Source organism: Micropterus salmoides, unplaced genomic scaffold, assembly GCF_014851395.1.
Source record: "Micropterus salmoides isolate LMB-PRFRI ecotype aquatic unplaced genomic scaffold, ASM1485139v1 Ms_hic_scaffold_12, whole genome shotgun sequence".
NCBI lineage: Eukaryota > Metazoa > Chordata > Actinopteri > Centrarchiformes > Centrarchidae > Micropterus > Micropterus salmoides.
In genome coordinates, this window is record NW_024040263.1 from 34851719 (window position 1) to 34913452 (window position 61734).

The window sequence follows — 61734 nt, forward strand, 5'->3', positions numbered from 1 at the left end:
ACCAGCAAAACCTCACACAGAGCCTCCTTACAACGGAGAGGCATTTCTTTTCCCTTGTCAAAGACACAATTTGACAGGAGGGAACCCCTAACTGAACCAGCCAGAGGAAATAAACATTTCCTCGCAGGCCAAAATAATTTAGACAGCACACAAAGATGCAAAGTCTATAACGACCAAAATGCGTCTCACAACAAGCTCCGAAGGGGGGACAGAGTTGTCATCACATCTCTGCTCCACTAAGGAAACAGGACGGCCAGAGAACAGGAAGACTTGCACACAAGTTCTCTCCCCACTGGACCGATCCTTCTGTGGTCACAGACAAACATTCACCTGTTCTGGACCGAACCAAGCTTCACAAAAATCCCATGGGACTTGTCGGGAACGATAACGTCCTAATAAATTAATAATTAACAGAAATCCTCAATTAGGGACGATAGCTGCTAGTGGTTAAAAGGTCATTAGAGTTCGCGTGCGTGCCTTGTAAAACAGAACTTGGAAGCCAGGTATCTTTTACTTCGGTCCCCACCCACAGCTCTAGCCACTATTCTGTGTCTCCCTGTTGCAATTTAAACCTACCACTAAGTTACAGTGGAGGTCTTTAACCAATTAAATTAGAATTTCCAAAAATTTATCACCCACCAGGTGGAGCCGCTCTCAACCTGACCACTTAGTCACAAGTGGGGGTTACTGTCTAAATTTATTGCTCCTTAAACCAATTAAGAATATCTGCTCCAGAGCAGACATCTTGCAGCAACTGCAGAAATAGAAACCACTCAGAACAGTTCCTCTCAGGACTAAAAGCCGCTTCTTTTTTATAAAATTTGTTTTGAAAGGGCTAAGACCCTCAGACTAGACTGTTAGCCTAAACCAGCTAAACAACCTTCAAGCTCACTGCAGGTTATGGTTCTGAATATCAAAGAATTTCTGAGAAAAATAATGTTGGTCATGCTCACACACGACTTGTCAGTTTGTTAAGATATTTGTTTTGCTTCCCAAATTAATTTTCCGCTTTACTTTGTTTCAGGTGATTAAGTAACACAGCAGGCACCTGCTACTTTAAGACTAGCTAATTGGGGTTACCCTAAGTGACTAGCAGAATTAGTAGCCTTAGAAGGACATCAACCTGATCACAGATGTTGTGTTTTGCCACCTGCTCTGCTCTGCTTGACTCCTTCCACCTCACCAGCATCATCAGTACCTGACCAGCAGCCTGACCAACACATCATCAGTACCTGACCAGCAGCTCGCCAGCATCATCAGCTCCTGACAAAGCCGACCTGCACCTGACAAACCACACATGTTGTTTCTCATTGCGTCCAAAACGTTACCTATCGGAGGGAACATTTTGGCTGAAGGGGGGACTGTAGTGAACAACGGTGTGGATTTGTGCATTTTACATTGAATAAATGTGGAGCTACCCTAAATTCCTTTCTCCTCCCCAGAGAAGATGGGGAGGGGTCAAAGTTGCTTTCTCTAAGTGCTAGCCCGACCATAAAACTGGCACCATTTTGATTCCGAAGCTGATAACGCGGGGCCTGACTGTTAAACTGACAAAGGGACACGAGCCAGCCATTGGCATCTCCCTGAACAGCCTATCAAAACTTACCCCACCACACACGTTTCCGTGGAAACTGACCTTATTCTTTGTTTATTACCACATCAAAAGGATACTCCTTGTCTCACCTAAGTGTGACATGTTCCAGACACTGAACTTTGGATGACAAAGGACTGCAGTCTCCAAAAGACTCAAAGCATCTAATTAAATTTAATTAAATCTTTAGTTACCTGAATATGTTGCCTCTATTTGAGTAGTTATGTTAACTGTTGTTGCTATCTGTTGTTATTAGTGCTGAAAAGAAGTTACTTGTGCAATGTTTTTATTTTCAGCAAGACACTCCTTCATCTAATGTAATCAATGCTTGTTCATAATACTTTCTTACAAAATCCCTTTAGAAATGATGACAAAGAAATGTTTTACTATACTCTTAATCGCCAGCTTGAATTTAAGGATGAATCAACAATATTCCCCGGTTCCTAAGGAGAGACGATCTTTGATTTAATCCAAGCTTTCCTCATGTAACCTGAGCTCCCCCAAGTGGACGAAATAAGTATTACATGCCCTCGTCGGAAATGCTGTTAAATGTACAAATATCCTGACCAATAATGTGACAATTGTTTCCTGTTACCAAATGCCTAGAACAGTACAACCGTTCAACCATTGAGGTTCGATTGTGGAAAATATTTGATTATAATACGTGCAAATAGATTTCTTTTCTTTAGACATTAAGTTTAGAAAGGCAGTTCCTGGGGAAACCTGAGACGCCCCCTGGGGAACCACGCCCCAGGCAACAAAAGAGCGACACGCGACCTGCTCGCTCTTCACTCTTCCCTCTTCTCGCTCTTCCCTTCTGCCCTCTGGATGCTTCGGCACGAGCAGCGTGCCTCGCCAGGCAACACGCCCAGACTCGGCCAGCGAAACAAACAGGCCTTTGTTCGCCTGAAGCTACACACCTGAAGTGCCGCGACATCGATCTGCCTTCAGTTTGTTTTATTTTCTTTATTTCTTTGTTTGTTAAAGTTATGAGTCCGTTAAGTTACACTGGACTAATTCAGGAACGACCAAGTTCCATTTTAAGCCTTTTTCGTCGAGCCAACTTCACCGAGGTCAGACCAAGCCACGTGGTCTCGCCAGCTACAACCAAGGAAACCTGCAAACAGCCGAATTGCCAGACGGAGGAGGCGTTTTCAATCAGACACGGAGAACCCCGAAGAATCCCTAGCAAAAAGCCAGGATCGGCAGCTAGTGTGGGACCAGCAACAGGCCAAAAGCAGGCTGTCGACAAGCAGTAAGACTTAACACACGTCCTGTGATCAGATGTCCATTTTAACTCCTAAAATCATAGCATTAGTTTACTTTCATTAGCTCTTCTATGCCGTATGAGTCAAATACTTCCCACAGTCGAACCTCCAGGCTCATTGTTCAGCAAATGTTTATGTTCCCTGTATCCAACCATCTTTTTATCACCTTAGTTAGAGAATAAATTCACTGTAATATAATCAAGAGCTGTGTGTGTTGCCTATTTATAGTTCCTGCCAAGAGAATTGACCCTTTAGATATGAGACTGACTGACTGATTTAAGATAATTGAGCGATTATTAACTAACTGATCACTAGTAATAATTGTATAATTATTCAAAACTACCTAGAGGTCCGGAGACTCTAGGATTGTAACAACTCCGGTGGTGCCCTTAACGAGGAAATTCTGATTTTATGAATAATAATTCATAATTGAGTATCAATTCTCATAAATTTATTAAAATGCATAACTAATAAATTTAGGTCCACTACAACGGCGTATGTGTGTTGCTGTGAGTCCTTCTGCAGAAGACTTGAATAAAATTCACAGAAAGACAAGTGTTTGCCTGAGCTGTTTATTTAAACACGCAATTCCCACCAAACACGCTCATCAGAAAACAGTGATTTCACACAAGAGGAGGGGAGCAGCAGCTACACTTTAGCTCAAATACTAAAGTTCCTTCAGGACACTGAGGGTCTCAGGCTGTTGAAGGTTAAGAACTTTTTCCCAGACCTGAAACTGTTTGTCAGTTCAGCTCAACCTCTTACCAGAGCTACGGGAGGTTTGTTGGGCTTTTTTTCCTCCAGAGGTTTCCTGCCTGCATCTTGTGAGGTGGAGGAAGTCATTGAAGGCCGTCTACTGAAGGTTAAAGTTCAGTATGAGAATATAAAGATGAATCTGATAAATGTCTATGTCCCATGTAATGCTGCGGAAAGGCTGCACGTGCTGAGTGTTTTAAGCAATACTGTCAGAAAATGCAGTAGTGACGAGTTTTTATTCTTGGGAGGTGATTTTAACTGTACAGAGAATCCACAGCTGGACAGGAATCACCAGGAGCCTCACAGGGCCTCCTCACAGAGCCTCCTCACAGAGCAGCCTCCTCACAGGGGGCCTCCTCACAGGGGGCCTCCTCACAGGGGGCCTCCTCACAGAGCAGCCTCCTCACAGGGGGCCTCCTCACAGAGCAGCCTCCTCACAGGGGGCCTCCTCACAGAGCAGCCTCCTCACAGAGCCTACAACAGCTCATAGAAACACATGAGCTGCTTTAATAAAAGTCAGAGACAGGACACATGGAGTCACTGCAAAGAGAGAGTTTTATCTCAGGCTAGATTAGATCAGTTTTACTGTTTCAAGCATCACATCAATGTCTTTAAAGGTTGTTTTATTAACCCTGTGGGTTTTACTGATCACTGTCTTGTTTATTGTTCTGTTTTTATTAAAAACGTCAGATTGAGCAGTGCTTATTGGCATTTTAATACTGCACTGTTGCATGACAAAGAGTTTTTCTGGCTCACTCACAGAGAAACTAAGGCTGATTTCAAATGTATTCAGCAGTGGTGGGACTTTGGAAAAAGCCAGATTAAACAGCTGTGTCACCAGGGACATCATCAGATCTTTGAAGGATCTGGAGATTGAAGTGGTAGAACTACAGGGTCTAGTAGGGGCCACAGGAAATCAGGGACACTTAGATTCCCTAAAATCTAAAAGGTTGGCTTTGGCCAGCCTGCTGGGTGTGACAGCTCAGGGGGCTCTGGTGAGGTCTCGGTTCCTGGACGCCACACAGATGGACGCCCCGTCACACTTCTTCTTTGGGTTGGAGAAGAAAAACGGGCAGAGAAAGATCTTTCACTCCATTCGATCCAGAGATGGAGTTTGCGTCTCTGATTCCTCTGAGATCAGAAAGCACGCAGCCAGTTTCTATAAAGAACTGTACAGGAGCGAGCTGACAGACCATCCAGAGGTAGAAGAGCTCTTCTATGCTGATCTTCCTCAGGTCAGTGATGAGCACAATGTAGATCTGGAAGCTCAGCTGTCTCTACCTGAACTGACAGGATCTGCTGGAAGTGCTTGGAGACAGTTTGGAGACGGGTCGTCTGCCTCTGAGCTGCAGGAGGGCAGTGATCACTCTGCTGCCAAAGAAGGGTGATTTGCAGGACCTGAGAAACTGGAGGCCTGTGTCGCTACTCTGCTCGGACTACAAAATCCTGTCTAAAGTCCTGGCTTCCAGACTCAGACAGGTGATGGGGTCTGTATCATGTTGACCAGACCTACTGTGTACCCAGCAGGTTTATCAGTGACAGTATAACTCTGATTCGAGATGTTTTGGAAGTCTCATTCAGTTCATTGGCTGTAGATACTGGTCTGATTTCAATAGACCAGGAAAAGGCTTTTGATGGGGTTTAACACCAGTATCTGTGGCGGACTCTGACTGCCTTTGGTTTCAGTCCACGTTTCATAGCCAAGATCCAGGTTTTGTACTGTGACATTGCGAGTGTTCTGAAGATAAATGGAGGCCTGAGCGCTCCCTTTAGTGTACAGAGGGGGGTGAGGCAGGGCTGCTCTCTGTCTGGCATGTTATATTCTCTGGCCATTGAACCTCTGCTTCACAGATAAGGTCTGCTCTCTCTGGTGTCTGTTTTCCTAAATGTGACATTCTTTTCAAACTGTCTGCATATGACCACACTATAACCTTACTTAGTTTGCTCTTTACTGTTGTGATGGAATCCTTTCTGCCTAAAATGAACGACTAAACAAATAGCAATACCTCCTTTTTTAGGTCTTTTAAATTATTTTGAATGGGAGCAGGAGGAATGATGAGCTGCCACTTTTTTAATTTATTACGCAAACTATGTACTAAAAAAAATTGAATGTACCACAGGCCTCCGTTTTAAATCCAAATACTGCTTTCAAACCAACTTAGGTATCCTTAACAATCAAAATACAAGCATGCAGTATTTTCAACATGAAAATCTCAAGCTACACTTCAGCCCTGAGGTTTAGTGTGTGAGCTATTTAAACCACCCGTATAGCCTAAAAGCAAGCAAACAATTCCCATCTATTCAGGGTTTGTGTCAAGTTGTTTAAAGCTACATTTGAATGCACAAATCTCCACAGCCGTAAGCGTTGGGCTACAAAACTCTCCTTTAACTTTCTCCCTTTTCTAATTGCGCCTACACCAGAAACAATACTGTGCGTCGACTGCCCTCCCTAGCGGCTGCACGCTCACGAGGCTCGCCCTTTCCCACAGTCTATGGTCCTCGCCCTCTAGTATTTAACCGTTTCCTCTCCAGGTCCTGATTTATCTGTTTCTCTGTCTGTTTTAACTCTACAGAAAATTATTACTAAGCAAACATTGAAAACAAACTAATATACATAATTTTAAAACTATTTACCCTCAAATTTAACACATTCTCTCCTGTAGGCTTCTCTACAAGCATCTATGCAAACAATGGTCCCAAATGTTTATTTCAGTGGGCAGAGATCAAACCCTGAAACCCCTAAAGACAGGCATACCACAGTCTTGAGCCAAACTGAACCCTTTTCTGTAACCTTTTAACAGTTTAATCAAGCACAAATCAAAATGTTATTCCTGCTAGCCTGCAGATCTCTTCTAGGTTAACAACTTTAAACTATCCGTTCCTAAGGTAGACTACCCACACACACTGAGCACACATCCCAAAACCACACTTCACCATTTAAAGAGGACAAAATCACAAGATAACAGTTAAACCAGTTACACAAAAAACACTTTTCTAATACAGGAAATCCTTTATCTTTTATCAAACATAAATTTTTAAGCTAGACTCTTTTCTTTATAGAAATCTTCTCTTAGCAAAGCTACAGCCACACCCTCAGCAGGACAGCCTTGTGCACAGTAACAGAATAACATCATATCAGCTATATGCATTTTACACAAAAAAACAGCAAAGACATTGAGCTATATTTCTGTACAGACTTAAAAGTAAATGATGGGTTATTTTACAATGTACTCGAGCTGAATCACTAAACTTTCTCATCTCCTTTAGTTATTTTTATTTATTGAAAAACAACCCCCCAGTCATTTTAATTTATGCATTCTGTTGGCAATGTATTCCTCTTTTACCAAGGACTTAAAATTAAACTCTCACTGTATGCCTAACCCGACCATTGGTTGTATTTGTTTACGCTTGTTGATTCAAATACCCCCCCACCCCCCACATATGCATGAGGCACTGCTGTCTACCTCCTCTGAGGAGCATTCATGCACTCACACACACACACACACACACACTCTCATACTTTTACACACCTCGGCCCGCCAGTCCTCTGATTTTGTTTGTTCATAAGAATTCTTATCTTTTCCTACACAGATGCTTTTAAAGTAACACTAGGTCAGAATCCCTCACCAGGAAAAGGTGCGGTCGCTCCACCACTTAACAAAGGCAAAAAATAAACGCAAAGATGCGCTTACCTGGCCAGTGTTTGGCTCTGTCCGTGTGGATGTGGAGGACTTTCCCTCGTGGAAATATAAAATCAGAAAATTACCATCGAGACTGAATAAAAGTTTTACAATAGTTTAATATTTCCTTTAAGATATTGCTTCTGGGTCAGGGTGGATTATAATTTAACCTATTTCCTATCTTACCTTAGTTCATGGCGTACCGGGAGGACCTCTCTCTGACAGCTGAAGAGAAGATCCTGCTTTCTCTCCTTCCTTTACGTTTTATACCCAAGTCCCTAAGTCAAAGCACACGGCTCAGGTTTACCAGCGTCACTCTTTTGGCTCAAATTAATTTTCCCTACACTTGTCTAAACACAGTGATAAATCAAGTCTTTAAATAGTCGTGCTTTTTGTACTGGCTACACGCCTGGACATTCCTGACCAATTTCCTGGAATTATCTTTTGTCTATCACATGTTTAAATCATGTCCTCTAAATGTTACCGGCTCAGGGTTGGAGTTATAATCTGAGCTTCGTGGGGGTCTCTAATATATTAACATTACCAGCGGGGGGTGGGGGGGGTATTGCTTATTAAGTGAGTCAGTCAACATTTCCCTCTCTCACGCACACACGCCAACGCACAAATACACAGGCAGCAGTCCACTACTTGGCCCAGATGTCTGTGTAGCCCGACTCACACTAGTCTGAACTAGACTGAAAAATGCCTTCAAAGACTATTGCACAAGGAGAGACCGTAATTCCGCCCATCATGGAAATATTAAAGTGTTATTATTTTACGCACTGCTTGTCGCCGGCACACAGTAGCAAGCATATTATCATTTGTATAACTAGTTGGATGATGCAACAAAAAGCTGCAGTCAATACCGAGTAATACAGAAGACTATAATAGGCCTAAAATTAAAAAAAAAAAAAAAAAAAACGGATTTTAAATACAGAAATGTCAGCCCTCTGAAAAAATCATGCATATGTACTCAGTACTTGGTTTGGGCCCCTTTTGCATGAATTACTGCCTCAGTGCGGCGTGGCATGGATGCCATCAGCCTGTGGCACTGCTGAGGAAGACCAGGATGCTTCAACAGCGGCCTTCAGCTCTTCTGCATTGTTCACTCTCATGTCTTTCATCTTTCTCTTGGCGATGACCCGTAGATTCTCTCTGGGGTTCAGGTCAGGCCAGTTTGCTGGCCAATTAAGCATCCCATGGTCATTGAACCAGGTTTTGGTACTTTTGGCAGTGTGGGCAGGTGCCAAGTCCTGCATCTCCATAAAGCTGGTCTGCTGAAGGAAGCATAAAGTGCTCTAAAATGTCCCGGTAGACGGCTGCGCTGACTCTGGACTTAATAAAGCACAGTGGACCAACACCAGCAGATGACATGGCTCCCCAAACCAACACAGACTGTGGAAACTTCACACTGGACTTCAAGCATCTTGGATTGTGTGCCTCTTCATTCTTCCTCCAGACTCTAGGACCTTGGTTTCCAAATGAGATGCAAAATTTTGCTCTCATCAGAAAAGAGGACTTTGGACCACTGAGAAACAGACCAGTTCTTTCTTTCTTCTGACGTTTTTTGTTGTTCAAGAGGAATACGACATTTGAAGCCCATGTCCAGGACCCGTCTTTGTGTGGTGGCTCTTGATGCAGTAACTCCAGCCTCAGTCCACTCCTTGTGAAGCTCCCCCACACATTTGAACGGCCTTTTCCTGACAATCCTCTCCAGGCTACAGTCATCCCTGCTGCTTGTGCACCTTTTTCTTCCACTTAACTTCCTATTAATGTGCCTTGATGCAGCACTTTGAGAACATCCAACTTCTTTTGCAGTTACCTTTTGAGGCTTTCCCTCCTTGTGGAGGGTGTCAATGATGGTTTTCTGCACAACTGTCAGGTCAGCAGTCTGCTTCCACTGAACCAGGCTGAGAGACCAATTAAAGGCTCAGGAACCCTTTTGCAGGTGATTTGGATTAATTAGCTGATTAGAGCTTGACACTTTGAGCCTACAATACTGAACCTTTTCACAATATTCTAATTTTCTGAGATTTTGAATGTAGGGTTTTGTTAAGCTGGACGCAATAATCATCGAAATTATATCAAATAAAGGCTTGAAATATCTCACTTTGCATGTAATGAGTCTATATATATTAGTTTCACCTTTTAAGTTGAATTACTGAAATAAATGAACTTTTTCCCGATATTCTAATTTTCTGAGATGCACATGTATACTTAACAAAATTATATTTAAGTATATTTATACTGACAAGTATACAGAAAAGTCTAAGTATATTTGGCATATACTTGTACTTAATCTTTTGATCAAGATATACTAAAGAAAAGTATACTTTCCTTATACAGAAAGTTTAAGTATACTTGGCTTGTAGTTGTGCTTATTCTTGTGGAAGAGTAGCTTATTAAATATGTTTTACACACATTGGCTTCTTTGAGGTAATACTCCAGCATGTTTTACATACCATCTTACAAACTTAAGTTTATGGTAACAGGTCAGCTTTGGGGTGGAACAGCTTAGAGTAAATAGTGCATGTGTGGACGTGAACCTGATCTTTTATGTACAGTGTTATTAACCCACACAGAAACAGATTAAATATTTGGCTGATTTTAATGACAATTCTTTTATGATGTGAAAAGAGCCATTAGCCATTACCAATTCAATACAATATGTAGTCTTTTACAAAATCCTCACAAAACATCAAGTAGCAAGTCTCTTTATATAATAGGCCTACATAAATCATTGGCTACAACATAGGATATGACTCGTCTCATCCCGTGCTGACTTCAAAATGTGCTTTTTCCTCACTTCTGGTTCCAGTTCAATTACCTGACGCTAAACTGGCTAAATGCTGCATTTAAACACTGGTGCGCCATCACAATTCCAAATTAGCGTCAAGTCATCTTTTCCAAGAAAGCCACTGTCATATAAATTTTGATATTCTTCACCAGACTATGTCAGAGAGAACCCCAAAGGTTCTGTTTTTTTCATTAAGACTGACACCATGTTCTTGCAGAAGTTGCTTAATCTGTGCATACAGGAGCAACACAAGAAAATAGAAGCCATTCTTTAGGTTTGCACTAGCATCAAACACTGTGTTGCAAGAGTCACATTGAGAGGGACAGTCTGTGTTAAAGCCAAGGTATTTTAAACAGCTCTCACAATAAAAGTGAACTTCAAATTTAGATGAACTTCCAAATACTTTGTAGAAAATTTAATGTGAAGATGGGTTCAGATCTGGAACGTAAGTAAGTAAGTAAGTAAGTAAGTGGTAAGTGAGTAAGTGCTTTGATGGTGTGGTGGGAAGAAGCGTGTTTAAATAAACAGCTCAGGCAAACACTTGTCTTTCTGTGAATTTTATTCAAGTCTTCTGCAGAAGGAACTCACGGGGACACATACACATCAGAGAGTATCATCCGAGAGAGCTGCCGTGTAACAGCTCATGCAGGTTTATTCTAGCAAATGTAATTTTTCTATAAACGCTTTCCGTGGATTATAATAAAATTTATAATAATTTCATAATATCCTACAGAGCTGCAAATCCCAAAGAAAGAGTAATAATAATAATAATTTTTATTTGTAGAGCACTTTTCAAAACAAGTTACAAAGTGCTTTAACAAGTGTAAAGAATAATACAAAAAAAAAATACTACAGAAACAATACAAGATAAAAGCATGAACACATTGAAAAGACTAAAATACACGTTTAAGATATATATAAGTAAAATAGAATAAAATAAAAGGGATAAAATAAAGTCAAATAAGATCGGGAAAAGCTCTCCTATAAAAGTATGTTTTAAGAAGGGACTTAAAAGAGTTCACTGACTCAGCCGACCTGATTTCCTCGGGCAGGCTGTTCCAGAGCCTCGGGGCCCTGACAGCAAACGCTCTGTCCCCTTTAGTTTTCAGTCGAGACTCTGGAACAGACAACAGACCTCTGCCCGAGGATCTCAAGGTACGTGCTGGTGCGTATGGGACTAAAAGGTCAGAAATATAACAAGGCGAGAGGCCATGAAGAGCTTTAAAAGTGATCAATAGAATTTTAAAGTCAATTCTAAAACATACTGGGAGCCAGTGTAATGAAGCTAAAATAGGAGTAATGTGGTCATATTTCTTTGTTCTGGTTAAAAGCCTGGCAGCTGAGTTCTGGACAGTCTGGAGTCGATCAATAGATTTTTGGGTTAAACAGGTGAAAAGGCTGTTGCAATAATCCAGGCGGTCTTAGGACCCATTTTGGTCCTAAGACCGCCTGGATTATTGCAACAGCCTTTTGAACAGACCCCTGAGGCACACCATATTTAACTGGACAGAACCAGGAGACATAGTTGTTTACAGACACGCAAAACTTCCTATTTGACAGGTAGGATGAAAACCATTCTAGGGCAGTACCAGAGATCCCCACCCAGTGCCTCAGTTTTGAAATTGGTCTAAAATTATGTGGGAGGGAGGGATCTAAACCAGGTTTCTTTAAAAGTGGGTTCACGCAAGCCGTTTTAAAATAATCAGGGACACAACCAGTAGATAGGGAGCTGTTGAAAACAGAGATCAAATGGGGCCCGACAGAATCTATTACTTTAAGTAAAACTTTGTAGGTATTATATCAAGTGGGCTGGAGGACACTCTCATTTGTGATACTGTTTTTAAAAGCTCAGACAAGTCGATGGGATAAAACTGGTTAAAACTCTGTTGTTGCTGGTGAGGAACCTCTGAGTAAGAGGCCGCGGGGTAATAGAGGCTCTGATTGACACCACCTTATTGGTAAAATAAGATAAAACAATTCACAGTCATCATTACTTCCAGCTGAGGCACAAGGAGGGGTTGGGTTTACCAGCTGATCCACAGTCTTAAACAGAAACCTGGGATTGTGTTTGTGTAGTAATGAGTTCAGAAAAATAGTGTGTTCTCGCATCCTTAACCATTTTATTGTAGTTAATTAATAAATCCTTCAGACTGAGGTAATGGACTTGGAGACTGGATTTTTTCCATCTGCGCTCTGCTTTCCTGCATTCACTTTTGAGGCTGCGAATGCTGTTATTTATCCAGGGTTGCTTACTAGCTTTAGACGTAGGCCTAACCTTTAGAGGAGCAGTAATATTTAGTGACGACAAGCAGATATGATTGAAGTGATCGACCAGATTGTTGGTGTTGGAATCAGACAGGTGTTGGCTTTGGCTCTGAAAGAATGCGCAAAACTTTGAAACACTTTGTTCATTAAAGACGCGAGAACACACAGAGCTCGGTGAGGCGGCATGAGTAACAGGCGAATCGCAGCTAAAAACAATACATCTGTGGTCAGATATGGTCATGTCCACTAATTCCACAGAGGAAATGCTGACACCCAGGGTAAAAACCAAGTCCAGTGTATGACCACGGTTATGTGTTTGCCCTTTGACATGTTGTTTGAAGTTAAAAGAAGTGGCCATATTTAAAAATCAGTTGCATTAACATTGTTGGGGTCATCAACATGAATATTAAAATCGCCACAAAGAACAATTCTGTCATAATTTAAAACCAGAGTAGATAAAAATTCAGGAAGTTCTGATAAAAATCCTGCTGGCGGTTTTGGGGGGTGATAAATTATAACAAATATGATGCAGCCCTCCAACTTTAAGAGTGAGAACTTCAAAGGAGTTAAATTCATCACAGCGTACTTGATGACATTTAAAATTTTTCCTATACACGCTCACTAGCCCACCACCACGACCACTGACCCTCGGTTGACTAAAACAATCATATATACCTGGTGATTCTGTCTCGTCGTTGTCCGGTCATTGTTCATGTTACCCCCTCAGTCTGTCGTCTGTGTACTCTCTGCCTTCCTGTAACTTGTCTTGTCACCCTGTACCTCTGGATTTTGGATTTCTGTTAGGAACTACCTTTGTTTTGGATTTTGTATCAGCCACTCAATCAGTAAGTGTGCTCGCCTTTTGTTTGTTTAATTAAACCACTGAACTATACCTGCTCCGCTCTGTGTCCAGCGTTTGGATCCTCCAACCTGCCTCCACACCCCCAACCGTAACGCCAGGATTCAGTTAAAAACATAAAATCTAGATTTGCAGACAAGATAAAATCATTTAAGATAAAAGTCTTACTTGAAAGTGATCTCACATTGAAGAGAGCCATTTTAAATGAGTTTGTTCTGGGTGCTGGAGTTGGTGCAGTTGTCCTAATCCTTAAGAGATTACTAATATTTCTGTGTGGGATGTGCACGTTTCAGTTTACTGGTCTATGCGTGATGATGACAGGAATAGAAGTCTGTGGAACAGCGCTGGGAGCAGACGGCTTTACATGCCAGCAGGTGGAGACAGTTGTTTGTGGCAGTGAGGCAGAGATCTGTTCAGTGAGCGGTGGTGCGTCCAGGTGTGCTGCATGAATGATTAGTCATTCACGTAAGTCATGTGTGGACCGCACCACATGCTGTATGTGCGCAGCTAACATTTCTGAGCCCCGTTTGTTTGGGTGAAGTCCGTCTGTCTTAAAAAGAGACATTCTTTGCCAGAAAATATTAAAATTATCCACATAAAACACACGGTGAGCCCTGCAGGCGGACTGGAGCCAGTCGTGGAGGCCAAGGAGTCTACTGAAGCGGCCAGCACCGCGACCAACTGTGGGAATGGGACCAGAGATAAAAACGGACTTTCCACACTGCTTTAAAAAGTTAAAAAGACGGTTAAAATCTGATTTTGTCAGCTCAGACTGCTGAAGAGCTGTGTCATTTGTTCCGACATGGACTATCACTCTTGTGATGGAGGACGGGAGCGACGGCATCAGGTCCTGGAGTTTTCTTTAAATGTCAGCCGTGGTGGCACCGGGGAAGCAGCGAGTGGTAGCGTTAAAGAAACAGATGTTTCTGGTTATGGAGTCACCAATTATTAGTGTGGTTGGGGAGAAAAGAGGACGAGGAGATGCTGGTTGTGGGGATCCAGAGCAGGACTGAGCAGAATCTGCTTCAACACTGTGTGCGGACTGAGGATGGAGTGTGTGAGCTGCCGAGTGTTGTGTTGGAGTAGCAGTAACAGACCTGAGAGAAGGGCTACCCGACGGTGCAGGGTGGAGACGGCCTCCGGAGCTTCTGAGCACAGCCCCCTTCAGGACCCTTCAGGTCCCAAAACACGGTGTCCTGGATGTTAGTGGTTGCACTAAGAGAAACAATCTGTTTGGCTTGTACTGAAGCTACATCCATAAAGCCAGTCAGCAGGGAATCTTTCTCTTTGAGTTCCTCTGAAAGTCGTCGGATGTCTTCCATAAGGTCAGCAGTCTTCTTGTTATCTTGGGTAGCATAGTCAACGGAGCTTTGTTGTGGTCAGTAGCGTTGATGGTGTTTTCACGGTCATCTAGCTTAAAATCCATGTCAGATAACTAAAATCCTTAACCCACATAAAACTTAAGTTAAAAACTTAAGTTAAATAAAAAGGATATAAAAAATTTAACGAAAAAGTGTGGATTAAAACTGGATAAGAGTCCGGTTTAAGACGGAGCTTCTGACAGGTGGCTACAGACGCCGACACATGCGCAGAGTACAGATTACGTCAGTAATTACGTCCTAGCTAGCTACCTGTGTGTACCTGTTTGTTCAACTTTTGTAGAGCTTAATTACCGATGCATGATATGACATAAGTCCTGATGGTGCCGAAATATCCTTACTAGTTTCTTTGTGCTGTCCTGGGTTAGTAATACAGAATACTACATTTGTATTTGTCCATTTACTTCCATATCCAGCCAAAACAGTTCTCACAATAACACTTTTGGTACTTTTTTATGCAAATATTTTGCTAGTACCTATGCTGAATTAACAATACAAATTGAAAGAAAGATTAAGAATTTGGGGTATTGGTGGAGAAATTGAATTCCATGTTTACAGACGGATTTAAAATAGAATAGAAGGCCTTGCTCTGCTTCCTGCTTTCTTGACTCCACCTCACTCAACTATATAATAAAGTATCATGTAAGAACAAAAAGTCTAAAAAATGTTTACTAGGCAATGCACTGCAGTTTCTCCAGGTGATCTAGGCACAGCAAATATATCTGTCTGCCAAACCATTTACTACATACCACAGAAAATTCAGATGTGCCGTTTTCACCACTAGTATTGCGCTCCATCAAGTTTTCACTGTCCATATCATTTTCATCTTCACTCCTGGCAGCATTCAGTGCATTCCCTTTGGAACCTGACAACGGATCTAACAACGGAAAAAGAAGACTTGAAAGAATATCTATGAATGAAAAGGGTAGGCATTTATTTAACCAAAGGTAAAAACAGTGTGATGTGTATTTGTGTATTTACCTCTTCATTGTCAATGTCAGTAGTAGTAGTAAAAATAAAAGTAAACAAAGAAACATTTGCTGGTTATAGCTTCACAAATACTAGAATTATTTGCTATCCCTCCTTTCCTATCAATATAAAATAAAATAAAAATGTAAAAGCCTTTTCTGGCAGCTGATCTGTTTCAGGAAGCTATTTTAAGAGATCAGTTTATGGTTTAGGCACTGGGAATGTCTGATGTGCATTTGCCATTACTAGTTTAGAACCTTTAAATGATTAATCAACAATGACAATAAATAGTTGCAGTGTCAGCACCCATCGTACTGACCACATTTAGCAAATCGGCATCACCATCTTCATTATTTGCATTATTTTCCTCATTATTATTTGGGACTAAATTGGCCCACTTTTTAGTATATAAAGTATAAAATAAGTATACTTTTACGTATACTTAAAGTGTAAGAGTAGTAACCTTTCAGTACACAACTACTCTACATCCAAGTTTTTTTTTGTACTGCAACTATACTATGAACAATCCTACAAGTGAACTTATAGATGTACTGCTAGTTTACTAGTTAAAAACTTCTAGCCTATTTTTTTTTAAGTTTTATAAAAGTACACTTTTAAGTATACTACTAAGTAAACTACTTGTTCAATAGTTTTTACTGCAAGTATACTTGTAAGTTATCTTTAAGTGAACTTAACATCACACTTTTAGTTTATTATTTATATATTATGTTTGCACTTTAAAGTATACTTCAAGGTTTGTATTTAGGTATTAGTATTTCTTCTTGAAATATACCTTTAACTAGACTTGACGTTAACTCACATGTACAGTTACCAGTGGACTATACATAAATAAAAGACAAACTCAGGAGTGAAAATAGTTGTTTTCTTTATAAATCAAAATTTTCAAACAAATATTGTGTTGGATGTCACTTCCAGTCCAAACAAAGCACAACACACAGTATGAACATAATATTTAAGGTCACTGGCTACCCACATACAGGTTGTGCTTCCCTCGTTTCTGCCCTGTTAAATGTTAAAAGGAACCACAAAAACAAATGTTCATGTTCATATGGTCTTCTTGCAGTGGCTTGCTTGGAGTAGCTTTGTTTTTTTGTTTTTTTCTTATGCTTCTTCTCACATCGGGCATGTTAGGAAACTTTGACAGAGCATGGCCTGAGTTCACAGACACAAACAAAACAAAACATTAATTTAGATTTTTTTTCCCACCCCAAATTCACCATCCAGAATTAACACAATAAAACAGTCAAAGGAGCATGTAGGGATGTGCAATTCAACTTAAGCCTGATTTTCATCAGATACGTTTCTGAACACTAATGCAATCTGCAAAACTGCTATATTTACATACAGCTGAAAATGTCCTTAAAAGGGTAAGTGTTTGAGGGGAACATCAAAGTGGCCTTTTTGTTTGCAGTGTTGTGAGATTAGAATTTTTTTGACATTCACAAATCTGAATTGGTGATCCCAGATTCGACTTTTAGAGAGTAGAGGCTTTTCACATAATGTTTGAGTGGTACCATTTTTCTTCCATGTTGGAGGTAACAGTAATTGAACAACCACCGTAACCTCCAACATGGATCACTGCAGTCAGTTTGTAAAAAAGCACTGCAGTAGTAATGTGTAGAAACATTTTTTAAATGAAATTTCCGCTATATTTAAACGCACTCACCAATGATAGCTTAAAGGTGTATGTTATCGAGTTGTGGCTTGGATTCCACGTCTTTGTGTGCCTCTGATGGCCTCCCCGTCAAACTTGAATGGGACAGTGTTTGTCTGCAGTAGACAAGGACAGGAAGGTCCCTGATGTAGGATTTGCAGTTTGCAGACAGTAAAGCTTTCGTTTAGGGACTTTGACATCAGAGCCTGCCACAAGAGACCTGCAAAATAAAAAAATAATAGTGATCAGTTAGTTTGAAATTGGTCATATATTGTTTTTATACAACACAGTTATGAAAATACAATCATACACATTCCCCGGGAAATCTGATGAAATGTAAACCCTGATTACATTTAAATGTGGCACAATTCTCTTGCACTCTTAATGGAAATGAAGGGACAATTTGTTGCAAATATGAAGTTGTGCAAAATTTTAAACAAATTCAGCATTTAATTCTTAAAAAATAATTCCCTATTGATTGTTTTTTAATGAGGAGATCATGTGAGCTCAGAACAATAGGAAGGAAGAAAGAGAGGTTTTGTCAGTTTAAGTTTTCTGCATATAATTAATGAGTAAGGGAAATAATTTAACCTGTTTCATTGGCCATTCATCCGCCTCTTCCACATACTTCATCCACCTACTGTATGGCTTTGTCTACCTCTTAAGTGTTTGGTTCCAGATGTCTTCACCCTATATGAATTCCTTCTTTCAGAGGTCACTGTAGTTGTCTAATGTCAAAAAAAAAAGAACAAACTAAGTTATGCTAATTCTTGAAGCTAATCATTACGCTAGGTGACAGATTAAGACAACTGCTAGCTTGCTCGGCACAGAAGCAGTTCCAAGGACAACAGATGGAATGCAAAGGTAAGTAACTTTGAACCCCTTTTATTTCTGTTATTTCTATTTTCAAAGCCAGATTACACAGTTGTAACTTAGTGCTTGTCTATCAGGATAACTTTGCTTCTTGTCATATGAGGCTTCATTTTAGATGTAGCATAATGAAGTGTCTATAAATAGCACAAATAGCTATCTTGTTTAATGTAAATAATGATACGTACTAATTACAATGAAAAATACATTATTTGTGATTCAGAATAATGGTTGTTGATAAATGAATTAATGTTAGAGACCCCCACAGATGCATGATTTTACTGCTTCCATGAGAGTTCAGACCCTCCTTATGAGAGCTGAGCTCCCACGTAACTCGAACCCTGAACCAGTTCCCGAGAACGTACTGCACGGTAGAGAGCTGTATTGGGATTGGGATCCCACGGGACCCAATACAAATTGTGCGAGAGCGGGCGGTTTTAACTGTGCTGCGGGTGGTTAAAAAATTATTTGGGGGTCCCGCAGTAGCGCTGATAAGATGGAGTCAACAAACAAAGTTGAAAAGAAGATTAAAAAGAGAGCATGCGACTGCTCTCGAAAATGTATTGCACGGGGCTGATTCGAACCGGTGTCCTTGGGTGCAGGAGTTGGACACACTAATGAGGGAACTAAACCCCGTAGCCAGTGACATTAGTCGGGACTGACTACTTCTGCGTCAAATTGACGGGGTAGCCTCTGCATAGCCCCCTACCCTACAGCGTAGTCTGACGTGCACCTCCTAAAAAAATGTAACTACATGTAAGCTCTGTGATTGGTCAGCTGAGAAGCCTCGCAATGCCTCCGAGCCGACAGGAAGTGCCCGTGCTTTGAAGTAACTTTTACTAGCGGCCAAAACGGCGGCTGCAATACAGTGGAAAAATATATTTGACCGTCACAACCCGAGCGAAATGACTCGTTTTACTATGAGAATGTGATGTAACATTTGGAAAGGCTACACCAGCCGCACGTTTACAATTTTACCCCCATTCACGTTAGCGGAGGGCTAAACCGGAAGTTAGCCTGCTCGGCTGGCAAAAGTCAATACAATGGACGCTGTATAAATCAAGCTTTAAACCCATGGGCACTAGCGTCGGTTACCAGTAGGTCTCTGAAAGTGTTGGGGAGTGAGGTTTACTCACTGCAGAGCTGGCTTCCGTCACACTCACCCCCCTAAATCTCACTCCCATCCGGGTTACGGTGTGACACCAAAATCTTTGACCTATCAGATTATGTGACCCAAATGGCAAGTTAAGCCCTAGAGGCTTTGTTGACGATGTGAAGCAGTTGTAGTTTGGTTGGGATAGACACCAAAAGTACTTGGTTGGGTTTAGGTACCAAAAGTACTTGGTTATAGTTAGGAAAACATCGTTGTTTGGGTGTAGTCAAATAATCTGATAGGTCACAGATTTTGGTGTTACAACGGCACAAATTTTGTAGTGGGTCTGACTCTGCGTTGTGTTGTAGAGAAAGCCAGGACACACGTGTCAGGATTATCTTGGAGAAATTTATTTACCAGCAGCTACAATAGCAGCAACAGTTCTGTGATTGTGGAGAAACAAAACATTCACAGAGTTTCCCTCACGTACACGCGTTCAGCTCCAAGTCCCCAAACCAAGAGAGCTTATCGTGTTACAATAAAAAAAGAACAATAAATAAAATACATAGTGTAAGTAAAATACAAACCACATAATTAAATTAGCTCATCATGTCTCTTTCCTTTTTCTATCAGAAAAATGACAATTGACATGAACCATGCCTAAACCCACGTACCTGTGTTTGTGGAGAAACAAAACATTCACAGAGTTTCCCTGGCATACCTGCTCTCAGCTCCTGTATAACATCATGAGTGAAATCACTAAATGCTTCCGGTTAAGAGTCACTCTCAAAAGCACACAAAACAGCCTCACAACATGCACATGCTGATTGCTAAACTTCTCCTTCATTAGCAGGTTTAAACATACAAGCTAGTAAAATTAACTTCAAAAGAGTAACAATGTAAACAAGGACATTTTTCAGGTGGGTTTCAGTGACTTAACTTTGTTATTTACAACCAAATAAAATGTAAATAGAGAGAGCAACGGAACGGCGTACCTTCCCAGAGAAAGTCCCCAAACCAAGAGGAAGAGAAGTCAACCGAAGTGCGGTAAGTGCGGTTAACAAAATAAAAGGTAACACTTTACAACAATGGTGCAGGAATAAGCGTTTATTAAGACTTTAACTAATGTATAAATCATAAGAAGTTAATGCATAAGTCACAAGGAACTGTGTAGCCTAATGTGGTAATGTTTAACACGTCAGTTGTTAATAAGGAGTCACATATCACTTACTATTAATTAAATTTGCAATTATGGATCAATTCTTATTGATTAATCAATACGCGAGTTCATGTGTTAATTGACAAATTAGGTAGAAGCCATGGATTTTAACTTTCAGCCATCTGCAACCAACCGGATCTGGGCCGCTGTAGGCCCACCAGACAGACGGAATGCAGAGAACAAGCGGCCGGGTATTGCCTATTCAGTAGAGGCTGTCAGTCGTTCAGATTTTAGTACTCTGATATTTGCCTGCAGCACAACTTAACCCAAACATCCCACCCCAAAACCTGTAGTGACCTTATAGACACTACTTAATAATGTGTTAATAGTAATGTGCCTCACCAAGTAAATTCATAACATAATGATATATCCACGAATGATTAGCTAATTATTAATGAAAACAGATACTAATCATTATTTTCATACAGTAACAGATAATTATACAATAAAACAACATTTGAATAAACTAAATGATGGGTTAGAATACTGCATTCCATAACAACCTTTGTATAATTAATGACTACAGTTTGCAAAATCCTTTTATTTAAAGGATCATTTAAAGACAGATGTTCATCTCACAGAAGCCAAAAAAAACCAAAAACATGTCAAACCTGGCTCATGGGCTGAGTTCTGCTCAAATATCTCTAGTGTCACTGGCTTGTTTCCATGTATTGCCAGCATTTGGCCACACAACACACTGAGCCAAATATTATTTATTTTAACAACTTTTAACATTTTTTATCATAAGCTTCTTTCAGTTAACTAACACAATTAATTAACACATGAACTTGCGGTATTAATTAATGTCTGATATCAGATAGGAATTGATCCATAATTGCGTATTTAATAAATAATAATATATAATAATCCTTATTTGTAGAGCACTTTTCAAAAACAAGTTACAAAGTGCTTTAACAAGTGTAAAGAATAATACAAAAAAAAGATAAGAGCATGAAAATTTAATATAAAATTAGTAAAATACAATAAAATAAAAGGGATAAATAAAGTCAAATAAGATCGGGAAAGGCTCTCCTATAAAAGTATGTTTTAAGAAGGGACTTAAAAGAGTTCACTGACTCAGCCGACCTGATTTCCTCGGGCAGGCTGTTCCAGAGCCTCGGGGCCCTGACAGCAAACGCTCTGTCCCCTTTAGTTTTCAGTCGAGACTCTGGAACAGACAACAGACCTCTGCCCGAGGATCTCAAGGTACGTGCTGGTGCGTATGGGACTAAAAGGTCAGAAATATAACAAGGCGAGAGGCCATGAAGAGCTTTAAAAGTGATCAATAGAATTTTAAAGTCAATTCTAAAACATACTGGGAGCCATGTAATGAAGCTAAAATAGGAGTAATGTGGTCATATTTCTTTGTTCTGGTTAAAAGCCTGGCAGCTGAGTTCTGGACAGTCTGGAGTCGATCAATAGATTTTTGGGTTAAACAGGTGAAAAGGCTGTTGCAATAATCCAGGCGTGATGAGATGAAGGCGTGTAAAATGGTCTCGGTGTCCTTAAAAGTTAACATAGATCGAATTTTTGCTATATTTCTAAGTTGATAAAAACATGATTGAACAAGCTTTGTGGTGTGCTGCTCGAAATTTAAATTACTATCAAACCAAACACCAAGGTTCTTTGCCACAGGCTTAATGTGATTTACTAGGGAACCAGCAGATGGCAGTATTTGATTTGCCATCTGCTGAGACCCGATGACCAGGATTTCTGTTTTGTCTGAGTTCAGCTGGAGGAAATTATTTGACATCCATTTTTTAACTTCACAAAGGCAGTTGTTAAGTGAACTCAGCATTCCAGGGTCTGTGGATCTGACGGGCAAGTATATTTGTGTGTCATCAGCATAAATATGAAAAGAAATGCCATGTTTATGGATAATATGTCCAAGGGGAAGCAGATACAAGGAAAACAAAATGGGTCCTAAGACCGACCCCTGAGGCACACCATATTTAACTGGACAGAATGAAGAGACATAGTTGTTTACAGACACGCAAAACTTCCTATTTGACAGGTAGGATGAAAACCATTCTAGGCAGTACCAGAGATCCCCACCCAGTGCCTCAGTCTGTCTAACATGATGTTGTGATCAATGGTGTCAAAAGCAGCGCTAAGGTCCAGGAGTACCAGGACTGAGCACATACCTTCATCAGCAGACATTAAAAGGTCATTGGTGACTTTAAGCAGGGCAGTCTCAGTGCTGTGGTACTTCCTAAAACCAGACTGAAACTTTTCAAATAATTTGTTATTTTCCAGCACAGTGAGCAGCTGTTTGGACACAATTCTTTCTAGAATCTTTGCAATAAAAGGCAGTTTTGAAATTGGTCTAAAATTATGTGGGAGGGAGGGATCTAAACCAGGTTTCTTTAAAAGTGGGTTCACGCAAGCCGTTTTAAAATAATCAGGGACACAACCAGTAGATAGGGAGCTGTTGAAAACAGAGATCAAATGGGGCCCAACAGAATCTATTACTTTCAGTAAAAATTTGTAGGTATTACATCAAGTGGGCTGGAGGACACTCTCATTTGTGATACTGTTTTTAAAAGCTCAGACAAGTCGATGGGATAAAACTGGTTAAAACTCTGTTGTTGCTGGTGAGGAACCTCTGAGTAAGAGGCCACGGGGGTAATAGAGGCTCTGATTGACACCACCTTATTGGTAAAATAAGATAAAAACAATTCACAGTCATCATTACTTCCAGCTGAGGCACAAGGAGGGGTTGGGTTTACCAGCTGATCCACAGTCTTAAACAGAAACCTGGGATTGTGTTTGTGTAGTAATGAGTTCAGAAAAATAGTGTGTTCTCGCATCCTTAACCATTTTATTGTAGTTAATTAATAAATCCTTCAGACTGAGGTAATGGACTTGGAGACTGGATTTTTTCCATCTGCGCTCTGCTTTCCTGCATTCCCTTTTGAGGCTGCGAATGCTGTCATTTATCCAGGGTTGCTTACTAGCTTTAGACGTAGGCCTAACCTTTAGAGGAGCAGTAATATTTAGTGACGACAAGCAGATATGATTGAAGTGATCGACCAGATTGTTGGTGTTGGAATCAGACAGGTGTTGGCTTTGGCTCTGAAAGAATGCGCAAAACTTTGAAACACTTTGTTCATTAAAGATGCGAGAACACACGGAGCTTGGTGAGGCGGCATGAGTAACAGGCAATCGCAGCTAAAAACAATACATCTGTGGTCAGATATGGTCATGTCCACTAATTCCACAGAGGAAATGCTGACACCCAGGGTAAAAACCAAGTCCAGTGTATGACCACGGTTATGTGTTTGCCCTTTGACATGTTGTTTGAAGTTAAAAGAAGTGGCCATATTTAAAAAACAGTTGCATTAACATTGGTGGGGTCATCAACATGAATATTAAAATCGCCACAAAGAACAATTCTGTCATAATTTAAAACCAGAGTAGATAAAAATTCAGGAAGTTCTGATAAAAATCCTCCAGGCGGTTTTGGGGGGCGATAAATTATAACAAATATGATAGGTTGCAGCCCTCCAACTTTAAGAGTGAGAACTTCAAAGGAGTTAAATTCATCACAGCGTACTTGATGACATTTAAAATTTTTCCTATACACGCTCACTAGCCCACCACCACGACCACTGACCCTCGGTTGACTAAAACAATCATATTGAGGCGGACACAGTTCAGCTAGCTGGCTATAGTCATTCATCTGCAACCAGGATTCAGTTAAAAACATAAAATCTAGATTTCCATACAAGATAAAATCATTTAAGATAAAAGTCTTACTTGAAAGTGATCTCACATTGAAGAGAGCCATTTTAAATGAGTTTGTTCTGGGTGCTGGAGTTGGTACAGTTGTCCTAATCCTTAAGAGATTACTAATATTTCTGTGTGGGATGTGCACATTTCGGTTTACTGGTCTATGCGTGATGATGACAGGAATAGAAGTCTTTGGAACAGCGCTGGGAGCAGACGGCTTTACATGCCAGCAGGTGGAGACAGTTGTTTGTAGCAGTGAGCCAGAGATCTGTTCAGTGAGCGGTGGTGTGTCCAGGTGTGCTGCATGAATGATGAGTCATTCACGTAAGTCATGTGTGGACCGCACCACATGCTGTATGTGAGCAGCTAACATTTCTGAGCCCCGTTTGTTTGGGTGAAGTCCGTCTGTCTTAAAAAGAGACATTCTTTGCCAGAAAATATTAAAATTATCCACATAAAACACACGGTGAGCCCTGCAGGCGGACTGGAGCCAGTCGTGGAGGCCAAGGAGTCTACTGAAGCGGCCAGCACCGCGACCAACTGTGGGAATGGGACCAGAAATAAAAACGGACTTTCTGCACTGCTTTAAAAAGTTAAGAAGACGGTTAAAATCTAATTTTGTCAGCTCAGACTGACGAAGAGCTGTGTCATTTGTTCCGACATGGACTATCACTCTTGTGATGGAGGACGGGAGCGACGGCATCAGGTCCTGGAGTTTTTTTAAAATGTAATATATGACTCCTTATTAACACATGACGTGTTAAATATTACCATATTATTTAATTCCTCGTGACTTATGCATTAACTTATTATGATGTACACATTAGTTAAAGTCTTAACAAATGCTTATTCCTGCACCATTATTGTAAAGTGTTACCAAATAAAATGTCAACTATACTTCCCGTGGTGAAACATTTCACAGGAAAGAAATAAACATAATTATAAACGTAAACGCATTCATGAAAAGAACCGCATTAAAACCATTAACTAATGCTTGATATAAAAATAAAAACATCATAGCGGAAAGATTAACTGCGTCCTTCAAAATAAAACCCTGTGCTACAATATATACAACTGAAATGTACACAGTCCTGTCCACACCATAGCACAACAACATCACACTACCACATAAACAACTAAAAGTTCATTTCAGGCAAGATTGCCTGCACGAATGTGCACGCAGACACTTTTTGTCTGACCAAAAGTGTAATGTTACAGAATTCATAAACTGGTCATACTATATTCAAAGCTTACTAAATGTACATTAATATTTTAGCTGGCTTAATTCCAACAGCAGTCTGACTGGAAACAAAGTCAGTTCCAGAGAAAGCAGCGTTCACATTTTCACGAGTCATGTTATCACACGTACCATCTACATTCTTGTCCGCATAAGGTAATTGGAAGCCCTTTTCTTATCTATAAAACAATCAACAGGAAGGTGTTAGTGGTTCAGGTTTTGTTTTACTTCTCTCTGACTTCAGGTAAATAGCTCACTGGTCATTGTGCATATAGATGTACTGTTTGACTGCCTGCCTAGTAGTAGTAATAATAGTACTAGACACAGTGTTAATAACAACATCTACAGGCCCTGAAACACTTTCCTGGGTAGTAGTACTCAGTATGGGGGGTCATATTTAGGCATAGGAATCTTCCATTTCAATTGGAGACGTGTGTCAAGGACAAATTAAATACTTTGAGATTTGAAAAATTACCATTATGTCTCTATTGCCCATCGAATCACTCCATGGATTTCTTACCTAAAGCCGTCTCGGAATCTGCAGAGTTATAGTCAGAGCAACAGTCTACTGAGTCCCTTAGATGACAGACATTCCTCTCGATTTTTCACCTGTTAAATAGAAAACATTCCTTTACCGTCATTGCGCATAGTACAACAGAATTTAGTAGAATCATAGATCGGTGCATTCACACATGTCAAACAGTGAGATACCTGAGATATTGCACATTTGCTGAATTGCAGTGGCTCTGTATACAAGTAGTGCAGTTAGAAATTTATATGTACAAAGGTGCTGTAGGAATGTAGACATGTGTCACATGTGTCAGCATCAGTGTTTGGCAGAGTTTAGTTCTCGTCTGGCTCTGGGGTAGAAGCTGTTCTTGGGTCTGTTTGTCTGTGATTTGATGGACCTGAAGCGTCTACCAGAGGGAAGCAGTCAAACAGGTGGTGTCCAGGGTGGGATAGGTCTTTCAGTATTTTGGCTGCCTTACCGAGGAAGCAAAGGCTGATTAAGTCTTCCAAAGAAGGCAGTGAGTAGCCAGTGATCTTCTGGGCAGGTGACCGGGACTGATGACCCTCTGAAGAGCTTTCCTGTCCACTTCTGTCACACTCTCAATGGAGCAGCGGTGGAAGGACACCAGCAGCTTCACCTGCAGGTTTTCCTGATCCTTGGGAAGTGGAGTGGCTCCTGTGCCTTCTTGACTACCTAGGCTAATGTTCTCTCAACTATTTGTGAGGAAATGATTCAGGTTGATTCATGGCAAACTCTCCATCCACCTAATCAAGAGTTAAAGTCCTTGCATAGGTAGAAATATCTTTATGTCATGGTAAATGACAGGCTCCCTACTAAAGCAAACTGGCATATGGTAATCATGGAGTGTTGGCCTGAATATAAGATGACCCTGATTATAAGCTTTTGGAAAAATACTTTATGATTTCCTCCTCAGAGACAACACAGGCCCTGGACAACACCTGCATTCTCAGTCCTCCTTTCAGAAAATAAAAAAATGTTTTACCAGGAGTGAACAATAACTAAAGTGAAGCACCTGCAAATGTCAGAGAATTATGTGTTTTACTTTATTAATCCTTTTGAAGATATTTGTGGTTTTCAAGGTTTTAATTGAATTCAATTCAATTTTATTTATATAGCGCCAAATCACAACAACAGTTATCTCACAGCGCTTTTCATAAAAGGGGGGGGGGGGGCAGGAGAGAAAAAGAGAGAAAAGAGAGGGATGGAAGGAGAGAGAGAGGGGAGGGAGGGAGGGAGGCAGCCTACACAATATCCACACACAGAGGTACAGACAGTAAAGGTGATGTTGCTATAGACTAAATGAAAAATGGTACAGATATTTATAGTAGTGTTAATGGTAACAATCGTAATGTTAATGATTATAATAACAATAATAACAATAGGACTAGAAACAATAGTCGTTGCAGCAGAGGGTGTCGAGCAGGAACACGGGGGCAGCAGAGAAGCTAAGACAGGAGAAATGTGATCTCTTTTCCTGGTTCCTGTCAGAACACGTGCTGCAGCATTCTGGATCAGCTGAAGAGTCTTAATGGACTTTTTCGAGCAGCCTGATAATAAGGAAATGCAGTAATCCAGCCTAGAAGTAACAAATGCATGAACTAGTTTTTCTGCATCATTTTTAGACAGGATGTTCCTGATTTTTGCAATATTACGTAGGTGAAAAAACGCGGTCCTTGAAATTTGCTTAATGTGAGACTTAAATGACATGTCCTGATCAAAGATAACTCCAAGATTCCTCACAGTGGTGCTGGAGGCCAGGGCGATGCCATCCAGGGAAACTATATCTTTAGATAATGCGTCACAGAGGTGCTTAGGCCCCAGAACAATAACTTCAGTTTTATCTGAGTTTAACATTAGAAAATTACAGGTCATCCAGGTTTTAACATCCTGAAGGCACATTTGAAGTTTAGCTAACTGATGAGTTTCATCTGGTTTGATCGATAGATATAACTGAGTATCATCTGCATAACAATGAAAGTTTATGGAATATTTCCTGATAATATTGCCTAAGGGAAGCATATATAAAGTGAAGAGGATTGGTCCGAGGACAGATCCTTGAGGAACTCCATGACTAACTTTGGCGTGCATGGAGGACTCATCGTTAACATGTACAAACTGAAATCGATCTGATAAATAGGACTTAAACCAGCTTAGTTCCTTTAATGCCAATGAAATATTCCAGTCTCTGCAATAGGATCTGATGGTCAATGGTATCAAATGCAGCACTAAGATCTAATAAAACCAGTACAGAGACAAGTCCTTTGTCTGATGCAATAAGGAGGTCGTTAGTAATTTTCACCAGTGCTGTCTCTGTGCTATGATGAGCTCTAAATCCTGACTGAAAATCCTCAAATAAACTATTGCTCTGTAGAAAGTCACACAGCTGTTTAGCAACTGCTTTCTCCAGAACCTTAGAGAGAAATGGAAGGTTAGATATAGGTCTATAGTTGGCTAAAACATCCAGATCAAGTTTGGGCTTTTTCAGAAGAGGTTTAATTACAGCTACTTTAAAGTACTGTGGTACATAGCCTGTTGATAAAGATAGATTGATCATATCTAGTATAGAGGTGCTGACTAAGGGTAAAACATCTTTAAGCAACCGAGTCGGGATGGGGTCTAAGAGGCAGGTTGATGGTTTAGATGAAGAAATTATTGAAGTTAGTTGGTAAAGATTGAGGGAAGCACAACAGTCTAAACATATATCTGGTTCTACAGCTGTTTCTAAGGTTCCTGAGTTTAGAGAGAGAGGTGCCAGTTGAGGGCAGGTCTTGGTGAATTTTGTTTCTAATAGTTAGAATTTTATCATTAAAGAAGCTCATGAAGTCGTAACTACTGAGAGCTATGGGAATACTTGGCTCAATAGAGCTGTGACTCTCTGTCAGCCTGGCTACAGTGCTGAAAAGAAACCTGGGGTTGTTCCTATTTTCCTCTATTAATGACGAGTAGCACGCTGCTCTGGCATTACGGAGGGCCTTCCTATAAGTTTTAAGACTATCTTGCCAAATTAAACGAGAATTTTCCACTTTGGTGAAACGCCAATTCCTCTCAAGTTTCCGCGATATTTGCTTTAATTTGCGAGTTTCAGTATTATACCATGGAGCTAACCGTCTTTGTTTTAGTATTTTCTTTTTTAGAGGGGCTACAGAGTCCAGTGTCATTCGCAGCGAGCCTGCAGCACTATCAACAAGATGATCGATTTGGGAGGGACTGAAATTAGCATAGGAGTCCTCTTACTTTGTGACTTGATAATGAATTTAGAGCTGATGGAATCGCATCCTTAAATTTAGCTACACACTATCAGACAGACATCTTGTATAGAAATTTTTGCCCAATGGCGTGTAGTTCAGCAATACAAACTCAAAATTATCAAACAGTGGTCGGACAAAGAGGGATTCTGTGGGAACACTATTAAATGTTCAATTTCAATACCATTCACCAATGGAGAGAAGCCAATGGAATCTAACAAAGAGATAAACACAGTACTGAAGCTGTCATTCTCAACGTCCACATGAATATTAAAATCCCCTACAATAATAACTTTGTCTGTTTTAAGGACTAAAGTTGACAAAAACTCTGCAAATTCAGATAAGAATTCAGAGTACAGACCAGGTGCTCGGTACACTATAACGAAGAGAATTGGTTGCAGTGATTTCCAACTTGGGTGTGAAAGACTAAGAACAAGACTTTCAAATGAGTTATAGTTTAGTTTAGGTTTAGAGCTGATTAGTAGGCTAGAGTCGAAGATAGCTGCAACTCCACCTCCTCGGCCTGTGCCTCGAGGAATGTGAGTATTAATATGACTGGGAGGGGTGGATTCATTTAGGCTAACATATTCTCCATCACCCAGCCAGGTTTCAGTAAGACAAAATAAATCAATATCATAATCTGATATTAGTTCATTTACTAGTACACCTTTAGAAGAGAGAAATCTGATGTTTAAGTGTCCACATTTAACTCTCCTATTCGTTTGCACTATTGATCTTGTGGTTTTTATTTTTATGAGGTTTTTATGCACAGCTCCTCTTCTGTTTACCTTTGATTTAAATCATTTCGATGGTCGGGGGACAGACACCGTCACTATAGGATTTTCACTAAGTAACTCCTGAAATGGAGGAGCAGAGAAGTGTGTTAGACTGCGACTCTGCATAGGGTTTTGGGTGGGTAACTGCGGAATTATAAGGGCAGAGAAGTGTGTTAAACTGAGACTCTGCCTCCTGGTCTCAACTCTAGGTTGTCATGGATTTGGTCCACTAATAAACTTGGCCAGATTTCTAGAAATGAGAGCTGCTCCTTCCCAAGTGGGATGGATGCCGTCTCTCCGGATCAGACCAGGTCTTCCCCAGAAAGTCTGCCAATGATCTACAAAGCCCACATCGTTTGCTGGACACCACCTCAACAACCAGCGGCGGAATGACGACATGCGGCTATACATGTCATCACTGGTCAGATTTGGCAGGGGTCCAGAGAAAACTACGGTGTCCGACATTGTTTTTGCATATGTACACACCGACTCAACATTAATCTTAGTGACCTCCGATTGGCGTAACCGGGAGTCATTACCGCCGACGTGAATAACAGTCTTACTGTATTTACGTTTATCCTTAGCCAGCAGTTTCAAATAAGACTCAATGTCGCCCGCTCTGGCCCCAGGGATGCACTTAACTATGGCCGCTGGCTTCGCTAACTTCACGTTTCTCAAAATGGAGCTGCCAATGATCAGAGTTGGTTTCTCAGCGGGTGTGTCGCTGAGTGGGGAAAATCTGTTAGAAACGTGAACAGGTTGATGGTGCCCCGTGGACTTTGAATGCTTACGACTATCCTCCTTCGGACAGTCACCCAGCCCCCCCCTCCTTCCTGGCTGCACAGGAGATACGGGGGACGGCTACCAGAGGCTAACTCAGGCCGTTCCGCACCGACTAAAGGGGACTGGCTAGCTACAGTAGCTAAAGACTGATCTACCAAGGTGCAGAGCCGACTTCTAATCACTGAGCCTCGCCTCCATGTCTATAAATAAACTACACTTATTACACGTACCATTACCGCTAAAGGAGGCAGAGGAGTAACTGAACATCTGACACACCGAGCAGGAGAAAGTAGGAGAGAGAGAGGGAGAAGGAGAAGCCATCGCTAGCTGCTAAGCTAAAGTCGCTAACGGCTAAGCTAAATTACTGTAGCGTCAGTTACCAAAACTTTAGAACAACTATGAGATTGATCAGCAGTCACTAAAAGATGGAAAGAACTGTGAGTGCTTAGGCAAAATTACTGTAAGAATAAGTGTTTAGTGGACAGTTGGCCGCTGTAATCTAACAAATGTAACTGTTATTTAGTGAGAGCAGCACAACACGGTACCAACACACAAGCACCGGAAACGGAAATGAGTCGACACGCTTACCGCAATACGTCAGCAACCAGTCAAATCATCTCCTACAAACAACAGTTGGTACAACAGTTGGAGAATGGTACAAGACCACAAAAACTGAACTGTGCAGCAGGAAGAGAAAACTAATGCAGATGAATTTCTAAATGTACATAAATTATAAACTCAGTCATTAAATCTGCATATAAATAATGCAAGAAAAATATGAGTTAAACGGCTCCCCAGGCAAAGAAGAAAGAAACTAAGAAAGAAAGGATGAAAGAGAGAGAGAATAACGGTGTGTTGCTGCCCTCTGCTAGTGCAACTGCCTACTGCTGGAACTGCTTTCCATAGTCAATAATTGATTATTTCAATTCGTTAGTTAAGCTCTTCAAAATGAGTTTGACAGCAAAGAGCTCTACTTTAATAAAAAGAAGCTGTATCATTGGTGGTTTCCCAAGAACACCCAAACACAAGAAAAGCGATCTGATATGCTTTCCAGTGCAGTGAGGAATACACACATACTCAACAAATTCAAATTAGACATTTTTCAACCTTCCAATGATCACTTACAGATCAACATCTGAATCTGAATGTGTGTAACCTGATTTTATTGTATATACATGATTATTTGTATTAGAAAAAAATCTGATTGCAATGTAAAGAAAACCTCAAACACCCAAAGATCTTAGTTTTAATTTTTTGTCTTTATTTTACAGTGACTGGTAAAGAGGTAGACAGGAAGCGGGGAAAGAGAGGGGTATGGCATGCAACAGAGGTCAGTGGATGGAAGCGAAGCAGCAACGGCTGCAACTGCAATGTGGCATGCACTGTAACCATCTGACTACCAAGGTGTTCCATGTGAAAACATATTTGAAGTGCATTCACACACTTTTTCATAATTATGAGTCATTAGACTTGTTTGTCAGCAGTGTGACAGGAGAAGACCCTCCCTCTATAGGGAACACAGAGACACTGAGGAAACAGACCTGTTAGACCGCCATAAACCAAATCCAGGATAAAGAGCTTCAGTGAATGTGGTGTTGAAGGTGTGGAGGTGGATCAGTGTGTCAGAGGAGACTCTGTAGAAGGACAGAGTGCCAGCTGGACAGTCCACATACACTGCTATTCTACCAGAGGAGGAGGAGGTGAGGGAGGAGGAGAAAGAGGAGGAGAAGGACCGTGTCCTTCTCTTACTGTGACAGGCAGAGTAACCATAAACATCAGAGCACTCCTGACTCCAGGACTGCTTATTCCATCCAAACCTGCAGGACAAATGGTCTCCCCTCCTTCTGATCCCTCTGTAACTCACTGATATATAAACCCTTCCTTTCCACTCGACCTCCCAGTAACAGCGACCACTCAGACCATTTCTACACAGCAGCTGAGGCCAGTAGTCAAACCTCTCTGGAAGATCAGGATACGGCTGCTCCTCTGTCACCAATGTCACCATCCTGTTGTTGTCAGACAGTTTGAGCTTTCTGTGTACTGTGTTTGTGTCCAGTGTGAGTTCACAGGCATCTGATGGAGAGAACGAGACACAATACAGCAGCAGTTAATCATCTAACACACCTGATGGGTTTGCTGCTTTATTTACAGACTTGACGGTTTAAGGTTCAGTGTGTAAGATTTAGTGGCATCTAGTGGTGAGGGTTGTGAATTGCAACCAACTGTCCAGACTACCACTGCTCCCTAACTTTTCAAAGAGTGTAGGATAGCTACGGTGTCTGACACAGGACAGAGAGTAGCCTGTCAAGAAATTAGGTTTCTTTAGATGGATATATTAAGAAATTATATCTAATTATTCAGTAAACCAGATGTTACTGTGACTTGGCCACTGACAGACAACATGGAAAATGTAAGCCAAGAGTGTGAAACACTGTTTCTGCACCACAGTCCATTATAAACAACACATTAGATTTTATACAAACATTGACATGGGAAACACATTCATTCTCTCTGTGATTATGGATCCTCACAAAAACTGACCGCCAACAATAATATCTGGCCCGCTGCCAGAGTATGGTGTTTTGATAGGGGCAAAAAATATTAATAAATACTTTGACAGCAGTGGTTGATGACTGCGGATCAAACACTGAAACACAAACACTGCAGCACATACTGTAAGGTGGGATTGAACCCTCAACCCCAGGGATGCAAGTCCTGCACTTTACCAACTGAACTAACCAAACATCACATCAACAGCCTCCAATATTATGTCTTATATTCTCACCCACAATCTAATGGTTGAAACTATTGCTCTAATGCAAAACTTATTTGCCGACCCCTGCAGTATATTATTACTACTTCTTCTTCTTCTAACGTACGTATTCAACACAGTGATGAGTGTCTGCCCTGCCTGAATTCTACCAGAAGTACAAGAAGAAGAAGTAGTGACGAAACGCGCTCTGTAGCCTGTTTGTCTGTTTCCAGCTACTGTAGAAACATGATGATGCAACGTGGCGACGTCCATGGAAGGGGGTTCCCGCGGTTATGGAGATATAAATGTCTCATTCTAAGATAATAAAAACATAATGGTTTATTATGTAAGTTCTTTACACACCACTGAAAACATATTTATGGATCTTCTATTGTATCACTGTATTTTATCTTATACTTCACAGTTTTAAGACATCCTGCTGCTACATATAATTTTTCTGTTTTGCTACATTTCTGAAAAAAGTCACAATTTTTTAAATTAGGGTTCTGTTTCTTTTATATCTTCTTGATATTCTATTTTATATTGCATGTTCTTATACTGTTTTTCGTCTGTTTTTTATTTGGAGCCTTGCAACAAAATCTCACTCAAATGTACATCGTGAATGTGCAGTTGAGTGACTAAAGTCTGTCTAAGTCTAAGTCTAATATTGCATTTCTATCAATAAATCCTCAGAAATATTATGCACTGGAGCTTTAAAAAGGTTCATTAGGTAACTTTTATTGAAATATCTTTTTGGCATATTTGCTAAAAATGTCACTACATCCTGACAGTTGTACATGGGAGAGATAATATTTTTTTTTTTTAAATCAACGCAGGAGGGCAACGCAGAAAAGTTTGCAATGTATGTTCAATTTCTAATAACTGCAGCTTAAAGTAGCTCATTACATTTATTAATTTAGCTGACGCTCACACCAAAGGCATTTGATTTGATTTGATTTGATAGACTTTATTGTCCCCGAGGGGCAATTTGTTTTGCAACAGTAGTCGATACACCTCAACCAAATAATAAATAAAATACCTAAGAACATAAAACATACCAACATACAGTAGAGCGACCATGAAATATAGAACACTATATATCCATAACTCTCATATTACAATATATGTGCACGTTGCAGCCAGGAAACACAGACAGGCGCTTGAGAACTTGTGGTTTTCCTCTCATTTGTCTGTTCAAGAGTTCTCCAGACATCCCTTTCATCAATTTGAATCTGACTACTTTCTGAAGCCACTCTGAATTCAGCCAGTTCATCACTAAAATCGTGGGGGTCAAATCTCATGAAAAATTATTTAACTCCTCTGCCAGGATGGGTTAGGCTTATTGGTGCTAAACACTCTTTTCTTTCCTGTTCTGAATTCCCACCATAGATTTGATTCCTCTCCAGGCACAGTGAGAATTACCATTTTCAAGTTCATCCTCTATCTTATTTTTAAACTGCATTTTGGCCAGCTTTATTTGCTTTTTCATCAACTTCTGAGCATCTCTTTGCTGGTGAATGTCACCCAGGTGAAAAGCTAGCCTTTTCTGAATGAGACTGTTCTTGAGGGATTTAGTAACCCAGGGCTTATTGAGAGTCACTTCATCCAAGTTTGTGCAGGACTCTAAAAACATCCCAATCAGTACTGTGAAAACAGCCATTCCTGGATAGCGCCCTCTGTCCACATAGAAACTTCTTCGCGCTCAACTTTCCCTTTCTTGAGGGTCGGTTGATCAGGGCTAGAGAGACACAGTTGTGGTCAGAAGAGCCTAATGGCGCCATTGCATAGGATTTATATGCACCCTTTATGGTGCCATAGCACAAGTCCAGTACCATATCTTGTTGGACAGGTTACATACTGGTAAAAATGACGAGGGGCTTTTTAAGACTACAACAGTTAAAATCACCAAGTATAAAATGCGGTGCATCAGGGGAAATGCTTTGCAAATGATGCACAAGTTTAACAATAGTGGATGTTGCATCTACCATGTTGGCTCTAGGATGAATATAAACCATATACTTGTAGGATTTCCCGTGGTAGATAGAATGGGCGCAGTGGAACAGATAAAAGTTCGATGTTAGGGCCACAAATAGATTCCCTTACGACAGTCTTACACCAGCGTGAATTGACATACAAGCACACGCTGACCAAAGCCATTGATTTCAAAATCCCAATTCAAGTCATGGTCTGTCAACCAAGTTTCAGTCAGTGCAATCAAACAAGCATTTTTGTATTCCAGTATATACTTCACGTTCGCTTGCAGTTCATCGACTTTATTCCTCAGTGACTGTGTGTTTCCGAGGATGACTGAGGGAAGTGGCAGGCGGCATAGCCCCGGTCTGCGTAGCCTCTGCCTCACTCCTCCTCTCCAGCCACGCTTCCTTACGTACCGCTGTCTGCCTTCATGTATGAATAAATCCTTGTTTACTGATCTCTAGCGGTATGCCGTCGGGAAATGTCCCTGCAACAGAACTGTTGCATCGCATAAGAAAGTCATGACTATATTTCTGTCTGTTCTGGCTGGTTGCGATGTTGAAAGTTCAATACAGCCCCAAGAACAACCATGTTCATGAATAAAGCACTCATAACGTCCATGATGACTCCACGTAGTTAAAAGAGAAATCAAAAAACACACCATACACACAAGTTGGTTAAAAAAAACGACAGATTGGTAAAAGTCCACATACTGTACAAGACAACAAACACATGCAACTTCTGCTGCTTGTCGCTGCAACGAGTGCAGCGCCAGATCTGGAGGAGTAACTGTTGACTGCATGTGCCTTATCCACTGCGCCATTACCACATAGATCTAGACTTCAGAGTGACTTATTATTTAACTTCTTCTTTAAAACAGAGAACTGAATGCAGATACACAAGCTTTTAATTTAAACTACTTAAACATTCATTTCCTTGTTTTCATGAGTCAAATTGACACTTACACTTCTTAAGACCAGGTTTCAGTCTCTGCTCACCACCATGTTCCAACCTGGAAATAAAGTCAGAATGGACCTTAAGAAGCTTCCTCATCAGTGATCTTCAGAAACCTTAACTCAGATCCACAAGACAAAACAGCTGCATTTATAAAACACATTTTATAAACAGACACAGACAATTAAAATAAAATAATAAAAAGGTCAGACAAAAAGGAAAGTAAGTTTTAAAAATAAAAATGATTCAAGTCAGTGGTCAACAGAGACATTTTTGTCTTGGATTCAAAAGTATTAAGTTAATTAAATTTCATTTATATAGCACAATATCACAAATCTACCTCAAGAGGCTTTACACTCTCTGTGTCAAGGTACACCAAATGTCCTTAGACCCTTGATTAAGATAAAGAACCACCCCAAGAAATCATTTAATTATGAAAAAAAAAGAAATTATTGCTCAGGAAGAGCAACAGAGGAGGGATCCCACTTCCAGACAGGATATAGATGTTGTTTTTCCTCATCAGATGGTTATCAATTTTTATAAATTCATATGATGTGATTTTCTGGAATTTTCTTTGGGATTCTGTCTTTCACTGTTAGAATGTACATATGATTAAAATTGTAGATTGTTGCATTCTTTGTAAGTGGGCAAACCTGCAAAATCAGCAAGGGGTCAAATACTTTTTCCCCCACTGTAAGTATTCAGACCCTTTGCTCAGTATTTAGTAGAAGCACCCTTTTGATCTAATACAGCCATGAGGCGTTTTGGGAAAGATGCAACAAGTTTTTCACATCTGGATTTGGGATCCTCTGCCATTCCTCCTTGCAGATCCTCTCCAGTTCTGTCAGGTTGGATGGTAAACGTTGGTGGACAGCCATTTTCAGGTCTCTCCAGAGATGCTCAATTGGGTTTAAGTCAGGGCTCTGGCTGGGCCATTCAAGAACAGCCACGGAGTTGTTGTGAAGCCACTCCTTCGTTATTTTAGCGGTGCGCTTAGGGTCATTGTCTTGTTGGAAGGTAAACCTTCGGCCCAGTCTGAGGTCCAGAGCACTCTGGAAAAGGTTTTCGTCCAGGATATCCCTGTACTTGGCCGCATTCATCTTTCCTCTCGATTGCAACCAGTTGTCCTGTCCCTGCAGCTGAAAAACACCCCCACAGCATGATGCTGCCACCACCATGCTTCACTGTTGAGACTGTATTGGACAGGTGATGAGCAGTGCCTGGTTTTCTCCACACATACCGCTTAGAATTAAGGCCAAAAAGTTCTATCTTGGTCTCATCAGACCAGAGGATCTTATTTATCACCATCTTGGAGTCCTTCAGGTGTTTTTTAGCAAACTCCATGCGGGCTTTCATGTGTCTTGCACTGAGGAGAGGCTTCCGTCGGGCCGCTCTGCCATAAAGCCCCGACGGGTGGATTGCTGCAGTGATGGTTGACTTACTACAACTTTCTCCCATCTCCCGACTGCATCTCTGGAGCTCAGCCACAGTGACCTTTGGGTTCTTCTTTACCTCTCTCACCAAGGCTCTTCTCCCCCGATAGCTCAGTTTGGCCGGACGGCCAGCTCTAGGAAGGGTTCTGGTCGTCCCAAACGTCTTCCATTTGAGGATTATGGAGGCCACTGTGCTCTTAGGAACCTTAAGTGCAGCAGAAATTTGTAACCTTGGCCAGATCTGTGCCTTGCCACAATTCTGTCTCTGAGCTCTTCAGGCAGTTCCTTTGACCTCATGATTCTCATTTGCTCTGACATGCACTGTGAGCTGTAAGGTCTTATATAGACAGGTGTGTGGCTTTCCTAATCAAGTCCAATCAGTATAATCAAACACAGCTGGACTCAAATGAAGGTGTAGAACCATCTCAAGGATGATCAGAAGAAATAGACAGCACCTGAGTTAAATATGAGTGTCACGGCAAAGGGTCTGAATACTTATGACCATGTGATATTTCAGTTTTTCTTTTTTAATAAATTTGCAAAAATTTCTACATTTCTGTTTTCTGTCAAGATGGGGTGCTGAGTGTACATTACTGAGAAATAAAATGAACTTTTTTGATTTTTGGAAAATGGCTGCAATGAAACGAGTCAAAAATTTAAAGGGGTCTGAATACTTTCCGTACCCACTGTAAATAAACAAGACAGCACCGTCGTGAGAACTGAAATAATAACAATTAATTTAAATAAGTAACTGAATGAAAAACATTAAGAATAATTCTACCAGTGAGAACCTTGTTTGTATGTGTGTGACTGCAGCCTGGCAGGCCTTGTAGTACATCTATGCATGCAAGGGGGCCTCCTCACATTTTGCTGTCAACAACCTTGGGGTAACGAAGACTTAAACATCTCCAGAGATTGGCAAGGTAACTCTAGGGAAGGATGAGGTCAAGGGTGAAGATACAGTTGCCCTTGATCTCAACCTTCGTTGGATAACTGGATGTAAATGCTCCGTACTTGTATAGCACCTTTCTAGTCTTTTCGACCACTCAAAGCGCTTTTACACTACATCTGCATTCACCAGTCATACACATTCATACACTGAGCCTAAGTGCTCAAACGGAAACTAGCATTCACACTCATTCATACGCTGGCGGAATAGCCGCCAGGGGCAATTCGGGGTTCAGTATCTTGCCCAAGGACACTTCGACACGCAACCAGGGGGAGCCAGGGATTGAACCGCCGACCTTCCGATTAACGGCCAACCCGCTCTACCTCCTGAGCCGCCCCGGATAACTGAGAACCTTCACAGACATCTAGGGAAGCAGCATTTAGTAGGAGAGAAGGCAGAGAACAGACTGCAGCGGGACACTTATGGTGACACCAGACTTATCTAAGGTGTCTGATTCTATTGGCCTTCCATGCACAATGATGTGCAAACACACTGCAGCACATGCCAGAAAACCGGTGCTGTCCACAGGTCTGATCGGGCTCCTCTGCAGGCCATGCCCATGATCACCACCCCTTCAGCTGTAGAGCCATAGATATCATGGGGCCACTGGAGAAAAGTAGCTCAGGGTACCGGTACATACATTAGAACAAACTTCATGTCATGTCTAATGGGCTGTCTGCAGGTACTCCTTACCACCCTGAGACTGATGGCCTGGTGGAGAGGTTCAACCATATGCTGAAATGTATGCTCAGGTTTGTGGCAGTTAAAGGGAAAGAGTGGCTACCATTTCTTCTTTGTGCCAACAGGGAAGGTTCTCAGCTTTCAAACTCTTGTATGGCTCTTGACCACTGGACTTGCTGAAGCAGAGTCTGAGGCGCCTGATGGCAAGGAGCCTTGTATATCATGTAGATGATGGACCACCTGGAGCAGCACAGGAAGGAAGGCCGTCACAACCTCCATGAAGCCCCAGAAAGCCTGATAGTTTTAACCAGGTCAGAAGGACCGTTTTCTTCAAGCAAACTTATGGCTAAGTGACAAGGCCCACTCACTGTGGTTAGGAAAATGACCCCAACCACATATGAGGTCCTGTATCCAGAAAAGGGGGAACCTTCTTAAATCCTTGAAGGAGAGGGGTTCCACTGGAGAACATATCCCTCTTGGTTTGCCAGATTAAAGAGGATGATGATTCAGAAGTGGTTGTGGAGGCCTGGAAAAAGCCTGGGAAGATCGACCTGACTGATGTCGCCTGGATGGTAACCAACCAGTGGAGTTACGAGTAGGTGTTCGCAAGCGCTCCACTGTTGTTCCAAGAGAGACCAGGGCTGAAGACCATACTGAAACATTCATGTTCGTCTCACGCACACGCCCGCCCCTGCCAAAGTTGAACTGACTTGAACTTTCTGTAGCCTACGTGACACGCAGCACAAAAAGATGTATGAGAGACTGATCCTCGCCGTCTGTGACTTCCCTGAAATATATGTGTTCACTGAACAGTTATTGGGACATTAACAGGAGGGCATTTGCATTTATCAGCTATAGGAATATGAATAATATATATATAATATAATAATATTGCCTATCAACTAACGTTACTTATAGTTTTACTTTAAACTAGGCTATGAAGGAATACAGTAGAAGGATGTAGCAGGATGAGGGACTGATACTCTCCATCTGTGATTTCCCTGAAATATATTAACAGGACATTAACAGGAGGGATTTATCAGCTATATGAATATGAATAATATAGCCTATATAATAATATAGCCTATCAGCTAACGTTACTTAGCCTATACTTTCACGTTAAGCTAGGCTATGAAGGAATACAGTAGCGCACAGAAGCCGTTGCCGTGGTTACTATCTACAGAGTGCCTTCCGTTTACTCGCGGAGCGCTTGTCTCGGTGTCTGTTCACATGAGAAGCGCAGAGCAACCTCGCGGGGCCAGGTGACTACGCAGGCGGAGTGTTGCTTCCCATGTGAAAAGACCTTAAGGTAGGAAGTGAAAGGCAGAATGGATGAGATGAAGGAAAGACCAAAAAATAATGCCTTCAGTTCCAATAGGGTCCTTGCACATTTCTCTTGCTAGGGCCCTAAATATACCCCCCAATGTACCCACAACAGTTACATTTTCATTCTCTTAGAAACACAGCGTTACACCACGTGACTTACATAAAGTACTTGATACTGCAATTTATTTTCAGTTGGATTTGATTTGTAAAAAAAAACCTCTGCCCTGTAGCCTAACCTGGGGCACTTCTTATTTTGAGATTATGTGAAACAAGATTGCATCGTGACCAAGTTTTAAGTTGAAAACTTTGCTCCTTCCATGAAGATCACTGAGTCTGTCTTCATTTTAGCCCCATCAATATGATTTGTATACTTCCTGAATCTTTTTACCTCATGGAGGAAATGTTGAGAGCAGGTGGAAGTTTGGGGAGACCAAGGTCAAATTTGGAAAAAGATGAGAAATCTTAGTTCTAACTAAAGAACTCATTTTATATTTAAATTCCTAACTTCAAACCATCTGGATCAGTGTGATTTCTCATGAGCTGGGCATTATCTTAAGAAGCCTTTAATAACAACTTTCCTAATAAACTCCAGAACAGCTACTAAATGGACCTTTACCTGAGATTGTTTTGTCAACTGCAGTTTCCAAGGTAAAGCATAAATTTGAACCTCTTGATGATTTTGCTGGCGGCACGGTGGTGCGATAATAATAATAATAATAATAATAATAATCCTTATTTGTAGAGCACTTTTCAAAAACAAGTTACAAAGTGCTTTAACAAGTGTAAAGAATAATACAAAAAAACAAGAGCATGAAAAATTAATATAAAATTAGTGAAATACAATAAAATAAAAGGGATAAAATAAAGTCAAATAAGATCGGGAAAAGCTCTCCTATAAAAGTATGTTTTAAGAAGGGACTTAAAAGAGTTCACTGACTCAGCCGACCTGATTTCCTCGGGCAGGCTGTTCCAGAGCCTCGGGGCCCTGACAGCAAACGCTCTGTCCCCTTTAGTTTTCAGTCGAGACTCTGGAACAGACAGCAGACCTCTGCCCGAGGATCTCAAGGTACGTGCTGGTGCGTATGGGACTAAAAGGTCAGAAATATAACAAGGCGAGAGGCCATGAAGAGCTTTAAAAGTGATCAATAGAATTTTAAAGTCAATTCTAAAACATACTGGGAGCCAGTGTAATGAAGCTAAAATAGGAGTAATGTGGTCATATTTCTTTGTTCTGGTTAAAAGCCTGGCAGCTGAGTTCTGGACAGTCTGGAGTCGATCAATAGATTTTTGGGTTAAACAGGTGAAAAGGCTGTTGCAATAATCCAGGCGTGATGAGATGAAGGCGTGTAAAATGGTCTCGGTGTCCTTAAAAGTTAACATAGATCGAATTTTTGCTAAGTTGATAAAAACATGATTGAACAAGCTTTGTGGTGTGCTTCTCGAAATTTAAATTACTATCAAACCAAACACCAAGGTTCTTTGCCACAGGCTTAATGCGATTTACTAGGGAACCAGCAGATGGCAGTATTTGATTTGCCATCTGCTGAGACCCGATGACCAGGATTTCTGTTTTGTCTGAGTTCAGCTGGAGGAAATTATTTGACATCCATTTTTTAACTTCACAAAGGCAGTTGTTAAGTGAACTCAGCATTCCAGGGTCTGTGGATCTGACGGGCAAGTATATTTGTGTGTCATCAGCATAAATATGAAAAGAAATGTCATGTTTATGGATAATATGTCCAAGGGGAAGCAGATACAAGGAAAACAAAATGGGTCCTACGACCGACCCCTGAGGCACACCATATTTAACTGGACAGAACAAAGAGACATAGTTGTTTACAGACACACAAAACTTCCTATTTGACAGGTGGTCAAATAGGGTATGACCACGGTTATGGGTTTGCCCTTTGACATGTTGTTTGAAGTTAAAAGAAGTGGCCATATTTAAAAAGTTAGTTGCATTAACATTGGTGGGGTCATCAACATGAATATTAAAATCGCCACAAAGAACAATTCTGTCATAATTTAAAACCAGAGTAGATAAAAATTCAGGAAGTTCTGATAAAAATCCTCCAGGCGGTTTTGGGGGGCGATAAATTATAACAAATATGATAGGTTGCAGCCCTCCAACTTTAAGAGTGAGAACTTCAAAGAGTTAAATTCATCACAGCGTACTTGATGACATTTAAAATTTTTCCTATACACGCTCACTAGCCCACCACCACGACCACTGACCCTCGGTTGACTAAAACAATCATATTGAGGCGGACACAGTTCAGCTAGCTGGCTATAGTCATTCATCTGCAACCAGGATTCAGTTAAAAACATAAAATCTAGATTTCCATACAAGATAAAATCATTTAAGATAAAAGTCTTACTTGAAAGTGATCTCACATTGAAGAGAGCCATTTTAAATGAGTTTGTTCTGGGTGCTGGAGTTGGTGCAGTTGTCCTAATCCTTAAGAGATTACTAATATTGCTGTGTGGGATGTGCACATTTCGGTTTACTGGTCTATGTGTGATGATGACAGGAATAGAAGTCTGTGGAACAGCGCTGGGAGCAGACGGCTTTACATGCCAGCAGGTGGAGACAGTTGTTTGTGGCAGTGAGCCAGAGATCTGTTCAGTGAGCGGTGGTGTGTCCAGGTGTGCTGCATGAATGATTAGTCATTCATATAAGTCATGTGTGGACCGCACCACATGCTGTATGTGCGCAGCTAACATTTCTGAGCCCCGTTTGTTTGGGCGAAGTCCGTCTGTCTTAAAAAGAGACATTCTTTGCCAGAAAATATTAAAATTATCCACATAAAACACACGGTGAGCCCTGCAGGCGGACTGGAGCCAGTCGTGGAGGCCAAGGAGTCTACTGAAGCGGCCAGCACCGCGACCAACTGTGGGAATGGGACCAGAGATAAAAACGGACTTTCCACACTGCTTTAAAAAGTTAAAAAGACGGTTAAAATCTGAAGGTTAGCACTGTCGCCTCACAGCAAGAAGGTTGGGGGTTCGAACCCCGGTTGCCCCGGCCTTTCTGTGTGGAGTTTGCATGTTCTCCCCGTGTCTGCGTGGGTTCTCTCCGGGTGCTCCAGCTTTCTCCCACCGTCTAAAAACATGCAGGCTAGGTTGATTGGTTGCCCTAAATTGTCCTTAGGTGTGAGTGTGAGTGGTTGTTTGTCTATGTGTGACCCTGCAATGGACTGGCGACCTGTCCAGGGTGTACCCCGCCTGTCGCCTGATGTCAGCTGGGATTGGCTCCAGCCCCCCCACGATCCTGTACGCAGGATAAGCGGTCGACAATGGATGGATGATGATTTTGCATTATGGTTTATAAATGCTTGACTATATTTGTCATATTTGCATTTCACTAAATGATAAAGACCTGATCCTGGTCTGCTGGTCTGATATTAGTTAGGAGGTCATTCTCAGTGGGGACATGGACTCTCAGCACATCTGTTACTGTTTCCACTGTTATCTGCAGGGGTGCTGGTTCAGACTGTGAACCAAGAGTTCTCAGCTTGTCAGGCAGACAGAGAAACAGTGTGTGAGCTCTTGTTGCCTGTTCATACCTGAGTGTATCTAGTCCAGCTGACAGCAGCTTTACTCCTGAGTCTCCTGGATGGTTGAAGCTCAGGTCCAGCTCTCTCAGACTGAAGGGGTTGGATCTCAGTGCTGAGGCCAGAGAAGTACAACCTTCCTCTGTGATAAGACATCCTGAAAGCCTGAAGACACACACACACACACACACACACACATAATATTTTTATCTATTCTTTCCTTGTCAGTGTGAATTCATAATTAATGATTCAAATTATCAAAATATTAAATTACCCCATCAGTCCACTGCTGTAAAATTCTTCCCTTCATCAGCAAAGTATTTTGACTAGGAAATGTAAGCATAGCTATGGTCTATGCTCCAATTGGTTCTGAAACTACTTTTTACTTAATGTATTGATAACTCAGTGACTGTGTTTGATGTGAATGAGAGCATAGACTGTATCAAAACCGAGGAACGAATACTTGACAGCTGAATAACTTGAGATGGTGGCCTGTGTAAACAAAGAAAATGGTGGCAAGTTGCTACCAGACAATAAAGCGAAAAACTAGCGCGGTGAGTTAATATCTAAACCGCTGGCAACAAAAGTGAGGACACCCCTAAGTGAAATTGTCCAAATGGGGCCCAAAGTGTCAATATTTTGTGTGGCCACCATTATTTTACAGCGCTGCTTTAACCCTCTTGGGCATGGAGTTCACCAGAGGTTGCCACTGGAGTCCTCTTCCACTCCTCCACATCACTGAGCTGGTGGATGTTAGAGACCTTGCGCTCCTCCACCTTCCGTTTGAGGAGCCCCACAGATGCTCAGCAGGGTTCAGGTCTGGAGACCTGCTCGGCGAGTCCGTCACCTTTACCCTCAGCTTCTTTAGTGAGGCAGCGGTCGTTCTTGGAGGTGTGTTTGGGGTCGTTATCATGTTGGAATAAAAATTATTCTAAGTTGTGAATCCTGTCGTGTGAAGTCCATCGCTCTCTGTCTGCTAACTTCTCTCATCCTGCACCATGTTGATGTAGAACAAAAAAACCTTCAGAGCTTCAGAGCTAGATCAAATGAATGACGTGTATACAAGTATTATTCTGTTTGAAATAAATAAACTGTTTCATAGTAGTTACAGTTTTGTGCAAAATGAATTAAAGGCCTGTCCCAAACATACAGTAGGCAGGATCAAATCAGGGATTTTAGCAAATAAAAGTTTTACCCAAAGTTAATCTTGGTCTCAGGACATGGTTCCAGTAATCCATGTCCTTAGTCTGCTTGTCTTCAGCAAACTGTGTACGGGCTTTCTTGTGCATCATCTTTAGAAGAGGCTTCCTTCTGGGACGACAGCCACGCAGACCAATTTGATGCAGTGTGTGGCGTATGGTCTGAGAGGCTGACCCCCCACCCCTTCAACCTCTGCAGCAATGCTGGCATAGACTGTTAATAAAGACATCATGTCTAGTAAAGTAGTGCTGACTAAGGGTAAAACTTCTTTAAGCAGCCTAGTTGGGATGGAGTCTAAAAGACAAGTTGATGATTTCAAATATAGGCTTAATAAGCCCGACAAGCAAACCGAATTTAGACGAATCTATCAACAAATTGGCACAGAACTGGAATAGAATATATCAGGAAAAGACATTAACAATGCATATGACAGATTCTTAGAACCTTTTAAGTATTTATATGACAAAAATTGTCCAATAAAAGAATATAGCAGACCCGGGCCCATGCCCGCCATGATTTATTGTCCATGGAACCCGCCATGGCTCGGGGGCCTGTGGAGAATAAACGACCGAGTTTTAAATGAAAGGGGCTTGCGGTTACGAAGATCTGAAATGAATGTATGTATATGGCAGTGTTATTTTATTTCCATTTTATTGCACCACCTGGAGGCCGATTGATGCAAAATTTCACACAGGCTCTTGGGAGGCCATGCCAGATAAGGTCCCCGAGTTTGGTGTAGATCGGACATTGCAAACGTAAGATGTTTAGCTTTTGGCCGTTTTTTGTTGGATCAAAATTCCCTCTACAAACTTTCTTCGGCTTGGTCCAGCGATGGTCCATGCCAAGTTTCGTGTTGATCGGACTTGCGGCTTCGGAGGATTTAATTAAAATAGGTTTTCCAGTTTTCGCGATTTTGCTAAATGAAAACGTCATCGCACAGAGGCGTGTCCTATATATATCGCAATCGGCAGCATCCCCCAAACAAGTAGACATAAGGTTTATGAATGTAGTAACATGTAGTGGGCTGTAGTTATGAGGCAAAATGTCCTTTAGTTGAAAATCCCTGTGGAATGAATGGGATTGTCTGATGGTATTTGAGCTTCGATTATAGCGCCACCTTTTGGCCGAAGTGCACCAAATTTTTCAGGTGTCATCAGGGCCCCATGGGGAACAGTTGACCCAATTTGGTGTCAATCGGACTTGGAAAATGCATGTAAGTGAATGGGGGGAGGGGGGTTATTCTGTTTCTTCCTGGTTATTATTAGTTTCCCTGTGGCTTTCTGCCTGCGTCTCATTAGTCCTGAGCCCCCCTCACCTGTGTTGCTCCCGCCCCACTCGTTGGTCCCTGTGTCTATATACTGGATGCCTGCTTGTCTCTTCAGTCTTGGTCACATCCTTCGTCTATGGGGAGTGTTCTGCCTTGTGCTCCGTGTAATGGGAATTTCATGAGAACCATCTTTAAAACACTGTCTTGTAACTAATCTCACTAGGGGCCTCCAGCCTCTTGGGTATGGGGTCAATGGAAGGTAAATGTGTGTGATGTGGGTGTTTTCCCTGTTCCCTGGAATATTCCCTGGTTTTTGGATTGCCTTGTGTTTGTTGGATTTACCTCAGTTTGGTCTTACCCTTATGCTTCCACGTAAGCTTGTTTCAGTTTTTTTTTTTTTGAGTAATTAAATCCTTTTGAACTGCATCCTCGCCTTTTGGTCTGCATTTGGGTCCAGACCTCAGCCTTCACTCAGCCAACCCATGACAAAAATAAATAATATAAACAATATTAAAGGAATATGGGCTATAATGAATAGTATTATAAGAAATCGTCCTAGACAAATACAGTAGGTTTTCCTAAGTATTTTATTGATAAGGATAAGAACTATTATAATATGGATGATGTGGCTAACAGTTTTAATCAGTTCTTTGTAAATGTGGGACCTGACCTAGCTGGGAAAATCACTGTAATAAATTAATAGAGAGAAATCCAAGCTCAATGTTTCTCAGGCCAGTGGATGAAAAAGAAATATTGGAAATTGTGAGCAAATTCAAGATAAAAAGTCTACCGATTACAATGACATTGACATGACTATAGTGAGAAGTAATTGAGGGGATCTCAAAACCATTAATATTTATATGTAATTTATCATTTGAAACAGGTTCATTTCCAAACAAAATGAAAATAGCCAAAGTCATACCTCTGTATAAAAATGGCAGCAAACACCAGTTCACAAACTACAGACCTGTCTCCTTACTTCCACAATTCTCCAAAATACTAGAAAAAATCTTTAAAAACAGATTAGAAACATTCTTGGATAAGCAACAATTACTCACAGACAGTCAATATGGATTCAGATTAAACAGATCTACATTGATGGCAATAATAGAATGAATTGAGGAAATCACCAGTGCCATAGATCATAAAAATTATGTAATGGAGGTATCTGTACGGTGTCAGGGGTATAGTATTAGACTGGGTGAGGAGTTATCTTAGTAAAAGACAGCAGTTTGTGAAGTTGGGAAGCTCCAGGTCAGTATGTTTGGACATTGCTTGTGGTGTCCCCCAGGGGGTCATTTCTGGGACCAAAACTGTTTATTTTGTATATTAATGAAATATGTTCAGTATCTAAGTTGTTGAAGATGGTGTTATTTGCAGATGACACAAATATATTCTGTTCAGGTGAAAACCTTCAGCAACTAGTGGAAGATGTCACTAAAGAAATTAACAAATTAAAAATATGGTTTGATAGAAATAAATTATCATTAAATTTAAATAAAACTAAAATAATGTTATTTGGAAAATACAATATGAATATTCAGGTGAACATACAAATAGATGGGGTTATAATTGAGAGTTCATGAAAATAAATTTCTTTTTATTATATTAATTATAGATGACAGAATCAGTTGGAAATCACACATTTATCATGTACAATCTAAACTATCAAGATCAATTGCAGTATTAAATAAAGCCATATTTCATTTACTGTGCTGAGATTTGGGGACACAACTACAAAAGTTCATTATATTCACTATCTATTCTCCAAAAAAGAGCAATAAGGATTATTCATAATGGTGGGTATAGGGATCACACTCACTCATTATTCTTACAGTCAAAATTATTAACATTCACAGATCTGGTGAAATATCAATCAGCCCAAATACTGTTTAAAGCCAAAAATAACCTATTGCCAAGAAATATTCAAATATTATTTAGGGAGAGAGAGGGAGGTTATAATTTAAGGGCGAAACACAACACAACAAACAGGATACGGACAACCAGGAAATGTTTTTGCATTTCAAGCTCTGGAGTAAAGATCTGGAACAGTCTTAATGAGGAACTAAAGCAATGTCCAAACATAAATCAGTTTAAAATCAGTTATAAAGATATGGTTTTCAATGGTTACAGGGATGAAGAAGGGGGTGAATAATCAATGAGTTTTTCTGGGGCTAGTAATTATCTTCAGTTTCATTGTGGTCATTTATTTCTGAGTTGCTGGAATTTATTCTTTCCTATTATATTTTTTTATTTTCTTGTTTAAATGATTGATGTACATTTTGAATTGCTTTTGGATATAACAAAGTAGATGTGCAAATATTTGGAACGCGGGTCGATTACTTGTAAGCTTTAGATTTTTGGATAGGGGGTGGGATTAAATAAGGTTTTTTTTCTTCTTCCCACTCCTTTTCTAATCTAAATCACTTCGATTTGTTTACTTGATTTCATTTTCTTGTCAAATGTTCTTTTTACATATATTCGTAACAAACATAATTACCAATGGTTTAGATGAAGCACAACACAACCTGTTGTTATCAGCTGGTCCGTTTGTTTTGGAGAGGAGGAGACCGACTTTGGCTCCATGTAAAAACTCCAATTTAGCGTAACTCCATCCACAGCTGTTAGCTGTAAATGCACCGCTGCACACTGGCTGCTATTTCTGGGCAATAAATTTTATTCCAAAGTACGATCTGAGGCCGAGACTTGTGTGTGCCATTTGACTTTCAGGTCCAAGGTTTTAACTGCAGTGTATAATCTACACTGTTAAAACCTAAATATGTTGGGTATCTTGCTACATTTTCTCTGTTAACATAAGCTGAATGCTGACCTGAGAGTCTCTAATGCACAGTGTGGACTCCCCAGTCCAACAGAGAGCAGCTTCACTCCTGAATCCCGCAGGTCGTTGTTGCTTAGGTCCAGCTCTCTCAGACTACAGGATGGGGTGCAGAGAACTGAGGATAGAGCTTCACAGCTTCTCTCTGACAGATTACAGCCACTCAACCTAGAAAATATAGACAATACACATGTGAAAACATTCGTCTCTGTGTTTGAAATTACTTACACCTACAGTATATTTTGACAGCAACTATTTTCATATCAGTGTCTGAAAAGGGAAGTGGTGTACCGTAATGACGATGAAGATAAATGACAAAAACATAAATGTGACAGTTATGGCTGACTCTTTACATGTTTATTAATCCTGACCTGAGAGTCTCCAGTGTACAGTCTGGACACTCCAGTCCAGCAGAGAGCAGTTTCACTTCTGAGTCCTGCATTAGGTTGTTACTCAGGTCCAGCTCTCTCAGATTAGACGATTGGGAGCCAAGAACTGACATCAGAGCTTCACAACTTCTCTCTGACAGATTACAGCCACACAGCCTAGAAAATATGAACATCGCATTTTTGAAAATATTACTCAGTGTTTATATGATTTAGGTTTATATATATATATATATATATATATATATATATATAAAAAATATAATCTTTATTTGTAGAGCACTTTTCAAAAACAAGTTACAAAGTGCTTTAACAAGTGTAAAGACAATAATACCCAAAAAACAATAATACAGAAACAATACAAGATAAAAGCAAGAAAACATTGAAAAGACTAAAATACACGTTTAAGATAAATATAAAATAAGTAAAATAGAATAAAATAAAAGGGATAAAATAAATATATTTAGGTACAAACTGCAAACTTCATAAAAGAGAAGTAGTACAATGACTGAAGAAAAATGACAACAGCATCATGTGACAATTGTAGTTCACTTTTTATAGCTTTATTAATCCTGACCTGAGAGTCTTCAGTGTACAATGTGGACTCTCCAGTCCAGGAGAGAGCAGCTTCACTCCTGAATCCTGCAGGTCATTGTTACTCATGTCCAGCTCTCTCAAACTAGAAGACTTGGAGCTGAGAACTGAGGACAGAGCTTCACAACTTCTCTCTGACAGATTACAGCCACACAGCCTAGAAAATATGAACAGCACATATGTACATAAGGTGGTGATGGCGCGAGGGTGGTGATGACGCAGTGGATAAGACACACGCCTTTGGTGTGAGAGACCCATGTTCAATTCCCAAATGTTACACATCCACCAATGTGTCCCTGAGCAAGACACTTAACCCCTAGTTGCTCCAGAGGTGTGTGACTTTTGACATAAATAACAATTGTAAGTCGCTTTGGATAAAAGCGTCAGCTAAATTAATAAATATAATGTAAATGAAAACGTTACTCTCTGTATTTGATATGATTTAGGATTATATTTTGGTAGGCACCGCTTTTATAAAAGAGAAGTAGTACAGTGACTGATGGCGATAACATCATGTGACAATTGACCCTTCACAAAGCCACGCCAGCCCTAATGACTGTGTCTGAGTCTGACAAACGGTTGGACTTATCAGACTTAGTATGGCGCTGCCACTATCTGTAACTGCACTCCCTGGAGAAATATTGTTTAATTTTTGGAAAAACTAAAGAGCATTCTCAGAGAATTATACAGAAATGTTTGCATTATGCATTTCAAGGTTAGATTCAGGCTGTCAAACTGACAAAAAAAACAAAACAAAGATAGAAGCTATATCCTACCGATCACAGAGTAAAAGTGAACCACCACATCACCTGATCATTGAGACAGAGGACAATTATATTAAGGATAACACTGTTGCTTTCAACTGTGTAGGTCTATATTCCCTATTGCAAACATTGAAATGAAAAAGCAGTAGGCCTATATAACGTTACATTCAGTAGTAAGTTAGGTAGCATTAACTAGCTAACATTACATTAGGAACAATCCACAGCCTACATTTTTCTGCATTTATTTTAGGTTTTGGAAAGGGAATAAATCGTACTTCTCCTTTCAACCTCTCCTGGTAGTGATTGTAACTATTACAAATGTTCCAGTAACAGCGTTTGACCATATCTTGGTAAAACTTGGCAAAAAAGCTAGACAACGACTCCTTTTGCATGCTACAGCATTGCCATGGAGGTTTCGGACTTCAGTTAGAGTGTGTCCTATAAGGTGCTGTGATTAGCCAGCTTGCGGTTTTGGGACGTGGCTTAGCGAAGGGTGAATTATGGTTCAATCCTGACCTGAGAGTCTCCAGTGTAGTGTGTGGGCACTCCAGTCCAGCAGAGAGCACCTTTACTCCTGAATCCTGTAGGTCGTTGTTACTCAGGTCAAGCTCTCTCAGACTAGAGGACTGGGAGCTGAGAACGGAGGACAGAGCTTTACAGCTTCTCTCTGACAGATTACAGCCACTCAGCCTAGAAAATATGTACAGCACATATGTGAAAGATTTTCTCTCTGTATTTTAAATTATTTACAATCATATTTTGAAAAGAGACGTGGTACAATGACTGAAGAAAAGGACAACAACATCAAATCACAGTTCTGGTTCTCCCTTTATAAGTTTTCATAATCCGGACCTGAGAGTCTCCAGTGTGCAGTGTGGACTCTCCAGTCCAGCAGAGAGCAGCTTCGCTCCTGAATCCTTCAGTTTGTTGTTACTCAGGTCCAGTGCTCTCAGACTAGATGACTTGAGGCTGAGAACTGAGGACAGAGCTTCACAGCTTCTCTCTGATAGATTACAGCCACTCAGCCTGAAGGGGGGATAGTGAGAGATATTCAGTGATAAAGACAAACGCTGATACTGTTTGTTTCATCTAACACTAAAAAACATCACATTTATACAGTTTCCTATAGTTTTTATTGCTGTGTTTATTATTGGGATCTTTAGTCAAATCAGTTTGATCCCAGTAATACACAAATTTATTTTATCTTAAAATCAACTACATTGTATAATATTTTGTTTTCATTTCATGGCTGCATTAATCTGTGGTGGTACAATGAAACTAGTTTTTCAGTAAGACATTCTTACACTGAGAACAACCCTATACATGTGATACAGTGAGTATCTGCAGTTATCTGTGCACTTACAGAGCTTTGTTGGAGGCTTTGACCACTGGCAGCAGCCGCAGAAGAACCACCTCTGAAGCAGAGTATTTCTTCAAGTCAAACACGTCCAGATATTTTTCTGATGACAGTAAGATGAAGCCCAGAGCTGACCACTGAGCAGGAGACAGTTTATCTGTGGAGAGACTTCCTGAACTCAGGTACTGTCGGATCTGCTCCACTAGAGAACAATCGTTCAGTTCATTCAGACAGTGGAACAGATTGATGCTTCTTTCTGCAGACAGATTCTCACTGATCTTCTTCTTGATGTACTCGATTGTTTCCTGATTGGTCTCTGAGCTTCTTTTCTTTTTCAGTAGGTCTCGTAGGAGAGTCTGATTGGTCTGCAGAGAAAGTCCCATGAGGAAGCGGAGGAACAAGTCCAGGTGTCCATTTGGACTCTGCAAGGCCTTGTCAATAGCGAACCTGTGGACCTCTGACACAGATGTTTGCTGAAAACCATTCGCACATGCTTGCCAAAGGTTTGCCCTGGCTCAGACATGACATTCTTGTTTTTGTTAATGAGTGCCTTCTCTACATACAAAGCTGCCAAAAACTCCTGAACACTCAGATGGATAAAGCTAAACATCTTGTCTGCTTCATCCTTCTTCTTCCCACGTTCCTCTTTAAAGATCTCTGTGAAGACTCCTGAGCACACCGAGGCTCCACTGACATTAATGCCGCTCTCTTTCAGGTCTGATTCGTAGAAGATCAGGTTGCCCTTTTCCAGCTGGTGGAAAGCCAGTTTTGCTAATGACTTAATGTACTGAATGCACTTTTCTGGGCCGTATTTCTTTTTTGTCTGATCAATCTGAAACACCAAGAATTCTGTGTACATCTCAGTCAGGGTCCTGGGCAGCTCTCCTCTCTCTCTGGTCTTCAACACATCCTCCAGAACTGTAGCAGTGATCCAGCAGAAGACTGGGATGTGGCACATGATGTGGAGGCTTCGTGATGTCTTGATGTGGGAGATGATTCTGCTGGCCTGCTCCTCATCTCTGCATCTCTTCCTGAAGTACTCCTCCTTCTGTGGGTCAGTGAACCCTCTAACCTCTGTCATGCTGTCGACAAACTCTCGAGGGATTTGATTGGCTGCTGCAGGTCGTGTGGTTATCCAGAGGCGAGCAGAGGGAAGCAGGTTCCTTTTGATGAGGTTTGTCAGTAGCACATCCACTGAGGTGGAATCTGTCACATTGAAGTTTACTGGCTGATTTTCCCAGGTAGAGAAGTCCAGATGAAGACGGCTCTCATCCAGTCCATCCAAAACAAACAGAAGTTTGAATTTACTTTTGTCATAGTTGGTGTTTCCTGATGACTGCAGAGTTTCAAAGATGTAGTTAAGAGCTTCTTCCTTGATTTCTCTGGTTTCCCTGATGCAATTATGAATGAGTTCTGTCAAACATAACTTTTCCCCTGCCCATAAATTCAGCTGGCGGAAGGTGAAGGGAAAAATCAGATGCATATCTTGATTGGATTTTTTTTCAGCCCAGTCCAACACAAACTTGCTCACAAGAAATGTTTTGCCAATTCCTGCGATTCCACTGGTCAGTACTGTTCTTATGGGTCTGTATTTTCCAGAGGGGGGTTTGAACATGTCAGTAGGTCTAATTGGTTTGTCTGTTTCTGCTGGCTTCAACACTGCCTCAATCTGCATGACCTCATGCTGTGTGTTTATGCTTATGTCAGCCCCAGCAGTGATGTACAGCTCTGTGTAGATATCATCCAGACGTTCCTTCTTCTGCATCCATCCTTCTTGTATACATATGAACTTGTCCTGAAAGTGTGATTGAAGCATGTGTTGGTAATATGTGATGGGTTGTGGCTCTGGTATTGGAACCATCATGTCTGTGTTGAACACAAATATAAAAAATATAAAGTATCAGGCTGTTTGTGCACACATATAGAAGCATTTTGTTCTTTAGGATTGTCCTTCCTAAGAACCAACGACATTTTCCTTTCAAATAACAGCAATGGAGCCAGCTTAATGTCATAACCAAACATATTTGATACTGTTAGTAACGTCTCTGTTAAGGGGGTGCACACCTGCCACTTTGCCTCTTGATGCCCGAAGTGACCTTTTGTCATGGCAAAGTCCTTTATTCCTTTATTTTTAAAGGGCCGTTTGTGAACGCCTGCCATAAATAAAATTACCTACATGATGACCTTTCATTGTATTTTACAAGAACAACATGAAGAGAGCACGCACGGAAATTAACCCATTTATCACTTCTGTTGTTTTGGACAACTTAAGACACTTGAGTTTCTAATCCGTTGGTTATTAATAGGTGCAAAGAATATGAATATTCCCAAAGACAACTTCTGTATGTGACGCTGAGCACGTGCACTTTTCTTTGGTTTCTTTGGTCGACCATGGCGAGGCCTGTTCTGAGTGGAACCTGTCCTGTTGAACCGCTGTACGGTCTTGGCCACCGTGCTGCAGCTCAGTTTCAGGGTCTTGGCAGTCTTCTTACAGCCTGACCATCTTTATGTAGAGCAACCGTTCTTTGTTTCAGGTCCTCAGAGTTCTTTGCCATGAGGTGCCATGTTGAACTTCCAGTGAGCAGTATGAGAGAGTGTGAGAGCGATAACACCAAGTTTAACACACCTGCTCCCCGTTCACACCTGAGACCCTGTAACACTAACAAGTCACATGACACCGGGGAGGGAAAATGGCTAATTGGGTCCTATTTGAACATTTTCATTTAGGGGTGTCCTCCCTTTTGTTGCCAGCGGTTTAGACATTAACGGCTGTGTGATGTGTTATTTTGAGGGGACAGCAGATTTACACTGTTATACAAGCTGCACACTCACTACTTTCTTTCTGTCATTTCTTTAGTGTTGAACATGAAAAGATAGAATCAGATATTTACAGACATGTGAGGGGTGAACTCACTTAGAGATACTGTATCTGTTGCAGAGAAATCTATTGAAGTTAGCATGTTCGCCAAGTTGTTAGAAACAAGCTTAAACAAAAGCTGTCTGTATGTAGTTCAACCATTAATTTATTGTCGCTACATATCTAAAATTTGACAAACTTTTATAAACATAGCTGCTGGCTGAGACAGAATGACTCCCCATATTTGTTTGAAAATCACATTTTATAATGTAACTTTACCTTCAGTCTGATGAGAGGCAGGTCCTCTGTTCTGTGGAGTTTCTTCAACATGACTGACATTCATTGAAAGAGAGAGGAATAATGTAGTTGTAGAATTTGAATGCTAGCAGGTGTCGTCATGCTGCTCAGTTTGCTATCATGCTGCTGAATCTCTGTATTCATTTGCAGTATGTGTATCTATTTGCATTGGTGTTAATAAAGATATTTTCTTGTGATGTTGTCCAGCACATGCTTGTGTGTAGTAGTAATTTGAGGCTGTAATTGGTTTGGGAGACAAACTTTAACTGTAGAATATTTCCTTTGTGTCAAAATGCAATTACTGTCTCTTACTCTCTTGCTTTATGTTTGTGTTGCTTCTCATAGGTTCGGTACACTTAGATGGAGTATTTCACTTGGACACTGTTTGTATCCTGCAGCATCTTTCAATTGCTCATTCACAAATGTGTGGGCAGTAACATCATCGTCATTTGTGTACAGTTCTGACATTATAGCCTGATCCTCATCACTGTTACTCTGCTGGTAAAACTCATGCATATGTTGCCTGCTGCAGCAGCTTCCTCCACCCCTCAAAACCGCTCCTTATGTGCTATATTTTTCATAAATGCTCTCTCTCAGCAGAATCCTCTACACTCTCTTTGGGAGTTTCCTCAATTATCAGGTTTTTAATTTTCATCAGGTTGAAAATTCTCAGACTGCCGTGCCATCGTGTTTTTCATGTTTTCTACTTCCTGTGACTGACCTTGTGGTCCCGAGCTGGTGTCCAACAAACTCTGTAGCAAATCATTCCTTTGGCTCTTCTTTAGAATCTGCTTGGTCACCTCCACAGCTCCAGGAAGTGTGTAGGTCTGGATCATCAGATCACTGTGTCCCACGTCTTTGCGTTCTCCAGCTTGTTCTTCGGGATGGTTGAAGAGTCTTTCAGACGTTCATCTTTAAGGAACCACTTGAAGCACTTAAATTCTTCTTCTCCAAGTTCATCCAGAGTGTTCAGGAGGACCTCTTTTGTCATTGTGGCCCTCTAGTCAAATCTGCAAATATCGTTGACCCTAAAGTTATCTGACTGGTGTCGTGTTGATCGTTGATTCTCCTGCAGACAGGGAGAGTTGTGAATCTGCCGACAAGCAGGACAAAAATGAAGTGCAATGAACACTGCTACACTTAAGCAAACAGGAAGTATAGGGGAGACCAGGGAGTGTGGTAACACTGGGTTAGCTGTAACACTGTCAGTTTGACCAATCAGAAAAGAGCTGCGGTGATGTCATAAATATTGTAGACTCCAATTTCCTTTTCAAGCTCTGTTAGCAACACCTGTGCATTTTACAACCAAAAAATGATTTTTGATTAATTTTTGCCAAGCATTCATTCTATTGTAGATGCAATTTTATAACTTATATCACCTAAAGTATCCGTTTCTCTAGTTTAATTTGATGTTTTGGATTCATGCTAACCTTGAACATACATAAATTAAACAGCTAGCTATGGAATGGCTGGTTGTTGTCGGAACAGTTCAGAAATGTTGCATCTGTCTCCTTATGGTCACACATTCTCACTCCCACCCACATATTGATGCTTGGTCAAGTTAGCAACAACATATATGGAACGTCCGGTAAAGTTAGCAACAATAAATATGCAATGTCCGGTTACACCTTCAAAATAAAATGCTAGCGTTTTGAAACATCGCCCTTTTCAAACGGCACATTATTAAAGTTGTGAAATGTTGCAATTTGGTTTAGGCACAAAAAGTACTTGGTTGGTGTTAGGAAAAGTTACTTAAAGTTACTTAAAGTTACGTACGTCACTTAATACGTACTTTAACAAACATCACTTGCGTTTGCTTAGGCAAGTTACATAACAATATTTAATGTTGACTTTTTATTTTACATGGGACATGAACCCCGGTCTCCTGGTTCAAAGTTGGGGTTCTGGCCTTCCATCCACCTTAGTCTTTTCTGTTTAACATCATTTACCTGCCTTTACTGTCCAAAACTGACACTACAGCCCCAGTCCGTTACAAACTGACACCGATGGGTCTTGACCATGTGTCCATATGTGACAAGTCAAGGGGTGAGAACAAGTTGCCTTATGATGATTCAGAAGGTTTTTTTGTACCTTTATTCTAGCATGCCTTGGCAGTGGACGCATAAGACAGACAGGGGTAAAAGAAAGCAAACAAGCAAAACGCCCGAGTCCAATGATCAAGAGGATTCTGAATCCTCAGATTTCTGCATTGTGTGCAAACACTTTTCTAACTCAAGGCCAAAAGAAATAGGTCAAGATCAGTTCTGGGCCCAAAAACACTTTAGGGGCCGTCTACATTTGCCATAGTTGTGACAGTAATTGCACCGTTTTTCAGTTAATATAAAGTTTTGAAAAAATAAGTGTTTTTATAACTTTAAATTGTTCAGCTTATTCAAAACAATGTCTTCTTTATTCTCCAATAACGTTCTTGTATAAATTGTATAGTGTGAATGTTATTTTAGGAAATTACCTCTCATTGTTACATTCATCCCCAGCTAGTGTTACAACACTAGGGGTCGTTTGTAACTACGGAACTCTTTGTTGTTTTGACTGTAGCCCGAATGTAACTCAACAACAGCAACAACAATATTTTCCATGTTAATATGCAGCGGATAAGAAGCAAAGAGCCCCCCTGCTGTTACTCAGCCTGCCGGCGAGTCAGCACGAGAGGAGAGGGGGGGGGGGGGAGAGGGGGGGAGAGAGGGGAGAGGGGGGGGGGGGAGAGGGAGAGGGGGGGGGGAGATATATAAATATAAATGTTGTCGCTCAGCGTATTAACACAGTCGCTGCAAAGAAGAGAGACAATATCAAGACACCTGTCCTCTGTGTGCTGCTGTGTCTGTCCCCTCGCTGTGAGACACTACTGTTTCACTGTCTCCAGGATGCTTCATTCCCTCTAAAGCGGCCGGGATGTTTTTCTTCCTCTGTGAAGAGCAGTGCGCTCCTCTCATCGAATAGGCTACAAGTCAAATCATTTATTTATGTAAAGAAATGAGCAACGATCGGCCCATAAAGCATCAGGCCAATACTGACATTGGGCTGGCCCAATCACATCTCTTACAGCCTCAACTCCTCCCCCTCTGCTCCAGCTGTTTCTTGTGTTGTGGGTCAAAAGAATAATAATTCGCCAAATGCGCGAAAATAACTATAAGCTACTGATTACTGCATTACATTTATTATATCTTTATATTCTGAATTATCACCTGACACCTATATTTTGTCCTTCCCTATATAAAACTACATTTCCACCATAAATTGGTGCAGAATTAAGTGTTTAATGCTCAAAATCTTCAGGGGGAGGAGCCCCACCCCCCAATATTTCATTAATAAATATTTGTTTACTTATTTCAAATGAATTAAGCTAATTTATCATTGAGGTGAAAAGGTGCCATATGCACATTAAGAACGTCTTTAGGCTACTTCAGGCATGCCTGCATGTCTGTAGACTCAGCTGGGATTAAATTGTATTAGAAAGGGTGAACTACAGGAGAAACATATCTGACAGCCTTACTGCATTACATTACACTATATTCTTTTCATTTTGAATTGTCACTTCAGATATTTCCTCAATAAATTGGGGCAATAAAATTCACCAGAATGCAGGAAATTAAGTGTTTAAAGCCCCAATTTTTCAGGGGGAGGAGCCCCAGACCCTCCTAATTAATATTATCAGTGTTAATATTATCAGTAGTAATTATAAAAATCATAGTAAATGTAGGCCATATATATCATTTACTGTTGCTTTATAAACGTACTTTGGGTAGACGGAAAAGGGGGTGGGGGGTGAAAACATGAAAGATTTCTGTGCTGGGCTAAGCCCCCAATGTTTCAAAAGCCTGAAAACGCCCCAGTTTGATACTAATTCACGTAATCTGTGATTGTGTACTAGTTGTCAAGTGAGTTATCTTTGTAGAAGACAGATATGGGTTGTATATTTGAGAGACCTAGCACAAACAACCACTGAGTTATTGACGCTCAAACAAAAGGTGTTTCATCCCAGTCTCCCTACATGTAGAGTCTTATTTCAAAATATAGGAAGAGAAGAAAGTGTGGTAATGATCCCTGTCAGTCCGCTGACTTTGAACGGTAACCTCTGATTCAAATGTTTTTTATACTCACATGTCACATGTATGTTCGGTCCATACCGGCTGGGCTTGGTAGAACTACTCGGTAGTTCTGCAGAACTCATTCCTGCGTTTAGATGAAGCTAATCTTTATTACAAAATCCAAACTGATCCTTTAAACACAGCTTCTTTCACTTCCATGACACTGTATGTATCATAACAATTCATGTATTTAAAATAAAATCACACTGCTCTATATAGAACTATAAACCAGTTAAATTAAATAGAGTAGATATATATCAGACGTTCAGTATATACTGCAAGTAAAATCCAACATTATGTGTGTCAGTCGGGGGATGAGCAAAAGAGGAAGTTAGGTGACCTAGAATAAAGTCCAAACTCAGGACTTTTACCCAGGAGACAGTGTACGAAACCATCTCAAGCTTGACTTATTGCGTTTTAAGTTGAATAGTGTTACTGACTTACATAATGTATTTTTTTAACCCAAACCACAATCTCTTCCTAAACCTAACTAAGTTGTTTTGTTGCCTAAACTTAACCAAACTGCGACTGACAACGTGTTTAACGTCATGTGACCTACGGAGCGTACTTAAGGTCCGGTACACCTGTAGCTGGGCTGGTACTTTCATATATGTTGTTGAGGGAGGCTTTGACAGTCTACTTTTTTTGTTTAGGTATGATAAATAATAAAAATAATAATAGCTTTATTTGGCACTCCATACAGGTAATAAAGGGCTTTAATTAGTGGTGGACAACAAAGACTACACAAAACATATATAAGTGTAAAATTAAAAGAAAAATAAATTACACATTGAAAATTTTGTGTATAAATGAGAAATGAGATAAACCAGGAATACACTCTGGGTTTTTGCCTAGAACTTGGAATAGCTAGCAACGCCCTACCAGAGGATTTCAGCATCCCAACTCATGGGGGGATAAGAACTAAGAGCAAACACGTGGTGATGTTGAGCTGCAGAATTTTGGACTAACTGTAGGTCATGAATTGATTTCTGACTGAGACAGGTTGTATTGGGAGTTCCAGGAGTCGAGGCGGGAGGAGATAAAGGCATGAATGAGTTTCTCCAAATCTGTTGCTGAAATAAAAGACTTGATCTCGGCTGTATTTCTTAAATGATAAAAACATAACTGAATAACTCTCTTTATGTGTGGTTCGTCCTGGTCAAAGACTATCCCTAGATTTCTGTCCGAGGGCTTAGCATAAGTTGCTAGTTCCCCTAGCTTTGCCATGATTTGAGTTCTGTGAGCAGGATGACATGAGTACAATGACATCAGATTATTTTGATGAAGATGAAGTTGTGATATCCACTAATATGTATTTCAGCAAGGCATTTGTGAAGGGTTGCAGTGTTAAACTGGTCATCCGGTCTAATTGGGATATAGAGGTGTGTGTCATCAGCGTGAAATTGTACACTGTATTTGCGGATGATAATACCCAGGGGAAGCATATAGATGAAGAATATAATGGGACCTAGAATTGAACCCTCAGGGGACACTGTAGAGCATGTTTGTAGGAATGAAACTGTGTGGTCACGGAGAAAACATCTGTTTTGATCTGAATCAGTTTTAGGCTAATCAGTGATTCCTGCCCACCTTTCCAGTCTGCCAATGAGCAAGTTGTGATGGACTGTGTTGAAAGCAGCACCGAGGTTCAAAAGAACTAGAATGGAGCCTCACCAGCATCTTCAACCAACAAAAGGTCATGACAGACTCTGAGGAGAGCA

At 40.8% G+C, this 61734-nt stretch overlaps 1 protein-coding gene across 1 annotated transcript; it reads right to left on the reverse strand.

Annotated features, from left to right (window-relative positions):
- Positions 1-31966: 31966 nt before the first annotated feature.
- LOC119899979 (NACHT, LRR and PYD domains-containing protein 12-like) lies at positions 31967-55946 on the reverse strand. The gene is given in 11 exon segments (XM_038714810.1): positions 31967-32799; positions 36418-36464; positions 44362-44514; positions 49647-49820; positions 50024-50197; positions 50616-50789; positions 51913-52086; positions 52249-52422; positions 52760-53231; positions 53234-54619; positions 55890-55946. Coding segments are annotated over 10 exon segments (3492 nt in total). The 5' UTR covers positions 54618-54619; positions 55890-55946; the 3' UTR covers positions 31967-32233.
- Positions 55947-61734: the final 5788 nt, after the last annotated feature.